At 45.5% G+C, this 72089-nt stretch overlaps 3 protein-coding genes across 6 annotated transcripts; all 3 read left to right on the plus strand.

The window, feature by feature from the left end:
• The first annotated feature begins 20943 nt into the window (after positions 1-20943).
• On the plus strand, positions 20944-23397 carry LOC127300552 (uncharacterized). Its single transcript, XM_051330680.2, has 2 exons — positions 20944-21399; positions 22952-23397. Exons 1-2 carry the CDS (start codon positions 21091-21093, stop codon positions 23117-23119), a joined length of 477 nt encoding a protein of 158 aa, XP_051186640.1. The 5' UTR covers positions 20944-21090; the 3' UTR covers positions 23120-23397.
• Positions 23398-36110: 12713 nt separating this feature from the next.
• On the plus strand, positions 36111-38263 carry LOC127300553 (probable F-box protein At4g22165). 2 transcript variants are annotated; one of them, XM_051330682.2, is made up of 2 exons: positions 36111-36529; positions 36645-38263. In XM_051330682.2, the coding sequence occupies exon 2, from the start codon at positions 36668-36670 to the stop codon at positions 38051-38053; it is 1386 nt and encodes a 461-aa protein (XP_051186642.1). In that variant the 5' UTR covers positions 36111-36529; positions 36645-36667; the 3' UTR covers positions 38054-38263. The 2 variants fall into 2 exon arrangements, with proteins under 2 accessions (XP_051186642.1, XP_051186641.1); XM_051330681.2 differs by having other exon boundaries at positions 36111-36512.
• Positions 38264-45376: 7113 nt separating this feature from the next.
• LOC127300555 (F-box protein At3g07870) lies at positions 45377-50471 on the plus strand. 3 transcript variants are annotated; one of them, XM_051330686.2, is made up of 6 exons: positions 45377-45693; positions 47142-48505; positions 48587-48706; positions 48859-48951; positions 49034-49093; positions 50175-50471. In XM_051330686.2, the coding sequence occupies exons 2-6, from the start codon at positions 47195-47197 to the stop codon at positions 50244-50246; spliced, it is 1656 nt and encodes a 551-aa protein (XP_051186646.1). In that variant the 5' UTR covers positions 45377-45693; positions 47142-47194; the 3' UTR covers positions 50247-50471. The 3 variants fall into 3 exon arrangements, with proteins under 3 accessions (XP_051186646.1, XP_051186645.1, XP_051186644.1); XM_051330685.2 differs by having other exon boundaries at positions 45379-45693; positions 47139-48505; positions 48856-48951; XM_051330684.2 differs by having other exon boundaries at positions 45379-45693; positions 48856-48951.
• Positions 50472-72089: the final 21618 nt, after the last annotated feature.

Here is a 72089-nt window from a genome sequence, read left to right on the forward strand (position 1 = left end):
ATCATTGTTCTCTTTTGTTTTCTGCAAGCAAACATCATTTTCCACACCATACGTTTAATCCTTTGTTTCCAGCAAGCCAGTGAGATTGACAACCTCACTGTTAAGTTGGGGCAAAGTAGTTTGATTGTGTTGTGCAGGTTCCACGTTGGCACCGGAATCCCTGGTGTTGCGCCGCACTACACTCCTTCACCAACAACGTTCACGTGATCTTCATCTCCTACTGGTTCGATAACCTTGGTTTCATACAGAGGGAAAACTCGCTGTTGTACTCATCATACCTTCCTCTTGGGGTTCCCAACGGACATGTGCTTTACTGTCACAAGCAGCTACTTTTCTGGCTCTGTTGCCGGGGAGATCAAGAAACGCTGCAAGGGGAGTCTCTCACACCCAATCTCTTTACTTTGTTTATTGTCTTGCTTTATTTTATTTTCTTTCTTGTTTGCTTTGTTTATATCAAAAACACAAAAAATTAGTTACTCGCATTTACTTTATTTATCGGTTTACCCTTGTTTATTTCATCATGCTTCTCCCTAAGTTCACTTTGAAATATATATCGGTAGGGAGTAGGTCTATCATTGGAAGAGATAATATAGAAGAATTTTCAATCATGTTAGTAAGGTTAAAGATTTTATAGATAGATCCTTGGTAGAACTTGCTCCTAATTATAAAATTGCTACCGCCTCTTTAGTGCACATGTTGGAAGCTAGATTTGTTAATCTTAATCCTATAATGCAACATATGTTTCTTACACTCCGTGATATGGAAGAAGGAGAGAAGAAATATTTTGTTTTAGAAACCCTTCTTAAAGAATTTGGTGATGTAGCTAGTGAAGCTAGGAAAGTCTTTATTCAACATAAGATGCTTGGCTTTTATATCAATGTTGCAAATACCCTTGAAAGGATGGAAAAAGATAGGCTAAAGTACACTAATGAAGCCAATTGTGAGGGGGAGACGAAAGTACCAATACCTTATAAGCTCATAGGAATGCATGAGGCACTAGAAAAGAATTTTGATTGGATTGTTCCTGAAAATTTATTTGAGGAGGATAGTGAGCCTAAAAGTAACGAAAGAGGAGCTTCTGAAACTTACATAGATAAGATACAATGCATCGTTGAGAAAACTCCCAACTCCTCTGTTGATGCTTCTTCTCTTGATGTTACTTGATTTTCACTTCCTGCGCCTAGCTGAAAGGCGTTAAAGAAAAGCGCTTATGGGAGACAACCCATTATTTTATTTCTGTAATTATAGTTTTATATTTGAGTCAAGGTGCTTGCTACTACTGTAGCAATACCTTTGTATATTTATTTTCTTGCATTGTTGTGCCAAGTAAAGTCTTTGATAGAAAGTTGATACTAGATTTGGATTTCTGCGCAGAAACAGATTTTTAGCTCTCACGGTTTTGAGCTTTTCTCTCTGCGGAAAAAAATCGTAAAATCCTGAAAAAATTCATGAGTAATCCTCAGATATTTACGCAACTTTCATTCGACTGGAGCTTTTCCATATGAGCATGTTAAGTGCCTCGAACAAATTCGTCTTTACGGGCTGTTCTGTTTTTGACAGATTCTGCCTTTTATTTTGCATTGCCTCTTTTACTGTGTTTGAGTGGGTTTCTTTGCTTCATTAAATTTCAGTAGCCTTGGGTAATGTCCAGAAGTGTTGGGAATGATTGTGTCCTTGCTGAACATGTGAATTTTTGATTATGCACTAACCCTCTAATGAGATTGTTTTGAGTTTGGTGTGAAGGAAGTTTTCAAGGATCAAGAGAGGAGGATGATATAATATGATCAAGAAGAGTGAAAAGTCTAAGCTTGGGGATGCCCCCGTGGTTCATCCCTGCATATTTCAAGAAGACTCAAGCGTCTAAGCTTGGGGATGCCCAAGGCATCCCCTTCTTCATCAAACTTATCAGGTCACCTCTAGTGAAACTATATTTTAATTCCGTCACATCTTATGTGCTTTACTTGGAGCGTCCATGTGCTTTTATTTTCGTTTTGTTATTTTAGTTTTCTGAATAAATCGGATCCTAACATGCTTGTGTGGGAGAGAGACACGCTCCGCTTTTTCATTTGAACACTTGTGTTCTTCGTTTTATTTTTCATGTTCATGGCGAAAGCTGAAAGCCGCAGCACTTATTGTTATTTGGTTGGAAACAGAAAATGCTTCATGTGGTAGTTGGTATATTGTCTTGAATAATTTGATACTTGGCAATTGTTTCGAGCTCTCAAGTAGATCATGTTTAAGCTCTTGCATCATGTAGTTTAAACCTATTAGTGGAGAACTACCGTAGAGCTTGTTGAAATTTGGTTTGCATGATTGGTCTCTCTAAGGTCTAGATATTTTCTAGTAAAAGTGTTTGAGCAACAAGGAAGACAGTGTAGAGTCTTATAATGCTTGCAATATGTTCTTATGTAAGTTTTGCTTTACCGGTTTATACTTGTGTTTGCTTCAAACAACCTTGCTAGCCAAAGCCTTGTACTGAGAGGGAATGCTTCTCGTGCATCCAAAACCTTGAGCCAAAACCTATGCCATTTGTGTCCACCATAACTACCTACTATGTGGTATTTTTCTGCCATTCCAAGTAAATACTTCATGTGATACCTTTAAACAATTCAAAACTTTATTACTCCTTATTTGTGTCAATGTTTTATAGCTCATGAGGAAGTATGTGGTGTTTCAGCTTTCAATCTTGTTGGGCAGACTTTCACCAATGGACTAGTGGCATATACATCCGCTTATCCAATAATTTTGCAAAAAGAGCTGGCAACGGGGTGCCCAGCCCCAATTAATTAACTTTCATTAATAATTCTCTTCACATGTTTTGCCCTGATTTATCAGTAAGCAACTTAATTTTGCAATAGACACTCCTCCATGGTATGTGAAATGTTGGAAGGCACCCGAGGATTCGGTTAGCCATGGCTTGTGAAAGCAAAAGGTTGGGAGGAGTGTCATCTATAAATAAAACTAAAATACATGTGTAAAAAAAAAGAGAAGAGGGATGATCTACCTTGCTGGTAGAGATAACGTCCTTCATGGGAGCCGCTCTTTGAAAGTCTGTTTGACAAGGGGGTTAGAGTGCCCACTACCATTCGTTGACAACAAAAAAACACCTCTCAAAACTTTATTTTTATGCTCTCTTTATGATTTCAAAACTTAAAAAGCTCTAGCACATGATATAATCCCTGCTTCCCTCTGCGAAGGGCCTTTCTTTTACTTTATGTTGAGTCAGTTTACCTACTTCTTTCTATCTTAGAAGCAAACACTTGTGTCAACTGTGTGCATTGATTCTTGATGGGATTCGTTGCATAGAAAACAAAAAATTTCCTACCGCGAGAACGCAATCCAAGCCAAGATGCAATCTAGAAGACGGGAGCAACGAGGGGATGATCGGAACTCACCCTTGAAGATTTCCAAAGCCTATAAGAGTAGGCTCTTATTGCTGCGGTAGACGATCACTTGCCGCTTGCAAAAGCGCGTAGAAGATCTTGACGGTGCCACAATCGGGCAGCACCTCCGTACTCGGTCACACGTTCGGTGTTGATGACGACGTCCTTCTCCCCGTTCCAGCGGGCAGCGGAAGTAGTAGATCCTCCTCGGAATCCCGGCAGCACGACGGCATGGTGATGGTGGTGGTGGAGAACTCCGGCAGGGCTTCGCCTAAGCGCTGCGGGAGTATTTATGTGGAGGAGGAGATGCTAGGGTTTGGGGAGAGGGGGGGCTTGGGCGCCGGCCACTTGGGGGCTGCGGCCAAGAGTGGCTTGGTGTGGCCGGCCCCTCCCCTTGGCTCCTCATTATATAGGTGGAAGTCCCCAAGAGTTGTAGTCCAAGTCTTCGAATAAGACCCCAACAACAAAACCTCCCAAAAGTGGGAAACCTACTCAAGGAGGGAGTCCTACCCAAGGTGGGACTCCCACCTTTCCCTTAGGTGGGGTGGCCGGCCAAGGAGGTGGAGTCCACCATGGACTCCACCCTCCCACTTGGTTGGCTGGTTAGGGTTTGTGGAGTCCCTTCGGGACTCCTCCTTCCATAGTGATTTATTCCGGATAATTTCTAGAAACCACCTTCCATAAATGCACCGGATCATTTCCAAACTTGGAAAGTGACTTCCTATATATGAATCTTATTCTCCGGACCATTCCGGAACTCCTCGTGATGTCCCGGATCCCATCCGAGACTCCGAACAAAACTTCGAACTCCATTCCATATTCCATATCTACTTAAACGACATCAAACCTTAAGTGTGTCACCCTACGGTTCGCGAACTATGCACACATGGTTGAACCATTCACATACGATACCAATTCCCTTTGTCACGCGATATTTTACTTGTCCGAGGTTTGATCATCGGTATCACTCTATACCTTGTTCAACCTCGTCTCCTGACAAGTACTCTTTACTCATACCGTGGTATGTGGTCTCTTATGAACTTATTCATATGCTTGCAAGACATTAGACGACATTCCACCGAGAGGGCCCAGAGTATATCTATCCGTCATTGGGATGGACAAATCCCACTGTTGATCCATATGCCTCAACTCATACTTTCCGGATACTTAATCCCATCTTTATAACCACCCATTTACGCAGTGGCGTTTGATGTAATCAAAGTACCTTTCCGGTATAAGTGATTTACATGATCTCATGGTCATAAGGACTAGGTAACTATGTATCGAAAGCTTATAGCAAATAACTTAATGACGTGATCTTATGCTACGCTTAATTGGGTGTGTCCATTATATCATTCACATAATGACATAACCTTGTTATTAATAACATCCAATGTTCATGATCATGAAACGATGATCATCTATTAATCAACAAGCTAGTTATACAAGAGGCTTACTAGGGACTCCTTGTTGTTCACATAACACACATGTATCAATGTTTCGGTTAATACAATTATAGCATGGTATGTAAACATTATCATAAACTCAAAGATATATTATAATAACCATTTTATTATTGCCTCTTGGGCATATCTCCAACAGTCTCCCACTTGCACTAGAGTCAATAATCTAGTTTACATTTGTAAAGATATAACACCTTGGCCTTCCGGTGCTTTATCATGTTTTGCTCACGAGAGAGGTTTTAGTCAACGGACCTGACATGCTCAGAACCGTATGTATTTTGCAATTTATTTGCGTCTTCACGCATCACTCATTTTCCAAATGAGTCGGCATTTAAATATGTTTGGTCTTCTGGTGGAACCTTAATTCCTTGGTCTGAAATAAGTCACTAATATTGTCACACACAATATAGCGTCAAAGTTCTGACACTATCGGAACTACACCAAGTTCTCAAAGAACTTCTTGACTTTAACATCCTCAGTCATTGTCAAAACAATGACATAATCTGCCTTCGTTTGTAGAATCCGTCACAACAATTAGAACTCATCTAAATCTAACATAGACAACTTCTATCTCATTGTGCTACCTTTTAAACAACACTTAGTCTAATTTGAGATTGAAATTTTATTTTCATATGTGACAAAACAAATATCGGTGCAACACCTTACAGTGATTTGTTTGTCATTTCTCCATACAAAACTATATATATATCCTTGGTTCTTCTTAAGTACTCAAGAATATTCTTTACTGTTTTTCAATGATCATCATATGAATCATTCTGGTATATGCTCCTAACTCTTTTAGAGCATAGGACATCTGATTTTGTACATATTCTTCGTGATCTAAAATCACTCATGTGTTTTTACTCATCGAGTGTCAGATACACTTAAGTCTTGTTAAAACTTCACATGCCAAGAACATTTTCTTAATATTTCTATATTGAACTATTTCAATATCCATTCTATGTACTTTGACTTAAACATATTATGTGTTTCAATCTATCTTCATAGATCTTGACACAAAATTTGTTTCAGTCCATATCCTTTCATTGAAGTTAATTTCTCAATGAAACCTTTTAATCAAGTATATAATTACATCATTTATAAACAACTATATGTCATCTACATAAGTATTATAAATATGTCTCAACGCTCCCATTTTATTTCTTGCAAATGCAAGCCTCTTCATCGTCTCTGATGAAATCAAAAAACTCTTTGACTATTTTATCTGGTGAAGATTCCAACTCCGTGATACTTACTTCATCCAATTGAAGTTTGTATACCTATCTAGTATTCCACGGACTAGCAAAAACTTTTGGTTGTATCTTGTATACACCTTTAATACATACTTCTGATAAGTAATGTATTTTGCCATCCTACTAGCATATCTTATAAAAGAAATATGTAGTGATTACTAGAATAATCCACATAGACTATAAGCATTGCTACGGAAGATCTAATCTTATCGTAGACAATTCTTCAAGGATATTCCATCCAAGTCCATCAATTTTATAGATCCATTTACTTTCAAAAAGTATTCATCTATCTTGGATTTCATGGCGCATAGCCATTTTAACGGAGTCAGGGCCCATCATAACTTCTTTGTTTGTAGTTGGTTTATCATTGTTCAAAATCAATCCTTTGTCCACAAATCATTTATTTGATCACAAAGTAAACCATACTTACAAGGTTCAATAAGTACTTCGATCTCCATGGCTAAAACACTTTGTAGTCATGGGATCTATGATCGTTGTGGCCGCTTCCGGAACCAATTCCTGATGCTGCGCTACTCTGATCATTATGCTCAGGTTCATAAACCTTATCAAGTTCTATTGTCCTCCCACTTAAATACTTCGCTAGAAACAATTTCTTGGAAATAAGAAACATTGACAAACACTTTTGTCTTTGTCTCCATAGTGGGAAGAATTCCCAATCAATTCTCTGGGATAACCAACAAAGATATTCATCCGATCTTGGTTGTAAACTTATTTACTTATGCTATGCATACCAAAATTTAAGAAATGACTATTAGGGTTCATACCCATACCATAACTCGTATGGTGTCATTTCAACGAATCATGATGATGCTCTATTTAGTGTAAAAAGCGATAGTCTCTAAAGCATAATCCACAAAAATATAATGGCATAAATATTTTATCTCATCATTGATCCAACAAAGTTTGGATACATCTCTTGGATACTCCATCATCACTATGATTTTCCAAGAAACGTGAGTTGTAGAACAATTTCATAACTCCCTTAGATGTTCGCTAAAACTAGTAATTCAAATATTTCCATTATGATCCAATCATAGATATTTGACTTTTCTATTACGATGATTTCCACTTCATGCTGAAATTTATTTGAATCTATTCAAATGTTTAAAACTTCTTCCTTATAGAATATATCCATATATATACTCAATTCATTGTTGGAAGTTTTCATGAAGTAGAAGAATCTCCCGCACACAACTATGTCCAGTGAACCATAAACATCATCATGTATGTTTTCACTAAGTTAGTTGCCCGTTCAACTCTTGGCCTATGAACGGTATTTTAGTCATTCTTTTTAGAAGAGATTTGCAAGCGCCAAATGATTCAAAAATCAAATGACTCCAAAAATCCATTTGCATGGAGTTCCTTCATGAGTTCCTTTCTAACATGACCTAAATGGCGGTTCCACAAATAAGTGGAATTCAAATCATTTGCCTTATGTCATTTTAGCGTCAGTATTATGTGTGTGTGTTTCACCATTTAAGATTTATAATAACTTATCCATCGTACATGGATTAATGTCATGATTTGAACAACTCATTGTTTTCATTTGACCAGAGCAAAATAACAATTATTAAGTTCTTTATTATAAATTCTAAGGGCTAGATAGAATGCCAACGATCATAATAACACTTTATTTTTGTTCCAGACGTGCATTCCTATCATATTCCTTGTCAGTCACTTAGGCCATCGTATTCTTGTATTGTGTTGTACTGTATGACATCTCATACCAACCAATCTGGTACAAATACCCAAGAATTTCTTTATGTGACCAAACAAGGAATACATCCATAACATGTATATCATTTATATACACCTGAGCTAGACTTTCTAGTCTTTTCTTTCTTTCTGCCAAAATATCTTTTGTAGTTTCTCTTTTAGTTTTCCTCATTCTCAGAAAACACTTCATCTTCAATAACTTCTAGGTCTATTGGTCAAATACCAATAACTTTGAGGTTTTTACTTTGAAGTTTGATCATCATATGACAAGTGTTCTAGATTTCACTATTAGTAACTTTATAATACGATGAACAATTTCACTCATAATTTTATCCATTATATCATGATGACTTTTCGAGACCATGTCTGTACATGCTAGGCTCGTAAAGTTTAACCTCAGTATTCGCATTTGCAAATCTGGCTTGCACCCGTTATATGCACACATAGAATCTATACCTCAGTATTCGAAACGACGAGTCTTAGCAACGGTGCATACTAAGGACGGTTACTTCATGGATATGCGAATATCGTTAGTGCCCCAATAGTTGGAGGATTGGGACGCCTTGCGTCTTCAACCTTCGTACATTCCCATAAAACTTATGAGTTTATGTAGTCTCACCAAATTATATTCTATCATCTTGCAATAAGGTCTTAGATATCACATATATCTCATACCTTGATTATTTCTGAAAACTAAATTTTCAGCTCCTTACTTTTCAAACAGATTTGAACTTCAAGTTTCACGGAGACAAGATAACTTTAGGTACTAATTGAAACCATAGTTCTTTGAATCAACAATGTGAGGTTTACTAAAAGTTTGCAATAGGACTTAATCAATTCTTGATTCTTTAACAATACGGTACCAATCCATAAAGTTTCTTGTCGGATTTTAACAGTATTTCTATCTCAATTACAAGACTAGCGCATGGTAGAATACGGATGCCAATACTACAAAATTAATTCAAAATACTACTCATACTATGTTTATGATAATTAGTTCATGTTTTAATCTAATTACTAATGAACTCCCACTTAATACAACATCCCTCATAGTTGTTAAGTGGTACACGATCCACATCCACTACATCAAAACCGATCATCACGTGAGATGATGTAGCTTCAATGGTGAACATCAACATGTTGGTCATATCATCCATATGACTCGTGTTCAACTTTTCGGTTTCCGTTGTCCCGAGGCCATGTCTGTACATGCTAGGCTCGTTAAGCAAACCCAAGTATTCCGCGTGTGCAACATGGCTTACACCCGTTGTATATGAACGTTGAGTCTATCACATCCGATCATCACGAGATGCTTCGAAACGACGAACCTTGGCAACGGTGCATACGAGGTGAGAACACTTTATTATCTTGATATTAATGTGAGGGATCATCTTATAATGCTACCGTCGCGATCTAAGCAAAATAAGATGCATAAAGGATTAACATCACATGCAATTCATATGTGATATGATATGGCCCTTTATTCTTTGCGCCTTCGATCTTCATCTCCAAAGCACGGACATGATCTCCATCATCTTCGGGCATGATCTCCATCATCGTTGGTCGTAGCGTCAAGGTCCATGGCGCCGTCTTCATGGTTGTTCACCTCATGTAGCAACTATTACAACTACTTTGAAATACTACTCAACATGAAATTTAAAGACAACCATAAGGCTCCTGCCGGTTGCCACAATACAATAATGATCATCTCATACATATTCATCATCACATTACGGCCATATCACATCACCAAACCCTGCAAAAACAAGTTAGACATCTCTAATTTGGTTTGCATATTTTACGTGGTTTAGGGTTTTCGAGAGAGATCTAATCTACCTACGAACATGAACCACAACGGTGATACTAGTGTTGTCAATAGAAGAGTAAATTGAATCTTCACTATAGTAGGAGAGACAGACACCCGCAAAGCCACTTATGCAATACAAGTTGCATGTCGAGCGTGGAGCAAATCTCATGAACGCGGTCATGTAAAGTTAGCCCGAGCCGCTTCATCCCACTATGCCACAAAGATGCAAAGTACTCAAACTAAAGACAACATAAGCATCAACGCCCACAAACCATTGTGTTCTACTCGTGCAACCATCTATGCATAGACACGGCTCTGATACCACTGATGGGATTCGTTGCATAGAAAAGAAAAAATTTCCTACCGTGAGAACGCAATCCAAGCCAAGATGCAATCTAGAAGACGGGAGCAACGAGGGGATGATCGGAACTCACCCTTGAAGATTTCCAAAGCCTATAAGAGTAGGCTCTTATTGCTGCGGTAGACAATCACTTGCCGCTTGCAAAAGCGCGTAGAAGATCTTGACGGTGCCACAATCGGGCAGCACCTCCGTACTCGGTCACACGTTCGGTGTTGATGACGACGTCCTTCTCCCCGTTCCAGCGGGCAGCGGAAGTAGTAGATCCTCCTCGGAATCCCGGCAGCACGACGGCGTGGTGACGGTGGTGGTGGAGAACTCCGGCAGGGCTTCGCCTAAGCGCTGCGGGAGTATTTATGTGGAGGAGGAGATGCTAGGGTTTGGGGAGAGGGGAGGCTTGGGCGCCGGCCACTTGGGGGCTGCGGCCAAGAGTGGCTTGGTGTGGCCGGCCCCTCCCCTTGGCTCCTCATTATATAGGTGGAAGTCCCCAAGAGTTGTAGTCCAAGTCTTCGAATAAGACCCCAACAACAAAACCTCCCAAAAGTGGGAAACCTACTCAAGGAGGGAGTCCTACCCAAGGTGGGACTCCTACCTTTCCCTTAGGTGGGGTGGCCCGCCAAGGAGGTGGAGTCCACCATGGACTCCACCCTCCCACTTGGTTGGCTGGTTAGGGTTTGTGGAGTCCCTTCGGGACTCCTCCTTCCATAGTGATTTATTCCGGATAATTTCTAGAAACCACCTTCCATAAATGCACCGGATCATTTCCAAACTTGGAAAGTGACTTCCTATATATGAATCTTATTCTCCGGACCATTCCGGAACTCCTCATGATGTCCTGGATCCCATCCGAGACTCCGAACAAAACTTCGAACTCCATTCCATATTCCATATCTACTTAAACGACATCAAACCTTAAGTGTGTCACCCTACGGTTCGCGAACTATGCACACATGGTTGAGACCTCTCTCTGACCAATAACCAATAGCGGGATCTGGAGATCCATAATGGCTCCCACATATTCAACGATGACTTTAGTGATCGAATGAACCATTCACATATGATACCAATTCCCTTTGTCACGCGATATTTTACTTGTCCGAGGTTTGATCATCGGTATCACTCTATACCTTGTTCAACCTCGTCTCCTGACAAGTACTCTTTACTCGTACCGTGGTATGTGGTCTCTTATGAACTTATTCATATGCTTGCAAGACATTAGACGACATTCCACCGAGAGGGCCCAGAGTATATCTATCCGTCATTGGGATGGACAAATCCCACTATTGATCCATATGCCTCAACTCATACTTTCCGGATACTTAATCCCATCTTTATAACCACCCATTTACGCAGTGGCGTTTGATGTAATCAAAGTACCTTTCCGGTATAAGTGATTTACATGATCTCATGGTCATAAGGACTAGGTAACTATGTATCGAAAGCTTATAGCAAATAACTTAATGATGTGATCTTATGCTACGCTTAATTGGGTGTGTCCATTATATCATTCACATAATGACATAACCTTGTTATTAATAACATCCAATGTTCATGATCATGAAACGATGATCATCTATTAATCAACAAGCTAGTTATACAAGAGGCTTACTAGGGACTCCTTGTTGTTCACATAACACACATGTATCAATGTTTCGTTTAATACAATTATAGCATGGTATGTAAACATTATCATAAACTCAAAGATATATTATAATAACCATTTTATTATTGCCTCTTGGGCATATCTCCAACAATTCTTACATGCTTGCTTATTGCACTTATTATATTACTTTGTGTTGACAATTATCCATGAGATATGCATGTTGAAAGTTGAAGGCAATTGCTGAAACTTAAATCTTCCTTTGTGTTTCTTCAAAACCTTTTATTAAGAATCTATTGCTTTATGAGTTAACTCTTATGCAAAACTTTTTGATGCTTGTCTTGAAAGTACTATTCATGAAAAGTTTTTGCTATATGATTCAGTTGTTTAGTCATTATCTTTTGTTAGCAAACTATAGACCATTGCTTTGAGTCACTTCATTCATCTCATATGCTTTACAATAGTATTGATCAAGATTATGTTGGTAGCATGTCACTTCAGAAATTATTCTTTTTATCGTTTACCTACTCGAGGGCGAGTAGGAACTAAGCTTGGGGATGCTTGATACGTCTCCAACGTATCTATAATTTCTTATGTTCCATGCTAGTTTTATGAAAATACCTACATGTTTTATTCACACTTTATAATGTTTTTATGCATTTTCTGGGACTAACCTATTAGCAAGATGCCACAGTGTCAGTCCCTGTTTTCTGCTGTTTTTGATTTCAGAAAAGTTGTTTTACAAATATTCTCGGAATTGGACGAAACAAAAGCCCACGGCCCTATTTTCGAAGGAGTGTTCCAGAAGACCGAAGAGGAGTCGAGGAAGGCCAGCAGGGGCCCTCCCCATATGGCAGCGCGGGGGGCCCCACTGCCGCGCCGTGACATGGGGAGGGAGCCCCCTGGCTCCCCCGACGTTGCCCCTTCGCCTATTTATTCCTTCGTCCCCGAAAACCCTAGTACCGAGAGCCAAAATACCAGAACAGTTCCAGAGACGCCGCAACCGTCAACCATAACTCGGGGGGTTCAGAAGATCTCCTCCGGCACCCTGCCGGAGAGGGGAATCATCACCGGAGGGCTCTACATCACCATGCCCGCCTCCGGACTGATGCGTGAGTAATTCATCCTTGGACTACGGGTCCATAGCAGTAGCTAGATGGTTGTCTTCTCCTATTGTGCCATCATGTTTAGATCTTGTGAGCTGCCTATCATGATCAAGATCATCTATTTGTAATGCTACATGTTGTGTTTTTTGGGATCCGATGAATATGGAATACTATGTCAAGTTGATTATAGATCTATCTTATATGTGTTGTTTATGATCTTGCATGCTCTCCGTTGCTAGTAGAGGCTCTGGCCAAGTTGATACTTGTAACTCCAAGAGGGGGTATTTATGCTAGATAGTGGGTTCATGCCTCCATCGAATCTGGGACAGTGACAGAAAGTTCTAAGGTTGTGGATGTGTTGTTGCCACTAGGGATAAAACATCAATGCTTTGTCTAAGGATATTTGTATTGTTTACATTACGCACAGTACTTAATGCAATTGTCTGTCTGTTGCTTGCAACTTAATACTGGAAGGGGTGCGGATGCTAACCCGAAGGTGGACTTTTTAGGCATAGATGCATGCTGGATGGCGGTCTATGTTCTTTGTCGTAATGCCCTAAGTAAATCTCATAGTAGTCATCATGATATGTATGTGCATTGTTATGCCCTCTCTATTTGTCAATTGCCCAACTGTAATTTGTTTATCCAACATGTTATTTATCTTTTATGGAGAGACACCACTAGTGAACTGTGGACCCCGGTCCATTCTTTTACATCTGAAATACAACCTACTGCAATCATTGTTCTCTTTTGTTTTCTGCAAGCAAACATCATTTTTCACACCATACGTTTAATCACTTGTTTTCAGCAAGCCGGTGAGATTGACAACCTCACTGTTAAGTTGGGGCAAAGTAGTTTGATTGTGTTGTGCAGGTTCCACGTTGGCACCGGAATCCCTGGTGTTGCGCCGCACTACACTGCTTCACCAACAACCTTCACGTGATCTTCATCTCCTACTGGTTCGATAACCTTGGTTTCATACTGAGGGAAAACTCGCTGCTGTACTCATCATACCTTCCTCTTGGGGTTCCCAACGGACGTGTGCTGTACCGTCACAAGCAGGGGGATCCCTCCCCACGTCACGGCGCGGCAGTGGGCCCCCCCGCGCCGCCATATGGGGAGGGCCCCCTGCTGGCCTTCCTCGACTCCTCTTCGGTCTTCTGGAACACTCCGTCGAAAATAGGGCCGTGGGCTTTTGTTTCGTCCAATTCCGAGAATATTTGTAAAACAACTTTTCTGAAATCAAAAACAGCAGAAAACATGGACTGGCACTGTGGCATCTTGTTAATAGGTTAGAGCATCCCCACTCGTTTGGGCTCCCCACGCCCAAATCCGGACGAAACTACCTCCGGATTGGACGAAATTAAGGCGTGGGGAGTACCGTATTTCCAGTCGTCCACCCGGAGTTCGGCGGATAGAGTTTAAATTCAAACAAACCGCCATCCCGCGCTACAAGTACGGCCAGATGATCGGCAAAAGGAGCAAAAGGATCAGCCACAGATCGGCGATCGGAGGGAAATTACACGGAAACAGGCTCGTCGGCAGTCCCGGCCGGCACGGATTCGTCCGACGGACCAGTTTCCTCACACGTCGTGGACGAAGCGGCTGCGGCGGCGGATGATGAACCAGCGGCAGTGGACGTCGAAGCAGCCGCAGTCGACGAGGTAGATGGTGAGGCAGACGAGGTAGGAGCCGGTGGAGACGACGAAGGACTGGCCGGAGTGGCTCGGAGGATGTCGTTGCGGTGGCCCTGGTACCAATTCCTCGTCTCCTCGTCCATCAGTTCCATGTCGCCGCCGCCCATGAGGAACGCCAAGTCTGTGTTCCTCTTCTTCGCCGCCGCCGTCGTCTTCAGCAGGGCGATCCGGACGCCTTGGTTGGCGAGCATCTCCCGCCACCTGCCGTCGAACTTGTCGTTCCTCCCGTCGGCGTGCGTCCTCAAGTCGGCCCAGCACTTGTCGATCGACGCCTGCATCCTGTCGGCGGGATTGCCCGTCCTTTTGAGCTCTTTGAGCTTCTTCTGGCCGAGTTCAGGGCGCCCTTCTGCCGCGCTTGCCGCCGGAGCGTCGGGGTTGTACTGCTCGGTCTTGCTCTTCGAGAGGGTCATGCGGACTTCCTTCCACTTCTCGCAGTTCTCGAGGCGGGCGTAGACGTTGAGGAACTTAAACTGCAGGCCGGTGTCGTCCGTGTATATGTCCAAAGCTCGGCGCAGCTGGGGAAAAAAGAACACGGCGATACGGGTCAGCTAACGGCGATGTACCTCGGTGATGCAGGGTCGACGGAGCATACCTTTTGCTCCAAGTCGTGGCCGCTGATCGGCCGTTTCTCGCACTCCTCCTGTATGCTGTGCCATTTGCTGCACGCCGTCTGCATGAGCCCCCAATGGGTGGCCATTGCCTTGTCTCCCCGGAACACGTTCATGTTCGTCTTCTTGAAGTAGGGATCGACGAGTTTGCGCTCCTCGTACGCCTGCTTCACTCGAAGCCAATATGTGTCGAACGACTGATTGGCCCCGATTATGCCGTTCGTGGACACGGTCATCCAAGCTTCGGCGAGGCACTCCTCTTCCTTCGGCGTCCATTTGATACGCGGTTCGGCAGGCGGCGAGTCCTTCTTCCTCTTCTTCTTCCCCTTCGACAGGTTGGCGGCGGATTGAGTTGGCTCTTCTTCTTCCTCGCCTTCTTCTTCGACGGCTTGGCTTCCATCGGCGTGGCTTCCGTCGGCAACATCCTCCCGATGCTCGTTGCGCGCCGCCACAGCTGCCGTCGCCCTCGTCTCCTCTTGCGTGAAGAACCCCGGGCACGCAGCGGCGGCGGTCATGAAGAACCCCGGGCTCGCAGCGGCGGCGGTGGTGCCGGAGGTGATCATCTCGTGGATCTCCTCTTCGTTCGGCGCCGCCATCGCACCAAACGTGAGCGGCCCTCGTCGCAGGGCCGGCGAGGTGCCCTCGAACAGGCCGCCGCCGCCGACGTCAACCTCGGGCGGCGACGGTGTGGGCTTGGACGGTTGGACGTAGGCGCCCTCTTGGAACACGGCAGTCGGCGACGGCGAGTACAGCGAAGGCGAGAAGGAAGACGGGGAACTTGTTGTACCTTGCATCGGCCATTGGCCGGGGAACATGCCGCCGCTATAGGCCATGCTGATCAGCCTCGCTTGTTCCTCCTGGGCCGCCTCCGCCGACCTCTTGGCGGCGGCTCTTTTCACCCTCTCCGCCCTGGCGCTTGTTTCCACGTCGCGCCGTTGCTCGTCCGCCGCCCACTCGGCGTTCGACATGCCCGGCGGCTTCGTCTTCTTCGCCCGCATCTTCCTCGCCGGCGCCTTCGGCGGCATTGTGGTGGACGAGAAGACGAGGAGGAGAGTGGTGGTGGACGAGAAGACGCCGCCAGGAACTGGAGCTGGAAGACGAGGAGATTGGGGGATTTCGGCGGGAGAGAATGGGGATATGCAAGCAAATTGGAGGGAATGGGGATATGCAAGCAAATTGGAGGGAAAATCGACAGGATTTGGTTTTCCAGTCGCCGACTACACGGGTCCACACGCCGTTTCGCGCCAAAATCTTTCGTCCGGAGTCCCCGAGCGCGCCCCGGGGGGCCGGGGGTGGCGTGGGCTCGCCGGATGGATTAAGGGCCAAATCCGGACGAAAACGAGGAACCGGGGGCGCGACTGGGCCGAATTTCGCCGTCCGGATGGAAAAAACGTCGCTCGGGGGCCTCGTCGGGGGGACGAGTGGAGATGCTCTTAGTCCCAGAAAATGCATAAAAACATTATAAAGTGTGAATACAACATGTAGGTATTGTCATAAAACTAGCATGGAACATAAGAAATTATAGATACGTTGGAGACGTATCACGCACCACAGCCTCAAAGCCCAGGCCGGCCAACCCCCTAGGGTTTTGGATAAACCCTAAAGGGGAAGACTCGGGGGGTAAGTTTCCCTCCTCTCTCTTGGTGCGCCGGCCCTAGGGCTTGGAGGAGGGGCCAAGGCAACCCTGGCCGGACCTCCCTCTATATAAAGAGGGAAGGGGCAGGGGGCGTAGCCTACCCCTCTCCTCCAACCCTAGCCGCCACCTCTCCTCCTCCTCAATATTCTTGCACCGGCTTGGTGAAGCCCTGCGAGATCTTCTCCTCCACCACCACCACCACCACGCCTTCGCGCTGCTGGGATTCCGAGGGGATCTACCACCTCCGCTGCCCGCTGGAATGGGGCGAGGAAGGACGTCATCGACACCGTACGTGTGACCGAGTACGAAAGTGCTGCCGGATTGCAGCAACGGAACGATCGTCTACATCAACCACGAGATCTGATGTCGTTAAGGCTTTGGATCTTCGAGGGTTAGTCTCTCTTCTTTCTCACTGCTCCGATCTCATAGATTAGATCTTGGCTTTTCCATAGATTGGATCTTGGATTTATTCGTCTTTGCGGTAGAATTTTTTTGTTTTCCATGCAACAAACCCTACACATCATCACCGCCACCAACGTCATCACCAACAACCATGTGCTCACTCTCCATCACCATGAGTGAGTAGTTCTCTATAGATATAAGAGGTGGAGGAGGATTGGATGAGATTGATCATGTAATCAGCCATATGTATCGAGATGTGAGGTGTTTGTCTTGAGGATATTCACGTATAAGTGTTTGTACACCTTTGCTATGTTTAATGCTTGTTAGTAGGGCCCGAGTGACATGTTTCAATACTAAACCTATATTGCTCCATCATATATATGAGTTTGGTATTTATCTGCATGGTGTATTGCTTATTATTATCTTGAACCTGTGAATCCCTAAAGTGACAATTAGGGAAAAGAAGGGAAATATGTGATAGTTCGAGGATATTGTGTGTTCATGAAGTTGAATGCTTTGTTCTGGGCTATTCGAAAGGATAGATCATCCTTAATTGCATGTAGTTCCAAGTTGGCCGTGCTAAAATGGACGGGCAGGATAAAAGATGTCATGCAAATTCTCTTTGTTAGTATGCATAGCTTTATTTGGATCACACACCTACACACAACTGAATTAGAGATAGATTCTATGTTATTAGGATTACATTATATGATCAATATCATTCATGAAACACCCCGCTAACACCTCATGCCTACGCTTTTAGTTCTTGAAAGTTAAACATCTCTACTTCCGGTGAAAACTGGAAATTTGCTACTATTATTCTATTGCTTTGAATCAACTGCTATAAAATCACCACTTGCTTTGTGAGTTTATTGATATACATGTGTGATTGAGAGTGACATCTCAATTGCTAAAGTCTTATTGATATTCTTGTGTTCCCCTTGAGTCAAACTATAAATATGGGTAATACTTTCCATCGAAGATTTTAGCGACCCCTATACTTTTGGGCATCAACACATGTTGTGTAGGAGGAGGATTATTCCTCTATGGTTGATCAGGTGCTGGCAGTCCATTTTTGAACCAAGAACATCCATTTTTTTATGATCAGGTCCATCGCAATGACTGCAGTGAATTATTACCCCATGCCTGCTCATTCTTTTGCCTCCTCCTCTGCAATCCACTTCACCAAGTGCCTTTATTCTATATTTTCTTGGTCTACCCACATGTTTCTTGTATGATGGCGGTAGAATGGTAAGCCTCCCATTAGTGGGACTTGTCTTTGCATGGATAAACAATGTTGCCATATGCCACCCATGCATGTCAATTGAATAGACTGAGTGGATCAATGCAATCCTTCCTGGATAGCTCCACATTCTTCAAAACTCTTTTCTTTATCTTAGGGCAGACAACACCTGGCCACTTCTCCTCCTCCTTCTGCTTGATGCAATTTCCACTCATGATCCGGCCCTTGATTCTTTCAAACATAGACATAACATGAAGTTCTCCAGCTTCTAGGATATAGACCAAATACAATGAAACCTTGTTACGATTATGCAATTACAAGGATAGACGTACAAAATGTTTTGCTGCAAACTTACTAGTTGAAAACTTCACAGTTGTTGTTTACGAGGATATCACGGTTTGGTAAGTCACTCTGAAAAGCCTAACCTAGGTCTTAGGATCCAATTCATTTAACCAAGCCCATGCTTAAGGATGTAAAACCTTCATTTCTTCCAGGTGTCCTATTTTAGTTTTTTATCGTGTCGAAGTTGAATTTGGAAGTATCGAATCTATCTAATGAATTAGAAGTGTTTGAATTAAATTTTAAGTATTAGAAATTAAGTTTCAGTTGTTCAATTTGAAGTTTGAACTATCGAAGAAGAAGAATTTGGTGCAGATGTGACATATTTGACATCACATTGTGTTATACATTGTCTGTTGTACGCGGATATTTTCGTGATGTAAAATAATTGCAATGCGATGTATATCAGCTTACATCACCATTTTTTTGATGATGTAACTGTTAGAGATGCTCTTAATGTCCTACCTTCGTCGCCCTTGATACCCACTGTTGTCGCATCGATCTTGAGCCACTGTTAGATCGTGGAGATGTGAGGAGAAACTATGATTTTTTTTATTTAAAATATGATACTTCCTTCGGTTAAAATAATTGGCTTAAAATGAATGTATCTAGACATAGTTTAGTATATAAATACATCCAATTTTGGGGAATTATTTTGACATGGAGGAAATAGTTCATTGGGATAGTTTCTTTTGGGGAGGAGGGGCGAGCGAAAGAAAAGAACGTTTCGAAGGTGAGCGAGAAAAAAATGGTTGACCTCGTACGGCGCTTTTGATGGAATGAACACAACCAACGATTCAATCACCTCTTCTCTTTAGTGGTGACCCTAAGCATATCACACCACCATCATTCCATCATCATAGGGAGCAAAAAACGAGGGTGTTTTGCTGGGAGGTGATAGAAGAGAGGAGGTGACAATGCCGTGAAACAGAGCCGGCGATTTTAGTTTCACACGACTAACACATGCATCTAGAAAAATAGCTGAATCAAGCATACTTTCCTACCCTGGCTTAGGAGTCCAAACACACAATTTTTTTGCAACACGAGGACCTGTTTGGAAGGAACACGGGCTACCAAACTCGCCCTTGTCAAATCTAGTTATGCTCGGCCTCTTTCATCCTCCAAACCAAACGGCTGGCAACCCTTAGAGCATCCCCACTCGTTTGGGCTCCCCACGCCCAAATCCGGCGAAATTTAGCGCCGGATGGATGTAGTTTTTGGCCTGGGGAGGCCCATTTTCCCAGCCGCGAGCCCATGGACGCGCACCCACCGCGTGCATAGCGACGGCGCAGTCACCGGGAAGGGCAATCGTCGGAGTTCCCTCGACGCATTGAACCGTCGCGAAGTGGACTGGAGAGCCGGAACGACTCGTCGGGAACGGTCGAAGTGGCCTCGATGCGAGAACCGCCGTAATGGAGCACGAACTCCGGGGAAGAGCAACCGGCGCTCTCTGTCGTCGAGAGACCTACATATACGGTTTTCGACGGGCGACGCCATTCATCTGTTCTCTCGTCACCATCCTCCGTCAACCATGAGCGATATCTCTTGGCCATCGGACACCGACAGCGAGGGGAAGCCGCCTGGATGGCGCCATTGGTGGGATCCACTCGCATCGTCCGGCCGACGATTCCCCCCCGCCGGCCAGCGAGGACGAGTTGGACGACGAGGAGGAGGACGAAGAGGCCGTGGAGCAGGCCGAGGAAGAGGCCGAGGAAGAGGAGGAGGAGCAGGAGCAGGAGGAGGAGCAGGAGGAGGAGGACGAAGATGAGGACGACGACGAGGACTCAACTTCCTCCGACGAGGAGGTGGCGAGCCGGAAGCGTCGCCGCGACGACGATGAGGCGGGGCCTTCTAAGAAGAAGAAGAAGTAGTTTAGTTTTAAAGTTTTTATATGTAATTCTTATGTTTATTCGAATTATATTCGAAATATATATATAATCTATCTATGTTGCACCAATTGAGAGTTCAAAGCTTTCGTTCGACGAGGGTATTGCCGTAGATCGGGAAGACGAGGGTTTTGCCGTAGATCGGGAAGACGAGGGTTTTGCCGTAGATCGGGAAGACGAGGGTTTTGCCGTAGATCGGAGGCCATTGTCGCCGACAAGTTGGGGCCACGCGCGCTTTCGCTTCGTCCGGAGTCCCCGAGCGCTCCCCGGGGGGCCGGGGATGTCGTGGGATCGCCGGATGGATTTAGGCCCAAATCCGGACGAAAACGAGGAACCGGGGGCGCGACTGGGCCGAATTACGCCGTCCGGATGGAAAAAACGCTCGCCGGGGGCCTGTTCGGGGGGACGAGTGGAGATGCTCTTAGCCACACGAGGACCTTGCCCCTACGCTCTCGACCTCTCCAGAGTTCGCCAATCAGCCGGAGGACCAAGCCCCTGCACTGCACCCAACTCTCTATCCGCCTCGCCGGAGGACAGCCGCCGCCGCCACCGCCGCCGCTTGCGCCCTGAAGATGGACGCCGTGGGCGCCCGCCTCAGCCGCTCCTCCACGCGGTACGGCCCCGTCGGCAGCAGCAACGCCTCCTTCAGCGGGACCGTCAGGAAGTGGCGCAAGGCGTGGGCCCCACTCGCTGGCGGGGCCAGCGGCGGCGGCGGCGGTGGCGCGGGATCCGCCTCCGCCGGTATGGGCCCCATTGGGTGCCCCAGGGGCAACAAGATGGTGCTGCTCAAGTGGGCGCCGGTGAACGGCGCCGGCGCCGACGACGGTAACGGTACCGGCAAGGAGGTCGCCGCGGCCGCCACCAGGCGGCGATACGTTCCGGTAAGGCTGCTCGAGCTCCAAGGATTAGGTCTTTTCGGCTGTATGGATGCTTCGTTGCGCCCTTGTTGGTTCGATCTGCTCTCGGAGGTCGGACAATGTCGCAGTTCTTGGCTTCTCCCCGGTCATAGTTTTAGGCGCAATGTAGGATGGGATAGGGTCACGCGTATTCTTCTTGGATGACTTTGGTACCAACAACCGGTGTCCGGACGATGGTAGATGTAGGATTTGGCATTCTACTTCAGCTTGGATTGCGCTAGGGTTTTGGGGCGGAACCATTGTAGGATTTGCTAGATTTGAGTTGATGATAGTACTAGGCCTTGCAATTTCAGTAACACTCATTCAAGATGGGTGGTGGTGGTGGTTCACCAATTGTGGAGATTTCTGAGTGATTTTTCTGTGAATCTGCCTCAAGGTTTAGCCTTGTGGTCAGAAATTTGAGGATTATTAGTGGGGTTCCTCAATTAGTCTATTTAGTAGTTGCACTGATAGTTAAACTGAAGGCCATTGGTTGATTACCTGGTTTTCTTATCTTTATTTTAGTTCGTGACACCTGTAATCAGACATGTTTTGAAAAAAAGAAGTCTAGTTTGCTTGGTCCGATTTGAACCCAAATTATGAAACCGTCTATATTAAACCCTGAGCTTTCTAAAACAGTTCTACATTAAACTTGAAATACCTAGCATTTCCTACATCTACGATTATTTCACACTATTTGAAACCCCGAAATGCAAAAATAGTGTCCAAAAAGGAGATCGGGTTCATGTTGCATGGTTTTGGAAGTTCTTAGTTCAAATCAGACCAGGCATCATAGTCCAGGATTTAGAAAGACTTCTTTCGATGCTTTACAATTGTTGGGGACATCTGATAGTCTCTTGTGGATGCAACCAATTTTTTGGTAGGACTTAATGCTCTTTTAGTTTGTTCCTGTAGTCATTGTCAGTGATGTTGAGCTTCAGGTTGGCTTTATTTAGAGGCTTCAATCTAGCTGATGCACTCAGTTTCTCTAGAACTGTGTGTGTGCACTGAGAGAGACTGTCATCAATGCCTATCTAGGAAATCTAGTTGCTCGATGAAGATGCAAAAAATCCAGGGTGAGAGTAAGGCTAAGGATGCAGATTCATCATCTGATTGTATAATGGATGGTAGTAGGGAAATTTGCCAAATGGACGACTTCAGTTATTTGATCTATTTTGAATCAGCTCATCTTTTATTTGGGAAACAGATATAGCTGAATAGACCGAATTGATACATCAAGTTATAAATTTTCAATCATTTCATTTGGAAGCTCCCTGTAACAGTCTACTGTTGAGTTCATTTGTTAGATCTATTGTGGTAACCCTTTTTCCCTTATGCAAGTAACTGAGCAAGGACCCCATCAATCATTTGCACAGGAAATTCAGAATGCACCTCTTAAGTTATTTTTTCCTTGCGCGTCATCAGTTTCAGTTTTACGTTTATCAATATGACGCTCTACTTACCAGAGAGATAAATCGCGTACTACATTCTACGTACTAGAGTGATAAAACTCATATGTCTCAGTATCCTCTTGCAGGCTTTGCCGCAGAACCCTACCAGAAAAAGTGGCAGCACCGAGCTAAACTTGAACCTTGGTTTGGAAGATCCAGATGATGACAGCGATGCTGATTTGAGCGCAGACGAACAACCTGACTCGAGCAGCACCCCGCGTTCAGAAAACCGTCTGAAGAGGAAAGTGTTTTAACTGTCGACCTCGGAGATTAGAATCTAAGGAGCTACTCCATATAGCACAGGAGTTCTGAACCATCTGAACGTGAGTGCGTTTGCAGCCGTAACCTTATTAGTGCCTCTTCTGGGGCATGTAGCTTGTATCAGAAACCCTCCCTTCTTATTTAGTAAAGACGCACTGATGTTGTTTCGTCCTAATGGGAATGCTTATCACCTTGTTATTCTTCTTGTATAAATTGTCATGAAGTTATGAGGGAACTGGCAATGTACCAGCTTGTTTTGTAGCTTTTGTTACGTCGTGGTGTGTTTGATCTGCTTCAGTGGTTGGACATTTCGCAATTATTTTTGAAAGGAAGACATTTCACAGTTCTTGGCTTCTCCGGGTCATTACTTTAGGCGCACTGCAGGAGGGGAGCGGATCATGCGCTTCTTGGATGAACTGGGCCTATTGAATCTAAGGGTGTGTTTGGTAGCCCGGCCGAACCCAGAAATTCTCCTCTCATCCTAGCCCAACCAACAAAATGTTGTTTGTTAGACTGGGTCGGTTCATCTCAGCACTGGCGAACTCATACGAAAACAGCCTCTCAGCCAGGCCGGGTTGCGAAGCTCAAATCGAGCTTCACAACTCGCCCAGGCTGAGCACATCCCGCAGAGCACTGTAGCATGCCCCGATGGACCCCCAGACCCTCACCCCCACCTCTCTCTCTCCCTCATTTTCCCCCAACCTCCTCTCCCGCCCCGGCCACCTTCCTCACGCGCCCAAGCCTTCTCCTCTCCCGTCGGCCTTCCAGGAGCAGAGAGCCACGCCGCCGCCTCCCTCCCGTTCTCCTCTCCCGTCGGCCGAGCAGGAGCAAAACGAAGGGCCGCCACGCCGCCGCCTCGACGCGCCGCCAACCGCCGGGAATCGCCGCCAGTACGCTACACCGGCCAGGACGCGACGCACCGGCCAGAACGCGCCGCCCGGACGCCTCCTTGACGCGCCTCCAGTGCGCCGCGAGCACGCCGCCAGGACGCGCCGCCAGGTTGCCGCAGATCGGCCAGGACGCGCCGCCAGGTCGGCCGCATCGGGCCAGGACGCTCGGCCATTAGGTTGTCTTGAAGGAGAAAGGACCTGATTGCTTTTTATTTTTCTGCTCAAGGACTGTTGTGTATTTTTTTTGACCCAGCACGTCTCAACACATACAACCTACGCCAAACAACATCTGAACTCACCATCTCTCAACTGATACAGACTACCAAACAAGCAACAAATCTCAGTTGGGCATGTATGAGGTCATCTTGTATGAGGGGAGATAGTTATTCTGAGGTGGCACAGGCTACCAAACACACCCTAAATGTAGTACTAGATCATGATGGGAAGTTAACCTAAGAGCATCTCCACCAGCGCTGCCGTACGAGGGGTGCTGGTTCAACATCCTTCATTTGGGGTTGGTGTTTCCACACCCCCCCTACGGCATCCCTTTATACAAAAGTAAAAACTAAACAAAACTAGCGGCAGGGTGTGTTGAAGGCGCTAAAGTCGAGGTTGCCCGCGTCATCGCCGCTGCCATCGCCGTCGCTGTCGGAGAAGTCGAAGGACCAGTCGTCCTCCTCCTTTGATGCCGGCGGTTCAGAAGGACCGGCGAGGTTGACGAAGTTCTCGCCGTGGTCCCTGGCGTTCCACACCGCCGCCTGCCACGGTGCGAGCGTGATTTGTCGGTAGTCCTCTTCGACGGAGTGGCCCAGGATGAAGTGCTGCCTGGGGAATTCCTCCGGGCCGTCGCCACCTGATACGTCCAAAACGTATCTACTATCTCGAACACTTTTGCTATTGTTTTGCCTCTAATTTGTGTATTTTGGATACAACTAACACGGACTAACGCTGTTTTCAGCAGAACTGTTCTGGTGTCTCGTTTTTGTGCAGAAATCCAACTTTCAGGAAAATCCTCGGAATTTATGCAGAAGGTCCTATTTTCCCAGAATATTGGCGGAGCCAGAAGGGCAAGCCAGGTGGGGGCACGAGGGCCCCACACACTAGGCCGGCGCGGCCCAGGAGGGGCCCGCGCGGCCCTAGTGTGTGGCGGCCTCGGCTGGCCCCCGACGCCCTCTTTCGGACTACTTATTGCCTTTGACCTAAAAACGCACAGGGAGAAGTCGAAGTCGCCAGAAACCCTCCAGAACGCCGCCACATCGCGAAACTCCATCTCGGGGACCAGAAGTCTCCGTTCTGGCACTCCGCCGGGACGGGGAATTGGAGGAGATCATCGCCACCATCACCACCGACGCCTCTCCATCGACCAGCCATGTTTCCCCCATCCATGTGTGAGTAATTCCCCCGCTGTAGGCTGAAGGGGATGGTAGGGATTGGATGAGATTGGTCATGTAATAGTCATAAGATTGTTAGGGCATGGTGCCTAGTATCCGTAGATGTTACTTTTATGATATTGTTGCAACTTGTTATGCTTAATGCTTGTCACTAGGGCCCAAGTGCCATGATCTCAGATCTGAACATGTTATTGATTCATGAAGATATTCGTTGTTTATGATCTTACCTGCAAGTTGTATACACATGTCGCTGTCCGGAACCAATGGCCTCGAAGTGACAGAAATCGGGACAACCGGAGGGAATGGTAGTGATGTGAGGATCACATGTGTTCACGGAGTGTTAATGCTTTGCTCCGGTATTCTATTAAAAGGAGTACCTTAATATCCAGTAGTTTCCCTTTAGGCCCGGCTGCCACCGGCTGGTAGGACAAAAGATGTTGTGCAAGTTTCTCATTGCGAGCACGTACGACTATAATTGGAACACATGCCTATTGATTGATTAGTACTTGGATACCGTTTTATTATTATCTGCAAATGCCCTTGCTTTGATTGTTACATGAGTTTCTCTCATCCATGCAACGCCCGTTCATCCATCCCTGTGCCTACAGTATTTTTAATCCTGCTGTTTACTATAATCACTGTTGCTGTCTTTGTTACTCTGCTGCTGTTATTTCACCATCGCCATCTGCTATAAACTGTTACTCTTGATAAACTCTTGCGAGCAAGTCTGTTTCCAGGTGCAGCTGAATTGACAACTCCGCTGTTAAGGCTTTCAAGTATTCTTTGTCTCCCCTTGTGTCGAATCAATAAATTGGGATTTACTTCCCGCGAAGACTGTTGCGATCCCCTATACTTGTGGGTCATCAAGACTATTTTCTGGCGCCGTTGCCGGGGAGCATAGCTTTATTTGGAAGTTCACTTGGATTGGTATTGTTCGCTGCAAATTCTCCATCATGGGTAAACCTCGCGATACTAAGGTCACCATATTACCATCCACTACAAGAAAAGGTACAACTCTTAGTACCTCTGCTGCTCTTGATTCACCATCTGTGATAAGTAAACTTGTTTCACCACCACAAGCTTCAAATGCTGGTACTTCTGCTGAATCTGAAAACTCTTCTTATAATTTTGATGATGCTTCTGCTGTGCTTGATAATGATGGTTCGTTAGGATCTTTTCTAGATGCTACAATTGCTAGGTCTAGACAAATTGAAAATACTGAAACTCCTAATGAAAATGCTGCTACACCTGTTAATTCACCTGAGTCTGTTGAATATTCTAGTGATGATCTTGATGAAGATTATGTGGAACTTGATGATGATTTTATTGAAAAATGCAATGCTACTACTGATGCAAGAAAAATTAAAAACTTGCTTGCGTAACATGTCGTTAGATATAAACTGTCTCCTGATCCTAAATTTGCCACATCTCCTATAAACATTAAGGATAAAGATTATGATTTTTCTCTTGATCTATCTCATATAGCTATTGTTGAGAAAACACCCTTTTGTGGTACTGAAAAAGAAAGTGTGTTGAACACATGATTGAGCTATCTACTCTGAGTAGCTTGTTTTCTGATGATGTTAAGAAGCGTACTTACTTTGTTGCTAAAATCTTTCCATTCTCATTAAAGGATGACGCTAAAACTTGGTATAATAGTTTGCCACCTGATTCTATTAAAAGTCCAAAAGAATTGCTTGATGTTTTCTTCCGGAAATACTTTCCTGCTAGTGCTCAACATATTGCTTTGCAGAGAATTTATAATTTTGACCAGGAAGATGGAGAGAAATTGCCTGAAGCTTGGGCGAGATTTTGCTCTCTTATTAGAGCTCGGCCTGAACATGATTTGGAAAAGCATGATTTACTTGATATATTTTATAGTGGACTAACCATTGAGTCTAGGGCATACCTGGATAGTTGTGCTGGTTGTGTTTTCAGGAAAAGAACTCGAGACGATGCTGAAGAATTATTGGCTAAAATAGGCCGGAATCATGATGATTGGTCTACACCTGAACCAACCCCGACACCGATATTGAAGAAGAGGGGTATGATTAAATTAAATGATGAAGATATGAGGGAAGCCAAGAAGTCTCTTAAGGAGAAGGGTATTAAACCTGAAGATGTGAAGAATTTACCTCCTATAGAAGATTTATGTAAGATAACTCCCCCTTCATCCATGATTGAGGTACACTCTCTTCAACGCTTTACTAGGGAAGATATTCCGTATTCGAAACCTCCTGCACAATGTTTAGATGAGTTTGATAATTATATTGTTAAGCAAGAAAATTTTAATATGAGAGTAGAGAATCATTTAATGGAAAATTCTCGAGCTATTAGTGAATTGCATGATATTGTGGAGAGAACCTCCAATGATGTTAAGATGCTTGTTAAACATTTTCATATGGTTCAAACTCAAATTGATCAACTCACTAAAGTGCAAAATGACTTGTTGGGAAATAATTCTAAAGAAAAACATGCTTATGAAGTAACAACTAGAGGTGGTGTTTCTACCCAGGACCTCTATATCCTGAGGGGCATCCCAAAAGAGTTGAACAAGATTCTCAACAAACTAAAACTAGTGCTCCATCTAAGAAAAAGAAGAAGAAACATAAGAATGTTGTAGAATCCTCTGAACCTATTAATGATCCTAATAGTATTTCTATTTCTGATGCTGAAACTGAAAGTGGTAATGAACATGATAAAGATAATGATAAGAATGATACTCCTGATAAAGAAGAGGTTGAAGAAGAACCTGAAAATCATGCTAAAAATAAAAAGTACACTAAAGAAGATTTTATTGCTGAGAAACATGGTAATGAAAGAGAACCTTGGGTTCAAAAGCAAATGCCTTTTCCTGCTAAGAAATTAAAATCAAAGGAAGAAGAACACTATAATAAATTTTGTGATTGGATGAAACCTTTATTCTTGCAAATCCCTTTGACTGATGCTATTAAATTGCCTCCTTATTCAAAGTATATGAAAGATATTGTCACTAACAAAAGGAAAATTCCTAATGAGGAGATTTCCACTATGCTTGCTAATTACTCTTTCAATGGTAAGGTTCCAAAGAAGCTTGGCGACCCAGGTATTCCAACTATTCCTTGTTCAATTAAGAATAATTATGTTAGAACTGCTCTATGTGATTTGGGAGCGGGAGTTAGTGTGATGCCTTTTTCTCTTTATAAGAGACTTTATTTGGATAAGTTGATACCGACTGATATATCTTTGCAAATGGCTGATAAATCTACTGCTATTCCTGTTGGTATATGTGAGGATGTTCCTGTTCAAGTTACTAATAACTGCTTGATATTAACTGATTTTGTTGTGTTGGAAATGCCTGAAGATGATAATATGTCGATTATTCTTGGGAGACCTTTTCTTAACACCGCAGGGGCTGTTATTGATTGCAATAAAGGAAAGGTTACTTTCAATGTTGATGATAGGGAGCACACTGTCTATTTCCCCAAGAGGATTGATAAAGTATGTGGAGTTAAAACTATTTCAAATGTGAGAACTATCAAAGTTGGAACTATCGATTGTCCTATATATGAGCCTAAAGAAGAATATCAAACTCTTGTGATTGGATCCATATCAATACAATTCAAGGTAACATGATTGATTTGAGGTTTATTTCTTCTTATGCTATGTAAAATTTATTTGGTGGCAAGACTTGATCAACCTTGTTAACAAATACTTTTTATATGCATAGAGGAGGTAAACAACATCTCTTTCTTCCTCCACTTGTTCTACTTGCTGTAGCACTCTTGTTTTGTAAAGTTCCTTAGTTAGTTAGAGATTTCAAAAAAATTCCTAGCCAGTAATAATAAACTTAATACCCAGAAATGTGCATTTTTCAAAGTTTTCAAAAATTCACAAAAATTATACTGTTGGTCCTATTTTTCGACGAGGCACCTGGGAGCACCTGGGGATGACCAGTGGGGCACCCCAGGGTGGCACCCCACAGGCCGGCGCGGCCAGCAAGGGGGGCGCGCCACCCTGGTGTGTGGGTTCCCCTTTGCCCCATTTCAGCATCTCTTCGTCCCATTCTCTTCTCTCTCCCGAAAAAACACGCACCAGGTTCTTCTCACTCGTGTTTTTGCTCAAGAGCTCCAGATTTCTCGATCTCTTTGCTCAGCCCAGATTTCTGTCTGAAATTTGGCACATTTGCTCTCCGGTATGTGACTCCTTCAATTATCCAAGTAGAATTTTGTTTGGTGGAGTATATCTTGAATATTTTGCTGCTGTAGGTAACATGTTTAGTGAGCTTGCATGCTTGTTCTAAGTGATAGAAACTAGTTTTGATGCATGATTAGTACTCTAGCAAGTTCCTATGGTAGTTTCCCTCAATTATATGTCACCAAATCAAATTTTATATTGTTTGTTGAAAAATTTCAGAAAATGAAAAGGAGTAGGTACCAACTCAACCAACAAGAATTGGAGGTGCAACGGGTTATGAGAGTTCACCGCGAAGAAGGAGTATACCCCGCTTACTACCCGTGCGTGGATTTTATGGGGAGTGCAGGAATCTTGCAAGATGTTCAAAGTCTAATCTCTCGTGCAGGGTTGGATGACTTTGTTGTTGGTGAACCATGCCAATATGCAAAATTGACGATGTCTGTAGTGCAGGATTTTGCATTCAATTGGTCTCAATCCAACCCCATGGTTCGGTACAAAATTTATAATAAAACTATCAATTTGCCTTTCAATGATTTCTGTGCAGCCATTAGAGTGCCGCGATGGGGAACGTGCGAGAAGATGAGGGGATCGCCGCAAGAGCTTTTGAATCTCTACAAGATGATTTGTGATGGAAGAAGCTTCTCAGAGGACGGTGGTAAAATTAGTAGTATTCAATTCCCAGCTATTCGTTACTTTGCTTATTTCATCACCAAGTGCGTTCTAGCTAGAAAGAATGGAAGTAAATTATCTATCCAGGATTTAGTTTTTCTAGCTGCTGCATTACAAGGTAATAAGACCTATAATTTGGGTGCTTTGATAGCTTCTAGACTTGCCACTAACCGTGAGAAGGGCGAAATTTGTGGAGGTCTCATCGCCTCTCGGTTATTAGCTATGCATGGTGTAGAACCTCATCATCTTGATATTCAGCTTTCCGTAGAAAAACTTGATATAGTCTCCATGATTAAACATGAATTTGTTTCTGACTCGTCTAACCTGAGTAACCTGTTTTACAAGATAACATTTTATAAGAAAACTTGGAGAACCACTAAGAAAACTGAAAAGTTAGTACGATTGCCTGCACCTGTTCTGTTTAACTTTGATTCGAGGAAGAATTGGTCAGTCACAGAAGGTGAACTGAATGCATACCTGGAAGGAGATGGCCACCAGGCAAGAGGCGGTACGGAGGAGGCCGAGGAACATCTCGACTCGTCATCCGATGCAGCAAGCTCCTCGCATCAACATTACGGTTATACGGAGCCTCCGCGTTATTCTTCTGCACAAGAACCTTATTATGATCACGCCATGTACGATTCGCCGGCGTGGAACCCTGACCCTCGCTGGGGTTGATCTCCAATTAGGCAAAAACCTAAGCTTGGGGGGAGGTATACCGGCATCACTCATTCTTTGCATATTATGGTTGCTGGATACTTGTATATACTTGTTTAGTTTCTTTGAGTGGTTTTCTAATGAGAGGGAGATGATATTTGGGGAGGTGCTGCCTGAAAACAGATTCTGGACTGTTACTAGAAAAATTCGTGCACACAGCCAGAACGTTATTTTGAGCTGCCAATTTTTGTGCATGTTCCCCAGGTTGTTATCTAACTTTCATTAGTTGAACACTTTTTGATCTGAGCAACGGAAGATTTTTGTAAAAATCGATTTCTGTACTGCTGTCAGGTTTTGGCAGATTTCTGTCATCCTGCTTTTATGTGTTTCTTCTAGTCTTCATTCTCTTGTTTTTGTTTTGTTTCTTTCCTAAAACACAAAAAGACCAAAAATATTTCTGTTGTTTCTCTTTACCATTTGTTATTTTGGTTTCTTGCTTTCATTTTGTTTTATTTGCTATCGTTGGTTTGCTATAAGAAAATCCAAAAAGATTTTGCTTTGTTTGCTTTGTTTCCTTTTGTTCTTGTTTCAAATTCGAAAACACCAAAAATATTTGTTGTTCTTCTTTGGTTTTGTAAAGTTCTTTATGAGTTCAATGGTCTTCGGTGGCTGGAGCGTGGTTTTCATTCCATATTATTCAAGCTACACAAGTGAAAAGGCAATAATGACGATCTACGACAATCTGATTGTGGTGAGAGGCTTGTATGAACTCTATTTGTTTTCATTTTTGTACATATACTCATCCATGTGAGCATGCTTGGTTGGTTCATGTGAGGTATATGTCACTTAATAAAGTCTAGTAGTGATCTCTCATGTTAAGCTCCAATTTATTAATATGAGTAGCATGTCATGGATGTTTGCTTGCATTGTTTTATTCATAAATAGGTATGATATTGTGGTATCCTCCTCTGAATAATTCGTTTGAATTAACTTGGCACATGCTCACGTATGCATATGACTGAACAAAAGTCAATTAAGCCTCAATGATTTACATTGCTTCAGAGTTCTTGTATCACTCTTATGACTCAGTTAATTTATTTTGCCGCAAGCATGTTATGACAGTTACTGCTCTCTTGATTTGTCGCTCCCTAGTCTTTTGCTAGCCTTCACTTGTACTGAGCGGGAACGCTGCTCGTGCCTCCAAACACATGAAAACCAAGTTGTTCCAAAGTGTCCACCATAAATACCTATGCATGGCATTTCAAACCATTCCAAGTAAATTTTCATGTGCTACCTTTAAACCTTCAAAATGCTCCTCAATTTGTGTTAATGTTTTATAGCTCATGAGGAAGTATGTGGTGTTTATCTTTCGATCTTGTCATTTACTCCGGACGGACTTTCACCAATGGACTAGTGGCACATCCACTTATCCAATAAATTTGCAAAAAGAGCTGGCAACGGGGTTCCCAGCCCCAATTAACTAACTTTCATAAATTTACAAATAGACACTCCTCCATGGTGTGTGATTGTTGGTCGGCACCCGAGGATTCGGTTAGCCATGGCTTGAGAAGGCAAATGTGGGGAGGAGTGTCATCTAAATAAAACTAAAATAAAAAGGCACTCCTTCATGGTATGAGATTGTTGGCAGGCACCCGAGGATTCGGTTAGCCATGGTTTGTGAATGCAAGGTTGGAAGGAGTGCCACCCAAAAATAAAATTTCATGGGAGCCGCTCTTGAAAGTCCGGTTGATGAGGTAGTTAGAGTGCCCATTACCATTCGTTGACAACAACAAACACCTCTCAAAACCATTTTACTTCTGTCTTTATAAAAATGAAAAGCTCTAGCACATGTTAATCCCTGCTTCCCTCTGCGAAGGGTCAATCTTTTACTTTTACATTGAGTCTCCATCCTTTCTTTGAGTACTTTCTTGAGAGCACAACTGTCATTCTTAGTGTAATATGCTTGTCTCAAAATATGATTGATTGTGGTATAACTTTGATGCTTTTATCTTTGACAAATCACTATTTCTAGTCTTTCTATGAACTTCAGAGGTGCCTGAGCATTTATGTTTTGCTGATCAAATATGGGCAATCGAGATACCACTCTATCATACTCTTTTATGAACATTGCAATCCTGCTTATATACATGATTCATGATGCTTATTATTAATTGTTGGTACCTTTCCATGATTGACATAGCTATTAGATGATCTTATTTGCATGTATCTTATTATGAACTGCCTAAGTGTTAGCCATAGCATGAGAATATTTACATCATATGAACAAATGTGTTCGTGAAAATTCTTTTATCGCTCAGTTGTTAACTGAATTGCTTGAGGATAAGCAATAAGCTAAGCTTGGGGGGAGTTGATACGTCCAAAATGTATCTACTTTCCCGAACACTTTTGCTATTGTTTTGCCTCTACTTTGTGTATTTTGGATACAACTAACACGGACTAACGCTGTTTTCAGCAGAACTGTTCTGGTGTCTCGTTTTTGTGCAGAAATCCAACTTTCAGGAAAATCCTCGGAATTTATGCAGAAGGTCCTATTTTCCCAGAATATTGGCGGAGCCAGAAGGGCAAGCCAGGTGGGGGCACGAGGGCCCCACACACTAGGCCGACGCGGCCCAGGAGGGGCCCGCGCGGCCGTAGTGTGTGGCGGCCTCGGCTGGCCCCCGACGCCCTCTTTCGGACTACTTATTGCCTTTGACCTAAAAACGCACGGGGAGAAGTCGAAGTCGCCAGAAACCCTCCAGAACGCCGCCACATCGCGAAACTCCATCTCCGGGACCAGAAGTCTCCGTTCTGGCACTCCGCCGGGACGGGGAATTGGAGGAGATCATCGCCACCATCACCACCGACGCCTCTCCATCGACCAGCCATGTTTCCCCATCCATGTGTGAGTAATTCCCCCGCTGTAGGCTGAAGGAGATGGTAGGGATTGGATGAGATTGGTCATGTAATAGTCATAAGATTGTTAGGGCATGGTGCCTAGTATCCGTAGATGTTACTTTTATGATATTGTTGCAACTTGTTATGCTTAATGCTTGTCACTAGGGCCCGAGTGCCATGATCTCAGATCTGAACATGTTATTGATTCATGAAGATATTCGTTGTTTATGATCTTACCTGCAAGTTGTATACACATGTCGCTGTCCGGAACCAATGGCCCCGAAGTGACAGAAATCGGGACAACCGGAGGGAATGGTAGTGATGTGAGGATCACATGTGTTCACGGAGTGTTAATGCTTTGCTCCGGTATTCTATTAAAAGGAGTACCTTAATATCCAGTAGTTTCCCTAGAGGCCCGGCTGCCACCGGCTGGTAGGACAAAAGATGTTGTGCAAGTTTCTCATTGCGAGCACGTACGACTATAATTGGAACACATGCCTATTGATTGATTAGTACTTGGATACCGTTTTATTATTATCTGCAAATGCCCTTGCTTTGATTGTTACATGAGTTTCTCTCATCCATGCAACGCCCGTTCATCCATCCCTGTGCCTATAGTATTTTTAATCCTGCTGTTTACTATAATCACTGTTGCTGTCTTTGTTACTCGTCGTCAATGTTATTTCACTATCACTATCGCTTATAAAATCGTTACTACTAATAAACTCTTGCGAGCAAGTCTGTTTCCAGGTGCAGCTGAATTGACAACTCCGCTATTAAGGCTTTCAAGTATTCTTTGTCTCCCCTTGTGTCGAATCAATAAATTGGGATTTACTTCCCGCGAAGACTGTTGCGATCCCCTATACTTGTGGGTCATCACCACCACGGAGGGCCGCCTGCGCGCCCGCTTCACACCCTTTGCGAAGGGCCTGACACGGGGTTGCCGACGCTTCTATCAAGCTCGAAAACTAGTCGGCGCCTTTTGAGGCCCGCCGGTGTGAGCCAATTTTAGCCGCCGGTCCCCAAAATGCTATCGGGATAAAGACATTCAACCATTTCAAGTCTTTTGGACTATATTGTCTTTTTATTTGGGAGACCGATTAATAAGCCCAACTGATAAAGTTCCATTATTTTTTCAGTCATTTCACCCTGAAAGTAGGTAGACCCTACTGTTTGGGTGGATCTATTCAGCTAATCCCTTTCGCCTTGTGTCAAACTGACAATGATGGTTTTCAAAAAAAAAAAAAACAAAAAACTAACAATGATTATTAAGAAAAAATCAATACAAATTTTGAGCTTAGACTGCGTTTGGTAGCAAAGTTTTTTTATAGTATTTGAGCAATACCACAGTTTTCAAAAATACTACAGTTTCAAATACTTTGATGTGTTTGGCTATGGCTAAAAATTGCAGTATTAATACTTTAGTATCTCTCAAACTGTAGTATCTTTGAAGTATTAAATAAACAGGCTTGGACCACTTTTTTCTGAAACGGAGAACAATGAAAACGTTCCCGCTGAGACTACCCACAATGGGAATATCATAGTTAGTATCATGCATTCCATGCATGCAAAATGCTGATGTGGAGTGCAATTAAGGATGAGAGAGAGGGTACTAGTATCATAGGTAGATACTGTATCATAGCACATACTACTAGAAAAATTAATGTCAAGTAAATCTTGTACATATATTTGCATTGAGATTGTACAAAACAATTAATATATGGAGACTATGATACTAGTATATGATACCATGCATTGTAGAGATAGTAACATCTAGTAGTATCATACGCACGATACTTTTATATGATACTATGCACTGTGACTAGTCTGATGGAATCGTTCCTTAGTTTATGCATGCTTGCACGGAATCTGCTACCTCTGATGCCTTTTGTTCATCTATGCCTCACAATATTTTGTACTGCAAGTACAAACGTATTTCAAGTCTTTTGCTTGAAGCACTATTTTGAATTTTCTTGCCGAAGTATATAATGTAATTACTTGTTCTAGGTAGCTAGCTAGGGCTGAGGTTCGAATGCTTGAGCAACTGACGCAATAACCATGTGTAGACGTCTGATGGTCAAACGTCAATCAAAGGGATAGTAAAATAACACTTGCCAAATACCTTGTAGTTTTTGCCAAAACTGAAAAATACTACGGTCTCATGAAACTGCAGTATTTTTCTCCATGCACATAAATACTTTAGTTTTATAATACTTCAGTTTTAGAGAAACTTTGTTGCCAAACTAAGCCTTAATGCTTAAGTTTGTTTTCTTCTCGTCTTGTGCTTATCCAAACAACCACTTAAGTTCTGTTGCCTTCTCCACCCGGTCCACCACTTGCACTAACCTCCAAGGTCACCTCACGTCGCCACCGTTTCGAACGGCGGCGGAAGCCAGCTTGCTCCTCGCAGCAGCTCGCCTTAAACGTAGTCGGCTCCTCCCCCTTCCTTCCCCAGGGGGATTAATCCCGTCATCTCGCCTGCTGCCGGTTAGGGCTCCTCCTCTAGCCCCTAGCTTGCAAGGGCAGAATTCGGAGAAGAAACGGAGCGCAATTCCGTTAGCGAGTAACCAGAAGTCCGGATCTTTGATATCCGTATCGCGATTTGGACTCGGATTTGCTTCACCTCTTCGAATTAGGAGTCTTCCCTCGATTGGTGATCTAGAGTATATAGGCAGGAGCCTGCCTTTCGTCTGAAGAAAATTTGTCAGGTTTGTCCAAGCATCAGGTCTGGCCTTTGCAACTTAGGGAGTTAGTAAAGAAATTTAGCCACGAGTCTGCCTTCCCTCAGTTATTATACTGAAGAAATTTGTCTGATTGGCCGAAGTTCCATATCTTTGCAGAGAGACCCAGCTGACCTGCTCCGATGGAGCTCTGTAGCGTCACCTCGATGATGAGCCTAGGGAGTCTAGCTATACACTGGACATATTTGTGCTCCCTAGTCTTCAGAGTTTTGCCAAAGCTGCTAGGCTTCACTCCCAGTTCACTGAAGAAATTCTGCAAAGATGTTCATCAACCACTGACTGAGACTATGGTGGGCACATCGCCAGAGCTGCCTCAGGACATCTTAATGGGTATCTTCGCCACACTTGAAATGCCTGACCTTATACGTGCTGGCGCCGTCTGCCTCTCTTGGCACTCTGCATTTACCAGCCTACGAAGCCTTGGGCAGTATGAACTGTCGCAGACGCCGTGCCTCCTCTATACTTCTGCAAGTGATAGCTCTGCTTACCTCTACAGCTTCACTGAAAAGAGATCATACAAGTTAACTCTTCCAGAGCCACCCATCCACACTAGGTGTTTGATCGGGTCCTCTCATGGCTTGTTGGTTACTGTTGATGAGAGATCTGAGATGCATCTTGTCAATCCGATCACATCTGAACAGATTGCTCTACCTTCAGTGATCACAATCGAGCAGGTGAAGCCCATCTTCGACGAGTACGGCGTTCTCCACAAGTATGAGTTCTCATGGCACACTGGAATGTGTGGTTGTAACTCATCGTGGATCTTTGCTCTTGACAAGCTGCGGTACAAACTCCAATATAAGGCGTTTGTGTTCCCTGATGCATCCACGGGAAGCTACATTGTGGTGCTCATCCATAATCCATTGCGCCGGCTCTCTTTTGCAAGGGTAGGGGATGATAAATGGACCTGGCTGCCACCTCATGATCTCTACTGTGATTGCATTTACAAGGATGGCCTGTTGTATGCTGTGTCCAAAACAGGAGATCTTCGCACTTTTGATCTTAGTGGCCCTGTGATCACAATGAGGATGATTATAAGCACACCCAGGAAGTATGAACATGAGTACGTGTACATTGTTCAAGCTCCATGGGGTGATCTTCTGCTCATTTGGAGAGTCTTTGAGGATTATGATATAGAACCTGACCCTGGGGCATCTGTGTTTTGGAATACTACAGGATTCAGAATATATCAAGTTGAAGCTGCGGAAAGTGGACTCAAGGAAATCAATTGCTTGCGTGACCATGTTTTGTTTCTTGGGCATAATCAATCGCTTTGTCTCAGTGCTGAAGAATACCCGTCTCTTAGGGCAAATCATGCCTACTTTACTGACGATAATGCGTTATGGACATTGGGATTTAAGAATAAGCAACGTGATATGGGAATTCTCAACTTGGATGATAACAGCAAGGAAGAACATGTATCTCCTCAGCTTTGTGCCAACTTTCCGGCTCCTATTTGGATTACACCTGGTCTTAGAAACATGAACGTGGCTTCAGGGGCTGCTTGAAAAATGGTTCAGTGAGCTAGCAGTTATGTGGGTTGCTAGGTTATTGTGGTTCCTGGAGGAAGTCATGGGCAAAGTACTCAAGTGATCACTTGGACCCAATTCTGTACACACTAGCTTTGACCCAGTTGAATAAATAGTTTGAGTTTTAGTTTTTCTACCCATGTTATAATCATGTACTTCACAATGTGCCAATGGAAAACTTGAGGAATACCCAATTTCGCCCTCTGGTGTGTGTGTGTGTGTCTAATTTTCCTTTACAAAAAAATTTCTCTTGAAATATTAAAATTTCCAAAGATGCAGATATGTATTTGTTTATTTGGGCCTGTTTGGTTCCCAGCCACACTTTGCCAAGCCTAACTTTGGCAAGTGTGGCTGGAATATTAGACGCCACAAAGTGTGGAAAAACTTAGCAAAAAAATTCACTCTATGACAGATGGACCATATGGATAACAAATTGTGGCAATGCTAAAGTATGGAAACAACCAAATAGGCAACGTATGTTGTTGATGATTTCAAGGGTGCAGTTAAGGGAAGAGTCCTTGCTTCATCACCAGAGGCTGCATTGATCTCTCTCACTCCTTTTCTTTGGGTTAGGGATAACAGGGCCACCTACCATGAGTATTCCTGGATGTTAAATAATCTGTGTTATTCTCCTACTGTGATTGAATGAGATGGTTCTGTGGTATTCTCCTTTTGCACTGATGTTGTGGAGATGGCAAGTTCGTATAAATTACCTGAAGTGTGGAGGGAGAACCAGTGCTGGAGATTGTGTTGAAGGGGATTAATATGGAGGTACATAGAGGCGAGCTTGCGGCGGTGGTTGGAACAGTCGGGTCCGACAAGTCATCACTGATGTCTCACATTACGGGAGAGATGGACAAGGTCTCAGGCAAGGTAAGTCAGTGTTACTTTATATGCAAAACAGACATCCTTGTTTATCGAAGAACTTTTCTATTTGCCCATTCATTTGTAGCAACATTCTTCTTGTTTCTCAAAAATTCTTTATGCGACATTCTTAAGGAAAAAATGCAAGGTTTTCCCTGGTTTATTTGTAAATTGACAAAGTTGGGCACACATTTAGTGCAAAGTCAAGTGTCCCAACTGGGAATACAGTTCTGATGATATCAGGGGCAATAGCCAAGTTCTCAGCTGGTATAATACAATAGTCAAGAACTGTTATGACATTTATAGGGAGGGCTCTTGAAGTCGATTTGGAATTCTGGACTGCCTGAAGAATAGCAAGCTACCTGATTAGCTTATTACATAAGGAACATCAAGTGATAGGTATTATGCTACATATTTTTTGTCATTATCAAATGGGATTGTGCGTGTATAAAATCAAATTTCAGAGTTAAGTGGTATCCACATCATATATTCCAGGGAGGCTAGAAGAGGATACAAGTTAGCCTTCTTATTGGATAATTGGTGTGTCAATTACCCCTGCCACCGGTTTGTCAAAATGCCTCTCCTGATTTCGATGAAATGCCCCGGTCATTAGTTCCAATGCCAATCTACCATAATTTCGTGGAAGTGTGAAGTTCTGTGCCTTTTGTGTTAGGTTTCGTGGACTGTGTAGAAATCAAATTTCTTTCTAGGTGTGACATGCTCTTACAGTCTGATGTTTTCCTCATTGACAACATTATTAAATACTATATAATTTGAGTAGTATTTTCTTGTTATGCTCTTACACTCTGCGATGTTCTTTTAGCACATTTAGAGAAGTAAAATAGAGGTCTTCATGATGGTGCTGGGGATAGAGAACCATGTTGTACAGACTCATCACCTTTAGCAGGCCCTGGCTTACCAATTCAGCTTCTGTAGTTTTGACTTTCAACCCTCGTTCTTGTTTTCTTAACTCTCTAGCGTTGTGAAATCTACTCTGGAGTTAAGAAAACACTCCAGTTATTTGTGTGTAGTACTATTTTAATTTTTTAGAGATGCCTTATCTTAGTAGCCCCATAATTAGATAGTTGTTTACCGAGCAAAAAGATAATCACCAATGGAATTTCTTGCTTTTGTAGGAAAATAAAAAACTAATTTATCAATATTACTATATGAGTAATTAATGCATGCTTTGTAGCAAGCTGTTCTTACTGTATTCTACTCACTGTTAAAGTGGTTCAGTGTTGGTTAGACATGTTGAAAGAACACGGATGTCGCCTAGAGGGGGGGGTGAATAGGCGATTTAAAACTTTTACGAGATGGGCTTAACAAATGCGGAATAAAACTAGCGTATACTTTGTCAAGCCCAAAGCCTATAAACTATGGTTCACCTATGTGCACCAATAACTTATTCTAAGCAATGGTTCACCTATGTGTACCAACAACTTATGCTAAGCAAGACAAGCAACTTATGTGATAGCAAGATATATATATAACTTCAAGCACGATGGCTATCACAGAGTAAAGTGCATAAGTAAAGAGCTCGGGTATAGGAATAACCGAAGTGACGCAGAGACAACGATGTAGCCCGAAGTTCACACTCTTGCAAGTGCTACTCTCCGTTGGAGCGGTGTGGAGGACAAGTCACTCCAAATGCACGAGGGCCACCGTATTCTCCTCGAGAATTCCCACCAAAAGGGATGTCCTCGATCCACTATGGGACCTTAGGAAGGTCACCGAACCCGCACAAAGCTTGGGGCTATCTCCACAACTTAATTGGAGGCTCCCAATAAATTGCCACAAAGGCCTTGCCCTTGAAGATTCTCCACAACTTAATTGGAGTCCCCAAGAACACCACTAAGATGCCACAAAGGCCTTGCCCTTGAAGATTCTCCACAACTTAATTGGAGTCCCCAAGAACACCACTAAGATGCCACAAAGGCCTAGAATCCGTCTAGGGTTCCAAGAACCCAAGAGTAACAACCTTCTTGCTTTCACCTCCACGAATCACCGTGGAGAACTCAAACCGATGCACCAAATGCAATGGCAAGAACACCACAAAGATGCTCAAGTCCTTCTCTCTCAAATTCCAACAAAGCTACAAAAGCTATTGGGGGAATAAGAGAGGAAGAACAAAGGAATTCACAAAGAACACCAAGATCAAGATCTAGAGAGTTCCACTCACAAAGAGATCGATTTGATTGGTAGAAATGTAGATCTAGATCTCCTCTCTCTTTTCCCTCAAATGGGGGCAAGAATCATGGAGGGATTGAGAGATAGTGCAAGCTTCTCTAGTTCAACAATGGAGGAGAGAGAGAGTCAGAGAAGCACTTCCCAAAGGAGGAAGAAGGGGGGTATTTATACCCCCCCCCCCCCAAAAAAAAAACGAGCCGTTGCAGGATATTGTGTAACACCGGAAGTTCCGGCCAGGCGGGCCGGAAGTTCCGGCTGGCACCGGAAGTACCGGCCATGTTGGCCGGAACTTCCGCCAGGAAGATTCCGCGCAGACGACCTGGTCAGAAAGAGGTAGGGGCGGAACTAGGGCGGAACTTCCGGTGACCGGAAGTTCCGGCCAAGTTCCGGAATTCCAGAAAAACCATACTGGACATACTGAGCCACATTTTGCCGACTTTCGGAACTAGCCCGGAAGTTGGGCGGAAGTTCCGCTGGCCGGAACTTCCGGCCTTCTTCGCCGGAACTTCCGGCCGAGGGGCGCTGTGGGTGCTGACGAAAGGAGTATCTGGGCGGAACTTCCGGCTGTAGAGGCCGGAACTTCCGCCAGGAGCAAAAGACACACCGGTAAAACCTCCAACCTCGAAAATGCAATAAGTTGAGTTAGGAAACTCGGATTTAGGTGAAACCAATTTTGTTGGAAAGAGGACGACAAAAGCTACCCAACAAAAAGTGGAAATATGGAAATCAGTGGGGGGTGATTTTCTACTATTTTTAGAGGTGCAATACCTCAACATGAGAAACCGAGAAAATCACCAAACTCGAAAACGCAAGAAGTGATCTATGCAAAATCCGTTTTTGATGAACTAGAGCTTGTCATGAGAATAAGCACAAGCTCTAAAACATCACATGGGTAAGATCCAAATAACAACCAAGAAAGATGATGCAAGGATGCAAAGGTTTGAGCTCTCTCCGAACGATACGATCGAGTTATTCACTCGAGAGCCCTCTTGATAGTACGGCAACTAAACTATAAACCGGTCTCCAACTACACTATGATACCGGTGAGAAAGAAACCCTATCAAGAACAAACCTTATACTTGCGCATTCCACTTGATCTCGATGATGACGATCTTGACCGCAACAAGATGGAACGCCTTTCTTGATTGTGCTTGCTTGACGAAGTCTTGTGGATTGCTCCCCCATAATCCATCATGGGAGATCTTCTTCTTCGGCGCAACTTCACATATCTATGAATACCATATGGATGGCAAGAGTCGAGCAAAGGATCTCTTCGAGATGGCTCATCTTGAACTTGCACTTCATTTCTTCATGGCAAGCTTGAAGCATATGATCTCTTCGAGTTGGCTCATTTTGAACTTGCACTTCATTTCGTTGATGTCTTGAAGTTAACCTTGAGAGCTCACTTCATCTTCATCTTCAAGACATACTTGACACTTGATCTTCTTCATTTGCTTCTTATTGCAATCTTGAAACCATAGCTCACTTCATCTTCATCTTCAAGACATACTTGACACTTGATCTTCTTCATTTGTTTCTTATTGCAATCTTGAAGCCAACTTATGGTTCAAGTATTGCCTATGGACAACATCTACAAATATAACTCAATGCAAACATTAGTCCATAGGGATTGTCATTAATTACCAAAACCACACATGGGGGCTTCATGCACTTTCACATGTATGCAATATATGCTCTACAATTGATTGACTGTTATGGGGAAGTGTTGATATTTTTTCTGAACCTACTCCTAGGGTAAAATCTTCTGTGGTGTCCTCAACACATAACACCAGTTGACACTCCACATCTTACCAGGTAGTTTGTAGGCGAGAGTGAATCTACATTTTCACTTTGTCGAGGCATGTTCTTAAAATTTATTTCATGTGGCCATGTTATTAGAAACTGTTCTTAATTGCTTATACTGAATGACTTATTATGTGATGCATCCTTTCTATGTGATATACATTTTAGTTTTATGTAAAAGGGTATGGTTTTCTAAATTATTGCGCTGTTTATTAATTGGACTGTCCTCCAAAATCTATAATATATGCTACTGACCAAGCTTTTGGCAAGTTGATCAAAGATCAACATGCTAATATATTCATTTAGTCACAAACAGTAAGTTGTCTTCCTTGAGATTTGAGGCTTCGGTAGCACAAGCAGTGAATGTACTTCGAGCATAGATTTTTAGACCTGCGAGTGAGCAATCGGAATGCCATCGTGAAAGGAATGAAGATATACTTCTAATCATATTGCATTACATGTTGCAAGGTTGACATATACCTGTTTTACCTTGACTATCAAAGAAAAATATAATTTGCTAAGTCCAATCAATGAATCTCTTCTAGGTTGCAGATTACAAAATATCATTAGCTTGTTTGAAGGAGGATTATGTAATCTTCATACTGTCGATGACCAGGTATGGTTCCATTTAAACAATGATATATAAGCCTTAAGCAATAGTTAGATTTGAGAACATGGATTGTTAACAGAGAACTGTAGGCATACTTAAGTGGCAAAGTAAACTGTTTGGTGTTTGGTGAAGATGATGAAGCTGAGAAGAAAAAAAAAGATATACTTCTAAGGCACATTGGGTGAATCTGCTCAATATTGCCTCCAATCTGTAAGATCCATGAACTGATACTGTCCTGTTTTGTGTTGTTCCAATTTATTCCACATTTCAGTATGCTACGCCAATAGATCAGATTCCGTGCCATATGTTCTGGTAGAAAAATTAATGCATCCAGTATAAGAAAGCCAAGCAATTTTAGCACCAGAAGATGTTTCTACATTCACGAGTTCCAACATACAATTTGTCGGCTATCCATCCTGAAAACACACAAAGCAACAATATATGCAACAGCTTTTTTGCTTAACCGTCCTTTGCAGTGCAACAGGAAGTACTGTTGTGATCTTCAATGTTTCCACTCCTCATCCGGTACCATATTTCTTCCACCAGCCGATAGGTAATCTGTGGCAAAAGTAAACATGCCTCGCCTGGTCATGGCCTGCTTGCACTCTAGCGCTACAGCCAGGCTCGTTGCAACGATCATACGGCCGTTCCTTATGATGCAAGTCGTTACAGTGCAAACCCTGACCTCTGAATCGCGGCCGAGAGGTTCTGTTGAAGTATGAGATATAGCAATTAACTATACTCAGAAACTCAATTCAGCTCCCGGGTGCGTATAATCCCTCTACATGAAAACATACGCTTCCATGTGCTAAACATCACTCCCACAACTTCATCACTGGAGTATAAAGAAATAACACTATCTCAATAGTAGACGTAGAACCCCCACTCTGGTCGGTGAGGCCTGCGGAGGAAAAAGGAGAGGCCTCAAAGGGGACTCTCAATTCCTAGTTTTCGCTAGAGCAGAGAGGGGGAAATAAGTATTTTTTATATAGATAAACTAAGGTATTTTTGATGAGCTCTCCATCATTCCCTCCCTCCTATGCTGTACAAAGACGTTGAAGGCGATTTGAGGACACTAGCATCAGAGAATGTTTAGAGCATCTCCAGCAGAGGCGCGCGCTAAAATAAATGCTAGTATAGAGCGCGTGCGGCCATTCCCCCCTCCAGCAGACACTTTTTTCTCACACGCGCGGCATATTCCCTCCTTCCGCGCCCCAAAATTGGCGCTTCCAATCGAGAGCGCGCTATCGCTCTCGCTCCCGCATGAAGAACCAACCGCCACGCTGAACTTTCCTCCACGCCCTCGATTCCCTGCCGGTTCCGCGCGGTCGCCGGCGTAATTCCGGCGATGGACTGCTCGTCTGTCTCTCCGCCGACCCCTCCCTACTCGGTCCCCACCACAGACGGCAGCGCCGCAGTAGTTTTGCCGTCGCCCATCGCAAACCCTAAAGCCGCCGCCCGCGCCCTCTTAGTGCCACCATGGCCGAACACGCACCCCTTTGCATTTTAACAATGTAACTATCTATGTGTGTTGAACTATCTAGGTTGAGATTTGGGCCAATTGTTGTTCTTATTTTGATTTATTTTATCATTGAAATGTTCATTCGTATTGCAAAACATGTCGGCGCGTCTGCTAGTGAGTTTTCATGCTGCATTTTAGCGCCTCCCGTGGAGGATCAGCGGGCGCCGCACGTCATAACACGATTGAGCGCGCTGCAACTGCAAATCGATTTTAGCGTGCCGCAATATAGGGCTGAAGATGATCTTATTGTTTTGCTGCTACTTTGCATCCTTTTCCAGCCAGGTAGAGGGTAGTGCAACTGTGCAAGCCTTGCTTCCTCGGGGAAAGGCCGTCCTGGACTCCTGGGTTTGCTTGCTGCTGGCCCATGCGCCCTTTTAGCGTCCCGATTGTGGGCTTGGGGCATATGAGGATGCGAATGCGATAGCGCCTCGCGCGCGCAGTTGTGGGTGCACCGCCAAAATCCCCAATTCCCATTTCCTCGCATCCCTAGGCACAAAACGCCCCTCCGCGCGGCAGCCTTGTTGCGGCGGGAGAGGAACCTCCGCCGCCGAAGCCAGGCCCCGGGTGCTCGGAGGGAGGGCAGGCGGTGGAGTTCCGGCTTGGATCTTGGTGGCTGGCGACGCGGTGGCGGTAAGCTCCTTCGACCCCCTTTTCTTCCCTTACATTGCTGAGCGTGAGCGGCAGTGGCGGATCTAGGATCCTGAATCTGGGGGGTGCCACGGTGTACTGTACAGTGTATAAGCAACAAAATTTCGACGCATTGGTTGCAAGTTTGGGAAAGTTGCTCTGCAAGTTGCATAATTTGGTCTAAAGATCATTATAATTCTAGCAAATTAGGCTTAAGATTTATAGAACAACTGCTAAGTACATAATACAAATTGTTTTGCCTCGTCAGAGGGATGCCGTGGCACCCATGAAAAAAAAACTTTGCATCTGAGAAAAAAAACATGTTCTGGCAGTCTTCATCGTATATACATCCATTGGTTCCCATTTCGTCCCTCCGTTGGTCTTGCTTCCCAAGTCCGGCACCTGCGTTTCCATAGTGCGAGAATATAGCTGTTTGGACAGTTGCTAGCACAAAAAGATGCAGAAATTCGGCACACTTCGGCGATGATTTTGTTTTGCTGGTTGATACAGATTTGTGCAAAGCAATACAAGCTTCGGGCACTTGCTGTCACAGAGTGCCAGAAATATACAACATGAAGCTATCTAGACAGTTGCTTATTTCTGTAGTCGCCGAACTTACAACAAGAGACAGAAATAGCTATTTGCAAATTGCAGCTGGCACTGTTTGACTCTTTGTCGCCGATGTAGTTTGCTGTTTCATCTGGATTCCTACATCTTTTGTTATGCCAAAATGCATTATCTGCTTATTTCTTCAGGTTTTAATGCTTCAAATTGTATGATTTTTGCACTGATTAATGTAGACATTTTGTTCTGCGCAACTATAGTGTGTGGCTACAGTTTTGCTGGCAATTTTTATTGGTGAGGTACTCACTTTGTATTCATCTATGTATGCTTATATGTTTATTTCACCATGTTTTTTTTTGAGAACCCGTAGAAGATCTGTGCGTCATTTCATTAAGCTCGAAAACGAGGAGAGTTACAACCAGTGTTACAAGTCCAAAGGGACCAACAGACCCACCACTTCACCAGTGGCAGCACTCCGAAAACTACCTACCCAACACCTCTCGCATTCCCATGCCTACACGAACTCCACAAAGACCACTCGCGAAGCACCTCGTCCAGCACCCTAGGGACCGGCAACGATAGGGCGTTAAACACTCGAGCGTTTCGCTCTAACCATGCTTTTAATTTAAAACTATTCTCATTTTTTTTAACTTGCATGCATCCTATGTACATGTACCTCGTCGCGATTATTAGTCAATAGCAATACCAGCCTCCATAATTGATATTTAATACAGGTCAGCCACTTATTTCATTCTTTACCTATTCTTAGCAGATAAAGTTAAAAACATGTTAGTCTTTTCGTAAACTTCATGCTATTTTCATGCAAATTATTTTGAACATAATTCTTATGCAGTTTTCCCTATTGTTTTTTTAATGTGCTTTAGCAGAAGGATTCACTACCTAGCCTTCCTCGGAAGAGAGGTGACTAGATTTTCTCACTATGGTTTCTGAGGAAACCAAATCAAAGAAGCAGAGAAATGAGGAATGCATTATAAACTGTCTCCCAGGAGACCTCATTGAGCGGATCTTTTTGAGGCTTCCAGTGAGCACTCTGTTGAGTGTCGTTGGTGTTTGCAAGCAGTGGCTTGAAATCATCCGCGATCCCCAGTTTGTTTCCTCTCACCTCCAGGATGCGCCCAACTGTGCCTTACTATTCTTCCCGCAAGAGTCAATTTCAGGAAAGCCCTACCCTGCTGATGCTATCGTGATTGATGAATCCTGGTCACAGTCGTCATATGCAGTGCCAGTAATTGGGCCTGATGATTTCCTTTGTGGCTCTTGCAATGGGCTTCTTTGCCTATACACAAAGACATCAACAATCAAGATAGCCAACCTTGCAACTGGTGAATACCTGCATCTTGAGAAACCTGTAAAGAATGTGAGGGGTGATCACTACTTGTTCTACAGCTTTGGATGTCACCCCTTGACCAAACAATACAAGATTACACACTTCCTTGATGATTGTGCCGAGGGTCTCCCTCGCACCCATAAGAACAAAAGATTCAGCGTCATTCAAGTTTACACGCTTGGTGATGAGAAATGGAGAGAGATCAGAACTCCAGAAGCCCAAAGCTTGAACTGTGTGAAAACCTCTGGAGCAATCAATGTTGATGGAATAATGTATTGGCTCACTGAAGACATTGCAGCTAGCTGGCAGCATGCAGTTATGACCTTTGACCTCAATGATGAAAATTTTGCAAGGATAGAACTGCCAGCATACGTACCTGAAGATTGTTCTTATGGTGGTCCTCGTCAATACTGGGTCAGAGAGATAGATGGGAAGCTATGTATAGCAACTGCTCAAACCTGTCGTGATCGGCCCAGAGATATTCTTGGTAAGCTGCAGATCTGGACACTTGACAACAAAGCGGAGCAAAGGTGGAGCCAAAAGTACAATATTCAGTCACCAGATTACATTCCGGGCCCAAATTTGGTTCACGGGGATAAGATCATGTTGCAGCGTCGTAATTGTAACCTATATTCGTATGAGTTGCTCGGGGAGAACTTGAATACTAATTTGTGTAAGATTTCAAAGCTGTTAGATTTCTGCCCCCGCAAGCCTGGCAACATGCAATCCTACATCTGTGTGAAGTCACTTGTACGTTTAGATGTATACAAGAAGGCTGGCATTGTGCGTAGGTCAAAACAGCGGGAAGGCTGGGAGTTGAAGAAGTGGGAGGCGTGGGAGCAAGAGTTCTCTGAGACTGAAAAAATGTGGAGTGGCACTTATCAAGACGAGCAGAAAGGAACTGTATGTTGGCTTAATTCAAATTGACATACGTGAATTCATTATTCTGGAAATTTTAACAATTGTTGAGTTGCTATTTGATAGGCATATGCAAACCGCAATGGCAAAGCACTCAATGCTCTACTGCCACATATATTGGATGATGACATTCGACAGGAAATTGGCATGAAAATCAATCAAATATTTCCAAACTTTCCAGATCAGGTAATTACTATCTAAATGGAAGTTAGCATTAATTTATTTTCATATATAAATTTGAATAGTCTATAGTCATTTGAAAAGTAGAAGACAAAATGAGAGGTTTATGTTCACTTTTCTGAGTGTTGTAACACATGTCTTGCATGAGATTACAGCAGCCAAGGCCCCTCCGGCGGCTTAATTGTATGGCATCGAACCTGGATAGAGAAAATTTAATTGGTCGTATGAAGAATTGGAATAGTATTACGAAGGTATAGATTTTAAATTTTACATGCCAGCTCATTTTCGATTGTTCCTTGTTAAATGCCAAATTAATAAAGTTAACTTGTCCAGGCCACGAGGCAGGCAACGGGTAGTATCATTAGTATGATGCGTAGTGCTGTTGATGCTCAGGTAAAGGTTTACATTTGGTCTTATTTATTTATGTTTTTTTCCTTTCTGCTACTTGCTATTTCTTGATTCCTATATCTGTTTTAATCTCTTCCGTAACAAATAAGAAAATTATCTTCTTTTGAAATATAAGCAGGGTAATTGTACTATCTCCCTTCATACACTTGAATGACCTCCCCTATAAAGCTATGATACAATGATTTTCCATCCCGTATTTTAATTTATGCGTAGCTGTGTATTTTAGTTCGTTTTGCTAACTGTGCAAGTTGTCTAGTTATTATGCTCAATATACTGTTGCATAGGTAGCTCATAGTTGACGTATTTTACATCAATGAGAAATATTTCGTATCAAGGTCATAAAGTGTGAACTCATGTGTTGATTCCTTTCTTAACTTCTATTTTCAGACTTGCACATATATATTGAAATTTTTTACATATGTCATGAGTGATGCCATGTAGATGTAGGTCCAGCAGTATGCACACCGTGGCAAGACTTGGTTCCAGCAGTAACCGAGGCTTAACCTCTTATCTTTTAGTTTCCTTATTTATCAAAGTTAGTACTCAAAGATATAGTTTGATGAGATAGAAAAGTGTCCAGAGCTAGGAAAGGTTCGATCTGACTTGTACATCAAGATAAATAGCATATATAAAGGCAATCGATGCAAGCGTAGGGAGCGTCAATCAATTAATCAAGAAAATGAAAAATGAGGCTTTACCTCCACCAAGCCCTACCTCTCCTACCACTTTGTGCCATGGCACAACCTCCCCAAAATGAATATGCTCTCAGGTGCTTAGGTCACGACAATATAGGAGACAAAGTAACACAAGAAGAGTTCTGTAACAAAGAACATTTAAAGTAGGAATCATGTATTGTCAACGATGCCATCCATTAAAAGTTTTGAATCTTCTATTTGAGCTTTGAATTCACAATTTTGCGACATGGTAGATCTTCGTCTGTGCACCTTTCAATTCTTTTAGGAAAAGAGAACAATGATTATAAGGATTCATATCTTGCATTTTCTTGGACGAGTATTCTAGACTTACACTACCATTATCCTGTATCTTATTCTTACCCATGCTTCAGGTTGGTGCTTCAAGTTCAAATGCTGTCATTTCTGATCAGAATCATAGCAATGGCGACGATACGAAGGCTTGAGACTTGAGGGACTCTTTAGCTCTTTTATCTGCTGTTATTTTTTCCGTTCGAATTTATGATATATATGGCACCTGTTGTTTAGTCAGTGTCATATTGATCGATTTGAGACTTTGAAGATTCCGCTTTAGGGCAAGAGTCATGCCATGATCCGAAAATTCTAAACAACTGCTGTCAGTGAATATGTACTGAAGCGTTGCGAATACATTTCGATTCCTTGAGGTCAAACATGCATTAGCACTTAGAGCATCCCAGCCGTTGGGCTCCCCACGCCCAAATCCGGCGCTATTTAGCGCTGGATGGATGTAAGTTTTGGCCCGGGGAACCCATTTTTCCCAGCGGCGAGTCCAGGATGGATGTAAGATTTTGACAAAATACGACGAATTCAGACAAAAATGGGCGAAACTCAGTCAAACATAAGCGAAATTTAATGGTATTTAACATATATAGGCGAGTTCGTACATAAGTAGGCTGAATTCGTACATATAGTTGAATTCAGCGTTAGGCAAACTAAAACTTAAACTAAAAGGGGCCTTCTACATGCCGAAATGGCGGTAGAAGGCCGTGTAGTCGCCGCCGTCGTCGTCGCTGGAGTTGCCGGCGTCCTGGGGAGGAGGCGCCTCGTACCAGCGGCTCGAACCCTGGCCAGGGTCGCCGGCGCGTGGCGGCGTCAGTCGGTAGAGGTCGTTGTCGCTGCTCTCCCTGAGCTTGATCAGCTCGACGGGCCTGGACGGGGCGTTCCTTGCCGAGGCGGTGAGTCGCCGCGCGCCGGCTAGGTCCAGCATCCGCCGCTGCTGCTCCGCCTCCTGGCGCTCCCAGTCCCGCCTGGACCACTCCAGCGCGGCGGCCATGGGCAGGGTGTTGTCGGCGGGCACCAGGTCCTGCAGCGACCTGGCGATAGCCTCCTCCATCGCGGCGTCCTCCGCCCGCTTTGCCTCCTCCTCGGCTAGCTGGTTGGCGGCGCAGGCAGCGGCGGCCTCCTTCTTGGCGGTCTTCCTCTTTCGGCCGCGCGACGGAGAAGCCGGCGCCGGATGGTCGCGGATGACGAGGGTGCCGCAGCTGCGCCCTCGTGTCGGCGTTGGAGACGCCGGCTCCTGCTTGACGATGTAGCGCGGAGACACCGGCTCCTGCTTGACGGGGTAGCGCGTGGCCGATTCGCCGGACCGAGAGGCGGATCTGGATCCTGACGAGGAGGAGGACGTCGCCATCCTCCTCGGCGTCCAGGAACTACCGTGTCGACGCGACACGGTAGCCGCCTCCGGCGGTGGCATCCCCAGAACTGGGGAGTTCCCGTCCTCGATGTGCGCGAGCACATTGGCGAGGGTGCGGTTAGGCGCGCATCACCAGCGGCGGCGGCCGGCGGCGTTGTTCCTTGCCGGAGGAGGAGGAGGGCCGTCATACGCGGCGAGCTCGCGCTCGTACCTGCGCCGGAAGAAGTCGCTCCACGAGTCGTAGTTGTCGGGGAAGAAGCGCAGATCCGCGCGCTGCTCGTCACTGAGAGTGACGAGCACCGCGTCGATCTCCGCCTCGAGGGCGGCCCGAGTCATCGGCGGCGACGGGATCGGGACGCCTCCCGCGCTGAGTCGCCACCCACCCGGCGCGCGGAAGTCCGGCGGCGCTGGGGTAGCCCGCCATGTGGAGAAGCCGGCCCTCCCATTGGTGGAGAGAGCGGCGGCCGAAGCCGTTGTTGGCCGCGCTGTCGTTCGCCATTCTTTGTTCGCCGCTAGGTCTCGCTCGAGGTTGGGGAAGATTGGGGAAGGTTGAACACAGTGAGCGTGGTGAATGCGGCCAGACGCGGTAGTTCCGCGATAAATAGAGGAGGACGCGCGTGAAACCGAGGCGACAGCATTAAATCGCCGCGTGGAAACGACGTGTCCGGCGAAGACTGACCGGCGACAACCTTTTCCAGCGCGCGGAAGACGATGTGATGAGGACGACCATCGGTCTCTCTCGCCGACAATTTGGGGCCACCAGCCGCGCGGGAAACTTTCTCGGTGGTTCCCGCGCTTTTCTCTCGTCCGGAGTCCCCGAGCGCTCCCCGGGGTGCCGGGGATGGCCTGGGCTCTCCGGACGGATGAAAGCCCAAATTCGGGCGAAAACGAGAAACCAGGGACGCGACTGGACAGTTTTCGTCCATCCGAATGAAAAAAGGTGTTCTGGGGGCCTCGTCGGGGAAACGGCTGGAGATGCTCTTAGCTATGTAGTACCACCAGCTAGCTATTGCCAACCCCAGGGGACGAACTCCTCTGCCTCGTCCCCCCCCCCCCCACACGCTCGGGTCCCTGCCAATGGCCCACGCGATGATCAGCACCATAGTCCCCTCCAGGATGTTGAACCTTAGAGCATCCCCACTCGTCTCCCCGACGAGCCCCCTGAGCGACAATTTTCCCATCCGGACGACGTAATTCGGCCCAGTCGCGCCCCCGGTTCCTCGATTTCGTCCGGATTTGGGCCTAAATCCATCCGGCGAGCCCAGGCCATCCCCGGTCCCCCGGGGATCTATCGGGGAGTCCGGACGAGTGAAAAGCGGGGAAGGGCCCGCTCTGTCGGTGACTGGACACACGAACCCAACCGCCACCTCGCTCAAAAATCTCCCCCACCCCTCGTATCTCTCTCGCCGCCGTCACCACCCCGCCGGCTTGTTGCCCAGATTCCGCCGCCACTCCTCCCCCACCTGCCTATATTCCGCCGTCTTTCGACGACGGCCTATCTGGCTGCTCCTCCGCCGGCCTGTTTTCCGACGACGGCCTACTCCTCGTCATTTGCGGCTCGGGTTGCGTCGATCACGCCCGTCAGGTGTTCGTCCATTTGCCTCGCCGGCCATGGACTCGAATGAAGAGGAGGAGCAGATGTTCGTCGAGCTTATGCGAGAAGAGATGGCAGCCGCTGCCCAAGACGAGGAGCACATGCTGATCCTCGGTTGCTTATCAAGCCTGTACGCCGGGGTGGCAACTGGTCGCCGTGGTGGGTCGGCACCAGGTCGCCGGAAGTGCAAGCCGAGACAGTGAATGAAGGGCTACTGCATGTTGTACGCCGACTACTTCGCCGACAATCCATTGCACGGTGAGACTGTTTTCAGGCGTCGTTTCAGGATGAGCAGAAAACTATTTCTGCAAATTGTGTATGCCATCCGAGACTTTGACCCCTACTTCAGATGCAAACGGCTGCACTGTGATACTTGAAGCAGTGGCTACCCATGATCTCTGGATTTGGCACTCTTTCTTTGGTATGCCTGGATCCAACAATGACATCAACGTCCTAAACTGCTCCCCGATCTTTTCCAAGCTTGTTGACGGTCATGCTCCCCCGGTAAACTATGTGATCAATGGTCGGCACTACAACAAAGAATACTACCTTGCAGACGGTATCTATCCAAAGTGGGCAACATTTGTGAAGACTATCTCGAAACCTAGCACCCCCAAACTTTGCGAGTTTGTCAAGAAACAAGAAGCTTGCCGAAAAGACGTCGAGCGTGCATTTGGTGTCCTCCAGCAGAGATTTGCCGTCGTCCGGTTCCCCGCTATGACTTGGTCCAAAGATCAGATGTGGGAGGTGATGAATTGTTGTGTGTGCTTACACAATATGATTATTGAAAATGAGCGAAAACATCCGGTTCCTCTGGCTGAGCAACAAGCACCATATGAGAGAGAGGGTCCTCTTGCACAGCCTAATCACCAGGTGCCTCCATCATGGGCCGCCTTCATTGCTATGCGCCAGGAGATTCGAGACTCTACAATGCATCAGCAGCTGCAAGATGATCTGGTGGAGACATATGGACGCTCCGAGGCAACGCCAACGCCGACGCCAACTAGTCTGTCATAATTTGTTTCAAAAATTATGAACTTGTGTGCTTCATTTGTTTCAGCACTTGTTAAACATTGTACTGATTATCGCCGTATTTGTTTCAGCAATTTTCCTCCAATTGTTCGCCGAACTTGTTGAATTTTATGTCGAATTTGTTTTAAATATGTCAAATGGTCGAGGTTGGGGGTTTCCTGCCGGGGGGACGGCTGGAACTTCGGCGCTCCCCAGGCCAAATTTTCCTCCAATCCGGATGAAAATTTCGCCGGATTTGGGCATGGGGAGCGCCAACGAGTGGACGGCGCGGGGAGGCGCGGCGCTCCCTTGGCATCAGCAGCGGTGCCGGTGGGAGCAGCAGGAGCGTCTGCCGATGATGACCAGGTGCAGCTAATGCAGTTTGCTGGAAACACTGGTAGAAAAAGGGGCTTTAGTCCCGGTTCGCAAAGGGCATTAATCCCGGTTGCGCAACCGGGACTAAATATGCGCAACTAAAGGCCCCCCTTTAGTCCCGGTTCCGTACGAACCGGGACTAAAGGTCCATCCGCGTTCGTTTCATGCGTCGAGGCGAAAATGTCTCCCCACGTAAATTTTTCGAATTTTTTTTCTATTTTTTTTTCATTCCATTTTTTTTCAAAATTTCTATTATTTCAGTTATTTGCATTGTTTAGTCTCTATCTCTAACTACACTTATCTCTAGTCAAATTACTTACTCTTGGTCAAACTTCCCGCTCGGTCACCCATCCTCCCACTACTCTCGCACTAGGACGCTTAACTTCCGAGTTCCATCCCGTCCCGTATCCAAGTGCTTCGTGCGCATGTATGTGATAGTAGTATCATATCAATCCTATTAACATATGTTGGTCGATGTCACATTTCTTTATTGTTTGAATTTGAAATAATTCTTTTAATAAACAAAAGTAATGTAATGATGTAATAATAATCTTGAATAAACATATGTTGGTCGATGTCACATTAACTTTTTAATTTGTATTTTTTTTATTTTTTTTATTTTTTTTGCCAAACCTAAAAATTTGAAAATCTAAAAGGGTAAAAGTAATAGGAATCTTTATGCATGATACAATTATTAATTTTAATTTTTAAAAATAAAAAATATAAAATCCAGAATTTATAGCAAAAACTAAAATCTTCCTGCTTTCGTATTTTCATTTGGAATTTGGAGAATCTAAAATTTGGCTAACCGGGTAAACCCTGGTGAATTCGGATATAACTTTTTCCGCCGATGATTTTGATATATTATATGTTTTTTTCGACGTCGTATGCAAAAGTTAATGCGGTATTACAATTTTTCAAACCTTTTTTGCAAAAAAAGTGAAAATTCAAATTTGTTAATTTTCCCTAATGAAAAAAGGCGATCCACGAGGGGGGGGGGGGGAGGGGAGGGAGTAAAAAACCTAAAAAAGCTTTAGTCCCGGTTGGGGACACCAAGTACCCTTTAGTCCCGGTTGGGGACACTAAGTACCCTTTAGTCCCGGTTGGTGTCCTCAACCGGGACTAAAGCTTCCTGCCCTGGCCGCAGCCCACCGTAGCCCTTTAGTCCCGGTTGCCCGAGCATCAGTCTCGGTTCACCAGTAGAACCGGGACTAAATACCCCATTAGTCCCGGGTGAAATCATTTGGGGACTAATGGGTTGGGATGGAACGCTTTTTTTTCTACTAGTGAAACGACGTCCTGTGTGTTAGCGTGTATATAGCGTGTATATTTTATGTAACATGTGTATGTAACCCTAACCCTAATTGGCCTTTGAGCCCTATATAAATACCCTGGAACCCCACGTCATTACGTGCGAGGCTTCCCCCAAATCTCCCTCTCTTACGTTTCTACATGGTATCAGACTAAACACGATCCAAAACCCTAGCCGCCGCTACGCGCCTCCCTCCTCCGCTCCGATGTCGCGCCCCGCCCAGATCGATGCGATCTCCGGCGCCATCGTTCCATCCGGCGGCGTCCCTCCCGCCGGTGTCCCTCGCCAACTCGGCCCGGTCGTCCTCTCCTTCGAGGCCGCCAACTACACCAAGTGGGCTATCTACATGCGTGCGTCGCTCGGCCGGTCCGGTCTCCTTGGCCATATCGACGGCACCCTCGCCGCCGCCGCCACCGACCCCGCCTGGACCTCCGATGACTAAACCGTCCTCAACACTCTGCACGCCGCCATCGACGAGGATGTCGCAGACATGGTGCTCGCCAGCAACCAGACGGCGCGTCAACTCTGGCTCGCCATCCTCGAGCTGTTCTCCGCGAACAAAGCTAGTAAGGCGATCTACCTCGACAACGATTTTCGCCAACTTGTGCAGGGGACATGTCGATCACCGCCTACTGCCGCCGGCAGAAACAGCTCTCCGACGCCCTCGCCGACAACGACTCCCCGGTGAACAACCGGGCCCTCGTCCTCAACACGCTGCGCGGCCTCGGTCCGCGGTTCTCCTCCGCCGCCACGATCATCTCCATGACCGAGCCGCTGCCGACGTTTCTCCGCGTTCGCAACATGCTTCTCATGGAGGAGATGCAGCAGGCCAACGCTGCTGCCAACGCCGCCTCGACTGCCCTCGTCGCCCAGGCCCGACCTCCTCCTCCTCCGACTTGCACCGGCACCGCCTGCCGCGGTGACTCCACCACTGGCAAGCCCAAGCCGGTCTACAAACCCAAGACAAAGACCGGCGGACGCAACGGTGGCGGCCCCTCTCGCGCCGCTGCTCCCGCCCCCACTGGCCCGTGGGTGTGCTTCTCCCCTGGAGGATCGCAGTGGCGCGCACCGTCTGGTCCGGGCATCCTCGGCCCGTGCCCCCACGCGGCCTACACCACCACGAGCGCCCCTGTGTAGCAGGCTGCCGCGTCACCGTCTGCCTCGACGTCGTGGGACAACTTCGCCCTCATCGCTGCCCTCAATAGCCTCATGCAGCAGGGCGGTTGGGTCATGGACTCCGGAGCGTCCTCGCATATGACAAATGATGATGGTAACATCTCCTTCACCACACCCCTCTCGTCTCCACACTTTGTCACCGTCGGCAACGGCCAGACCGTGCCAATTTCTTCATCTGGTCACACTAGTTTTCATACTCCCTGTGGTCACACTTTTAAACTCAACCATGTGCTCCTTGTTCTGCACTTAATTCGCAATCTTCTTTCTATTCGCAAATTCACACGTGATAACAATTGCTCTGTTGAGTTTGACGCTCTTGGTTTCTCTGTGAAGGACCTGAAGACTCGTCGCATGATTCTTCGTTGCAATAGCGACGAAGATCTCTACACCTTTCCCGGCACACCACGTCGGACGCCTCCCACCGCCATGCTTGCCACCACCTCCGCTGAGTTATGGCACCAACGCCTTGGCCACCCAGGACAAGATGCTATGACGACTCTTCAGCGTTTATCTTTCATCCATTGTAATAAAGCTCGCCGTACATCCGTCTGTCATGCTTGTCAGCTTGGGAAACATGTACGGCTGACATTCAGTTCGTCTGTGTCAGCGACTAGCGCCGCCTTTGATTTAATACACTGTGATCTGTGGACATCACCTATTATCAGTAATTCTGGTTTTCGATACTACCTTGTTATCGTTGATGACTTCTCCCACTTTTATTGGTCATTCCCCTTACGCCAGAAATCTTGCGCCTCGCGCACACTCGCCACATTTTTCTCTTATGCTCGCACACAGTTTGGCGCCACCATACGATCTCTGCAAGCAGACAATGGCACTGAGTTTGTTAACTCCGCCGTTGAGTCTCTTCTCGCCACGCATGGTACGGCCTTGCGCCTATCATGCCCCTATACATCTCAACAGAATGGCAAAGCTGAGAGGGCCATCCGCACCCTCAACGACACCATGCGCACCCTCATGTTCCACGCCCACCTCCCTTCCACCTTCTGGGCTGAAGCTCTTGCTACTGCCACCTATTTGATCAATAGGAGACCGTGCAAAGCTATAGCATCGCATGTGCCGTATGAATGTCTCCATGGTCGTCCTCCTCCCTACGACACACTCCGCGTATTTGGCTGTATTTGTTACCCTAATATTGCCTCCACCGCCAAACACAAACTTAGCCACAGATCCATTCCTTGTGTGTTCCTTGGCTATCCATCAAATCATCGCGGCTATCGCTGTCTCAATCCCTCGACCGGCAAAATACTAATCTCCCGTCATGTTATTTTCGATGAGACTGTTTTTCCCTTTCAGCTCTTGGAACAGCAAGGTGTATCTCCTCCTCGGCGCTTGGACTTCCTCTTCGCCGCCCCACCAGTGGCCACGCCCTCGACAACAGCCGCAACCTCGGCTCGCGTCCAGGCCACCAAAGGACGGTCGGCTGCTGCTTCTACGCCACGTGCTTCGGCCGTTGCATCTACGGCTCCTCGCCAGCCTGCCGTGGCTCCGCACCAGACTGCCGTGCCATCGCACCAGCCTACCGTGGCTCCGCACCAGCCTGCCGCGGCATCACGCCAGCCTGCCGCGGCTCCCCGCCAGGCTGCTGTGCCCCCTTCTTCTGCCACGGCACCAGACGCTGCTGCGTCACCCAGCTCCACCGACGCTGCCTCGACACCGCCTGAGCCTCCGTGCATGACACGGTCCGGCCGGGTGCTGCGCCGTCCTGATCGGCTGAACCTCTCCGACGTCACCTCATCCGTCGCTCCGGTTCCAACCACTTTTCGCCAGGCTCTCCAGGACCCTCTCTGGCGTGCTGCTATGGCGGACGAGCACCAGGCTCTTCTCGACAACAACACCTGGTCGCTTGTTCCTCGCCCCCCTCATGCAAATGTGGTCACCGGTAAATGGATTTTTCGGCACAAATTTCACTCGGATGGAACTCTTGCTCTCCATAAAGCTCGTTGGGTGGTTCGTGGATACTCTCAGCGTCCAGGCATCGACTATGATGAGACCTTCAGTCCTGTTGTCAAGCCTTCCACCATCCGTCTCGTCCTCACCATTGCTATCTCCAGCTCTTGGCCCATCCGTCAGCTTGATGTCAAGAATGCCTTTCTCAATGGCAACCTGGATGAAGTGGTCTATTGTCAGCAACCACCAGGTTTTGTTGATGATTCTCGCCCTGACTATGTATGTCGTCTCCACAAGTCCCTCTATGGATTGAAGCAGGCCCCTTGTGCATGGTACCAACGCTTTGCTACTTACTTAGCCACATTGGGTTTCCATGCATCTGTCACGGATACCTCCTTGTTTGTTCTCCGCTCTGGAGGCAACACAGCCTACTTACTCCTCTATGTGGATGACATCATTGTCACGGCCTCATCCACTGAGTTTCTGCAGCAGCTTCTCCACCGGCTGCACAGTGAGTTTGCTATGACTGATCTTGGCGATCTTCACTTCTTTCTTGGGATTGCTGTTACTCGATCCGCTTCTGGGTTGTTCCTCTCACAGCGCCAGTATGCCCTGGATGTTCTTCAGCGTGCGGGCATGGTTGAGTGCCACTCTGCAGCCACTCCGATTGATACTCAAGCGAAGCTTTCTGACACCGAGGGCGAGCTCCTGTCTGACGCTACTGAGTATCGAAGTCTGGCAGGTGCACTTCAGTACCTCACCCTTACCCGACCTGACATCTCCTATGCTGTGCAGCAGATCTGTCTTCACATGCATGCTCCTCGTGCACCGCATCTCGCTCTTGTCAAGCGGGTTCTTCGCTATGTCCGTGGCACTTTGGAGTATGGTCTGGCTCTTCATGCTTCTTCATCCACCACACTGACAGCTTATTCTGATGCGGATTGGGCTGGCTGCCCAGATTCTCGCCGTTTGACATCTGGGTATTGTGTCTACTACGGCGACAGTCTCATCTCCTGGTCGTCTAAACGATAGACCACCGTCTCACGCTCGAGTGCGGAAGCTGAGTATCGTGTTGTCGATCATGCTGTTGCGGAATGCTGTTGGCTGCGGCAACTTCTGCAGGAGCTCCACCGTCCTCTTCACTCAGCCACGCTTGTCTACTGTGACAATGTGTCCACCATCTACATGTCGTCCAATCCTGTGCAACACCGGCGCACGAAGCACATTGAGATCGACATTCATTTCGTCCGTGAGCGAGTCTCCCTTGGTGAAGTTCGGGTTCTACATGTTCCCTCCTCACTTCAGTTTGCTGATGTCATGACCAAGGGCTTGCCGACTCAGATCTTCCTCGACTTCCGATCCAGTCTTTGCGTTCGGAAACCTCCCGTTGCGACTGCGGGGGGGTGTTAGCGTGTATATAGCGTGTATATCTTATGTAACATGTGTATGTAACCCTAACCCTAATTGGCCTTTGAGCCCTATATAAATACCCTGGAACCCCACGTCACTACGTGCGAGGCTTCCCCCAAAGCTCCCTCTCTTACTTTTCTACACTGTGTGACTCTGTCCTGCCTGGCCAGCACCCGCCTGACCTCCTGGTGCGCCTTCTGCATGACCCTCTGGTTCTTCACCAGCTCCGACATGGCCCAGTGCAGGGTCGTCGATGATGTGTCGCTGCCCGCCATGAACAGCTCCTGCAAAGAATCACGAAAGTTGAGTTCTGAAACTACATGCATTTCCAGATGTAGTACAATAGTAGTAGGTAATTACATCGATGACTACTTTAATGTTGACCCGTGAGGTTTAGACGGCCTTCTCCCTGGACTCTCAGCAGCACCTCGACCATGTCCTCTTCTTCCCCATCATGGACTTTGTGCGTCCAATGCTCATGGATGATCGTTTCCATGAACGCAAGCGTCGACGAGCTCAACTGCTTCACCCGGCGCGGTCTGCGGCTGACGTCGCCAGGCGTGACGACGGGTACAGGTCCGGCAAGCTCGGGCGGGAGAGAGGTGGAGCCCCTGGTCCAGCAATCGGAAGAAGGTCTCCCGGCCTATCCTTGAACCGGGCTGCCGATGATGGCGCACGCCATGAAGTCGGCGATGTAGGACGATATGATGGCGCACGCCATGAATTATCTGGGCGCTTTCGCGTTGTTACAATGAGTTGTGGTCGTGCCTCTAGGGCTCCCGGGATCCGGCTTACAAAGGTGCACGGATCTAGGGTTTACATGGAGAGTCCTAGCCGGATTACAGATTGCCTAACTTCGGTACAAAGCCTTGCCGTGTACGTCAAGGATCCGCCTCCCATATACGTCGTACTGGATCCGGGTTCCTCATGGGCCTCCACGGATCCGGGTTCCTCCAAAGGTCGGTGCGGATCCGGCTAACTGATCCTGGGCCGGATTTCATCCTTCATGATCAACAACAACTAGGCCGCCCGATGGGCCACATGCCACATCACCATCTATGGGCCACCCGGGCTTGCCGGATCTAGGCACTGTCGATGGTACACCCATGAAGTATACCCACAACAGTAGCCCCCAGAGTTCTCCGAGTTTCACCTGCAGTTTCCGCCTTGCTAGCACCTTATGGTCTCCGGCATTGTTGGTAACGCGGAGAAATTTGAAGAACTCCAACTTCACATTTTCTTCTTTCCCAACCTTTAGTCGGAAAATCCCCCCATCCTGCGGGACTTCATCCATCGACAGCACACAGCATGCCTCCGGGTTACTCCCCTACAGCAGACAAGGATCCGAGTATCTTTGCGCTGCAACCCCGAACCTTAAAAGGTTCAAACGGTTCCGCCAATTCTGGCGCCATTTTCGCGCGATTTGAGCGGTAACTTATCCTTAGCCATTACCGTTTTAGGGTTTCGACACATGTCGTGCATCCAACGGCGTGACGCTTGCGTTCCGACCACAGGATGCGGAGCACGAATCTCCTCCTTCGGCCTATAAATATCCACCGTCGACCTCTAAACCTCTCATTCACCCCCCTTTCTACCTCTCTGCGAAGCGCCGCCCTCGAGCTCCTCCTCCGCCGCGCCGGAGTCTGCCGGAAAACTCGCCGGAGTCTCGCCGGAGCTGCTGCGCCACCGCACAGTTCATCGTGTTCTTAACGTCAGCGAGCCACCGCGCAAATCCTCATCGCCAGCCGACCTCCGACCACCGCGGAATCCATTACGGTGAGTTCTCGGGCTTCAGTCTTTCGTCGCAGTTGGAAGGGATGATCCTTTAGGGAGACGATGTGGATCCGACTAGACTGCGTTTTCCGCCACTGCTTTTTTCTTCATATGTCTTCTGCGACTCCGCCTCCAACCTCTGAGCCCATCATGGCAACTCCTATCTCCTCCGCCCCTCCACCCTTTGCCCCGGTCCATCTGGATCCCATCAAGGACTCCGGTAAGGACACCGAAGGAACCTCCGCGAACCCGGAGAAAGCCTCCGGGGAGGAACATGCAGAACAGAAGGCGGAAGAGATTGCCGCCAAGAAATCCAAGGCTCGTCAGCGAGACTCCGAAGCCAAAGGGAAATGGTGGCCCTGCACCACCACTGAAACGGAGCTGAAGAACTTGGAGGCGGAAGGTTTTCTACTTCCCGGAAGCTGGCGAACAGTTCCGGGTTCCCTGGCTCCAGCCCCTCAGGACGGTGAGATGGTGGTAACCAAGGCGCTGGTGGAGCGAGGTTTCTCTTTTCCGCCATCGGATTTCTTTTCGGAAATCCTGAAAGCGTACGGGCTCCAGCCTCACAACATATCGCCAAACAGCGTCCTGGCGATCAGCAACCATGTCACTCTTTGCGAGGGCCACCTCCGGGTAATCCCCGAACTCCCTCTTTTCCAATACTATTTCTCCGTCAAGAAGGAGAATATCCGCCAAACCTCTGAGCTGGCGACTTGCGGATCCATCACCTTCATGCTCCGCCCCGGCCGCGTCTACCCCCTACCGACCGCCACGAATCCGCGCGGTACTGGTCTGGAGGCTTCTTCTATCTGAAGGACGTCTCCGACCCGGCGAGCGACAAGAAACTTCCATTATTTAAGAACAGCCCCGCTAGCGAAACTCCGGCATGGACACAGTGCCCTCACCTCTCCGAGTCGCCTCAGCTGACCCGCGCTGTTAGGCGGATCTGCAAGCTCACGGAGGAGGGTCTGTCGGGGAAAGACCTTACCATGTCTTGGTTCACCAAGCGGATCCAGCCACTTCAGCATCGGGACCGCTTGATGTTCCACTACACAGGGCGCGACGATCCGATGCGCTCCATGAAAGATAATCTCTCCGCCGACGCCATCGACAAGAGGATCCAGCTCCTCATCAAGATTCCGCGTGAACTTCACGTTCACGTGTGTAACAAAGACATCCACACCAACGGTTCCGGGACCGCGGTACGTTATCCTGACGTGCCTGTCAATTCCTTCATGCCTTTTATTTTGTCTAAGTCTTGGTTTGGTAACAAAGCTCGAAGCCCTCGAGGAAGGCGAGCTCGGAACTCCCCTCCGGGCCCCGCAGACCGGCAATACCGACCCGGAAGCCGCGTCTGAGGCGGAAGCTCCCGAAGCTCCGCGTCTTTTCAAGAGGAAGAAAGCTGCTCCCTTCAGCCCTGCAGCCAAACGTGCCCGCGAAGCACCTAGCATCGCGGCCACCCGTAAGCTGGAGGCGGAGAAGAAACGTCTCAAGATGATTGATACCAGTAACCGCGCTCAACCCAACATCCAGCAATTCTTTATACCAACTGGGTAAGCATTTGGTTTCCGTAATAAGATCTTGTTGCTGCTGTGAGTTAACATATACTAACTTGTTTATGCTCCTTATCCCTTTATTGCAGCAAAAGCTCCGGAAGCCAAGCCCCCAAGATCACCAAGAAGAGGGTCAAGCCGTCTCCGGCTTCTATTCCAGTTACCCCAGAAGTGGAGGTTCCGCCCAAGGCCTCCTCCGCCGCCAAGTCGGATCCCAAGGACGTTATCAACGTTGATGACCTTCCGGAGGATCCAACTGTCGAATCTGACAAGGGCGATTCCGGCAAGGGCGCCTCCTCATCTGCACCTCCGCCTGAGCAGCCCACGGCTACCTACATTGCAGTTCCGACTGACCTGGTCGATCGGAAACTCCGCTTGAGCGGCGCCACCGGAACACCCCAGACTCATCCTCACTTCTTCCCAGTTCTGCAAAAGGTCCCCCTTTCACAACGCCACACGGAAATCTCTGCCATGATGGAGCAAGTGTGGGGGCCTGCGAACACGGAGGAGCAGGAGCTGAATGAGCTTGAAGGCGGCATCAAGGCCTTTTTCGCCAAGCACAAGAATGTGCGTCAGGTAACACCAGCCCCCAGGCATTGGTTTATGCATTTTTCCGAGTAACATGTATGAGCCAATGTCTTAAACTGTAGATTGTAGCGGAAAATCAAAATTTTCACATGCTAAACACTTTAACTTCAGTCCTGCCCCCACAAGTTTGAATTTCCGTCTAATCCATAAAATTTCTCTCACAGCATACGCGGAAACTACACGAAGATTTACGCACCCACGTGCTGGAGCAGAGACAAGAAATTGAACTGCTTCAAACCAGGGACGCGGATAATCAGAAGGCCATTGCGCTACTGGAGACCCGTATCAAGGGTTTTGAAGGTAGTAACTCCGACTAAGCCCCCAGTATTGTCAATGTAACTATATTAACCTTGTTGTTGAAATTCCGAGTTCCAGATGAAATTGCCAAACGCCCCTCAATCGACTCTCTTTCCGCCAAAATCGAAGTTCTTGAGGCGGATAATGAATCTCTCAGGAAATTCCTAAAGGAATCCTCCGAGGAGGAGACCAAGAAGAAAAAAGAACACTTGGAGAAGCATGCCCAAGAACTGTCGGATCTCGCTGAGAAGCTCAAAAAGAGTCAGCAGAGAATCCAAACCTTGGCCGCCAAAAACAAGAGCTACGAGGCGGAGGCGGAGGCAATTGACAAGATTATCTTCCGTAAGAACCTCTTTTTTCTTTCGTTGTGACTCCGACCTCTTCAAATTTGTGCTTCTGTTCGCGGAAAACTGATCGTATTTTTCGCAGCGAGTCTCGGTTTTGAGTGGCCGAAGGATGCCACCCTGAAGAGGGCTGAAGGCAGAGCTCTATTGACAACCTCTTCGAGGCATGTCGCGGAGTCACCAAGTCGCTGTCCCTGAAGAGAGCCGGAAACACGGTGATCGACACCATGACCAAACTTATCAAGCAGGTGCCGGAACTCATCAAGGATTGGCAGGAATCTTCCGACCGCGGAGTTGCTTCCCTTGTGTTGACGACGTGCAAAGCGCACTTCCCAACCATGAACTTCGCTGACGTCGCACGTGGAGCCCCCCAAGGGCACCAACATGAGCTCCTTCTCGCGGAGACCCAGGGGTATGAATGGCTCTTTGTCGGACGAGTTAACCACTCGTTCTGGTACAATAAGCATGATCTGCCCGCGGGTTTCTCTGACGTGGAGGATGAAGAAGAAGAGGACCTCCCCGAAGATGATTTCGCTGAGGAAGGCTCTGGGTCGAGCGTGGATCATGAGGAAGAAGACTCCGGCGACGATTCTGGCGATGGATCCGCCTACATTGCTTCTGATGAGGACCAATCCTCCGAGTAGACCCTGAGAAACAGTTAAAACTGATGCATCATTTTGGCCCCGGAGTGGGTTTGTAATATAACTTAAATTTTTAAGTAGCTAGGGACGAAACAGTTATGCATGGGCGGAATATATTTATCCTGCTATCCTTTAATATTATTTGCATGTTTCGTTTTGTTGGAAAGCAAGTGCTGATTTCTATGTTTTCCGGCTTACTCGCTGGACCTTCCGCGAGCCGGAAGACCTTTAGCCGGAAACGCTCACCAGCGGCGACGAAGCCCAATGGCAATCCGTCAATAACCGCGGAAACAAGCCCCCAGCCAAGGTGCCGGAAATCGCTACTAGGAATCCATGAATTCGCAACAGAAAAAATTTCCATCAGAAAACTTAAGCTTACGTCCTAAAGGACGATTTTGAGAAATCACAACTTTCATACACGCCTAGGCGGAAAAGATCCAGCTCTGCGGTTTTAGTCGGAAAACATACATGATCTAAAATGAACAAGTAAAGGAGGTAAAAGACTCAAAGAGTGAACCAAAAGCTTTATTTCATTGATCATGTATAACTATTACAATGTATGTAATTCTATGCTAAGTGTGGAAAGGACGTAGCTGTGCAATGTTCCAAGGACGTTCTGTTTCATCGTAGATGTCATCCGGATCCTCCCTCTTGCGTTTCCGGCGCCAATTAGCAGGTCTATCCTTTAGCTCTCGGAAATCGACAAGGTAGTACGATCCGTTGTGAAGCACTTTGCTAACGACGAAGGGTCCTTCCCATGGAGATTGCAACTTGTGATCTTTCACCTGGCGAAGGCGGAGAACCAGGTCTCCGGCCATGAACGAGCGATTCCGGACTCGACGGCTATGATAGCGTCGGAGCTTCTGCTGGTAAATGGTGGAGCGTTGGTCTGCTAAGTTCCGAGCTTCTTCGATCAGGTCCACAGATAGCTGTCTGGCCTTGTCAGCAGTTTCTTCATCATAGGCGGAAACTCGCGGTGAATCGTGGATGATGTCGGAGGGGAGCACGGCTTCGGATCCGTATACCAGGAAGAACGGAGTGAATCCTGTTGACTGATGTCTACGCCCCCTCCTTTTCCTGTAGACAGTGTTGGGCCTCCAAGAGCAGAGGTTTGTAGAACAGCAGCAAGTTTTCCCTTAAGTGGATCACCCAAGGTTTATCGAACTCACGGAGGAAGAGGTCAAAGATACCCCTCTCATGCAACCCTGCAACCACAAAGCAAGAAGTCTCTTGTGTCCCCAACACACCAAATAGGTGCACTAGTTCGGCGAAGAGATAGTGAAATACAGGTGGTATGAATAAATAGTAGCAACGGCACCAGAAAAGTGCTTTGCCCAGGACAGTAAACAAGCAGTAGTAACGCAGCAGTAGTAACGCAAAGAAACAAGAAACAAGCAAATGATAGCAAAGATTTAGGAACAAGGCCTAGGGATTAGACTTTCACTAGTGGACACTCTCAACTTTGATCACATAACAGAATAGATAAATGCATACTCTACACTCTTGTTGGATGATGAACACCATTGCGTAGGATTACACGAACCCTCAATGCCGGAGTTAACAAGCTCCACAATTCAATGTTCATATTTAAATAACCTTGCATGAAAGATCAATACGACTAAACCAAGTACTAACATAGCATGCACACTGTCACCTTCACACTATGTAGGAGGAATAGATCATATCAATACTATCATAGCAATAGTTAACTTTGTAATCTACAGGAGATCACAATCATAGCATAAACCAAGTACTAACACGGATGCACACACTGTCACCATTACACCGTGTAGGAGGAATAAAACTACTTTAATAACATCACTAGAGTAGCACATAGATAAATTGTGATACCAAACACATTGCAATCATAAAGAGATATAAATAAGCACTTCACTATGCCATTCATAACAGTGAATAAGTATTCTGTGAAATATAGCCTAAGAGACCCACACGGTGCACACACTGTCACCTTTACACACGTGGGACAAGGAGTCTCCGGAGATCACATAAGTAAAATTCACTTGACTAGCATAACGACATCTAGATTACAAGCATCATCATATGAATCTCAATCATGTAAAGCAGCTCATGAGATTATTGTATTGAAGTACATAGGAGAGAGATGAACCACATAGCTACCGGTACAGCCCCGAGCCTCGATGGAGAACTACTCCCTCCTCATGGGAGACAACAGCGTTGATGGAGATGGCGGTGGTGTTGATGGAGAAGCCTTCCGGGGGCACTTCCCCGTCCCGGCGGCGTGCCGGAACAGAGACTCCTGTCCCCCAGATCTTGGCTTCGCGATGGTGGCGGCTCTGGAAGGTTTTCTCTGGTTTCGTTGAACGTATCAGGGTTTTCGCGACGGAGGCTTTAAATAGGCGGAAGGGCAAGGTCGGTGGACTTCTGGGGGGCCCACACTATAGGGGGGCGCGGCCCCCCCTTGGCCGCGCCGGCCTAGGGTTTGGTGGCCCTGTGCCCCCTCTCTGGCGGTTCTCGTGTGTTCTGGATGCTTCCGGGCAAAATAGGAACCTGGGCGTTGATTTCGTCCAATTCCGAGAATATTTCGTTACTAGCATTTCTGAAACCAAAAACAGCAGAAAACAGCAACTGGCACTTCGGCATCTTGTTAATAGGTTAGTTCCAGAAAATGCACGAATATGACATAAAGTGTGCATAAAACATGTAGATATCATCAATAATGTGGCATGGAACATAAGAAATTATCGATACGTCGGAGACGTATCAGCATCCCCAAGCTTAGTTCCTGCTCGTCCCGAGCAGGTAAACGATAAACAAAGATAATTTCTGGAGTGACATGCCATCATAACCTTGATCATACTATTGTAAGCATATGTAATGAATGCAGCGATCAAAACAATGGTAATGACATGAGTAAACAATTGAATCATAAAGCAAAGACTTTTCATGAATAGTACTTCAAGACAGGCATCAATAAGTCTTGCATAAAAGTTAACTCATAAAGCAATAATTCAAAGTAAAGGCATTGAAGCAACACAAAGGAAGATTAAGTTTCAGCGGTTGCTTTCAACTTATAACATGTATATCTCATGGATAGTTGTCAATGCAAAGCAATATAACAAGTGCAATAAGCAAGTATGTAGGAATCAATGCACAGTTCACACAAGTGTTTGCTTCTTGAGGTGGAGAGAAATAGGTGAACTGACTCAACATAAAAGTAAAAGAATGGTCCTTCAAAGAGGAAAGCATCGATTGCTATATTTGTGCTAGAGCTTTGGTTTTGAAAACATAAATAGAGCACAAAAGTAAAATTTTGAGAGGTGTTTGTTGTTGTCAACGAATGGTAGTGGGCACTCTAACTACCTTATCAACCAGACTTTCAAGAGCGGCTCCCATGAAGGACGTTATCTCTACCAGCAAGCTAGATCATCCCTCTTCTCTTTTGTTTACACATGTACTTTAGTTTAGTTTTTCTTTATTTATGGATGACACTCCTCCCAACCTTTTGCTTACACAAGCCATGGCTAACCGAATCCTCGGGTGCCTTCCAACATTCACATACCATGGAGGAGTGTCTATTTGCAAAATTAAGTTGCTTACTGATGAATCAGAGCAAAACATGTGAAGAGAATTATTAATGAAAGTTAATTAATTGGGGCTGGGCACCCCATTGCCAGCTCTTTTTGCAAAATTATTGGATAAGCGGATGAGCCACTAGTCCATTGGTGAAAGTTGCCCAACAAGATTGAAAGATAAACACCACATACTTCCTCATGAGCTATAAAACATTGACACAAATCAGAGGTGATAAATTTTGAATTGTTTAAAGGTAGCACTCAAGCAATTTACTTTGGAATGGCAGGAAATACCATGTAGTAGGTAGGTATGGTGGACACAAATGGCATAGTGTTGTTTGGCTCAAGGATTTGGATGCATGAGAAGTATTCCCTCTCGATACAAGGTTTTAGGCTAGCAAGGTTGTTTGAAGCAAACACAAGCACGAACTAGTACATCAAAACTTACATAAAAGACATATTACAAGCATTATAAGACTATACATCGTCTTCCTTGTTGTTCAAACACCTCACTAGAAAATATCTAGACTCTAGAGAAACCACTCATGCAAACCAAATTTTAACAAGCTCTATGTATTTCTTCACTAATGGGTGCAAAGTATATGATGCAAGAGCTTAAACATGAGCACAACAATTGCCAAGTATCACATTATCCAAGACATTATAGCAATTACTACATGTATCATTTTCCAATTCCAACCATATAACAATTTAACGAAGAAGAAACTTCGCCATGAATACTATGAGTAGAAAACTAAGGACATACTTGTCCATATGCAACAGCGGAGCGTGTCTCTCTCCCACACAAAGAATGCTAGGATCCATTTTATTCAAACAAAACAAAAACAAAAACAAACCGATGCTCCAAGTAAAGTACATAAGATGTGACCGAATAAAAATATAGTTTCAGGGGAGGAACCTGATAATGTTGTCGATGAAGAAGGGGATGCCTTGGGCATCCCCAAGCTTAGACGCTTGAGTCTTCTTGATATATGCAGGGGTGAACCACCGGGGCATCCCCAAGCTTAGAGCTTTCACTCTCCTTGATCATAATATATCATCCTCCTCTCTTGACCCTTGAAAACTTCCTCCACACCAAACTCGAAACAAACTCATTAGAGGGTTAGTGCATAATCAAAAACTCACATGTTCAAAGGTGACACAATCATTCTTAACACTTCTGGACATTGCCCAAAGCTACTGGAAGTTAATGGAACAAATAAATCCATCCCACATAGCAAAAGAGGCAATGCGAAATAAAAGGCAGAATCTGTCAAAACAGAACAGTCCGTAAAGACGAATTTTAAAAGGGCACCAGACTTTCTCAAATGAAAATGCTCAAATTGAATGAAAGTTGCGTACATATCTGAGGATCACTCACGTAAATTGGCATAATTTTCTGAGTTACCTACTGAGAATTTTGCCCAGATTCGTGACAGCAAAGAAATCTGTTTCTGCGCAGTAATCCAAATCTAGTATGAACCTTACTATCAACGACTTTACTTGGCACAACAAAACACAAAACTAAGATAAGGAGAGGTTGCTACAGTAGTAAACAACTTCCAAGACACAAATATAAAACAAAGTACTGTAGCAAAATAACACATGGGTTATCTCCCAAGAAGTTCTTTTCTTTATAGCCATTAAGATGGGCTCAGCAGTTTTAATGATGCACTCGCAAGAAATAGTATTTGAAGCAAAAGAGAGCATCAAGAGGCAAATTCAAAACACATTTAAGTCTAACATGCTTCCTATGCATAGGAATCTTGTAAATAAACAAGTTCATGAAGAGCAAAGTAACACGCATAAGAAGACAAAACAAGTGTAGCTTCAAAAATTTCAGCACATAGAGAGATGTTTTAGTAACATGAAAATTTCTACAACCATATTTTCCTCTCTCATAATAACTTTCAGTAGTATCATGAGCAAACTCAACAATATAACTATCACATAAAGCATTCTTATCATGAGTCTCATGCATAAAATTATTACTCTCCACATAAGCATAATCAATTTTATTAGTAGTTGTAGTGGGAGCAAATTCAACAAAGTAGCTATCATTATTATTCTCATCATCAAATATAGGAGGTATAGTATCATCAAAGAAAATTTTCTCCTCAATGCTTGGGGGACTAAAAATATCATGCTCATCAAAGCCAGCTTCCCCAAGCTTAGAATTTTCCATATCATTAGCAACAATGGTGTTCAAAGCGTTCATACTAATATCATTGCTACTAGCATGCAAATAAGATTCCATAGGTTTTTTAATTTTTGCATTAAACCATTCATGTCTTGACTCAGGAAATAGAATAAAAAGCTCACAGATGTTTTCCATTATGCCTTACTAGTGTAAACAAGAAACAAAAAGTTGCAATTGCAGGATCTAAAGGAAATAGCTTTGAGTACTTACGGCGCCAGAAAATAGCTTAGTAGCCGAGATCCGGAGTGTGAGTACCTTTTACCTTTCCTCCCCGGCAACGGCGCCAGAAAATAGCTTGATGTCTACGCCCCCTAATTTTCCTGTAGACAGTGTTGGACCTCCAAGAGCAGAGGTTTGTAGAACAGCAGCAAGTTTTCCCTTAAGTGGATCACCCAAGGTTTATCGAACTCAGGGAGGAAGAGGTCAAAGATATCCCTCTCATGCAACCCTGCAACCACAAAGCAAGAAGTCTCTTGTGTCCCCAACACACCAAATAGGTGCACTAGTTCGGCGAAGAGATAGTGAAATACAGGTGGTATGAATAAATAGTAGCAACGGCACCAGAAAAGTGCTTTGCCCAGGACAGTAAACAAGCAGTAGTAACGCAGCAGTAGTAACGCAGTAAAACAGTAAACAAGCAGCGATAGCAGTATTTAGGAACAAGGCCTAGGGATTAGACTTTCACTAGTGGACACTCTCAACTTTGATCACATAACAGAATAGATAAATGCATACTCTACACTCTTGTTGGATGATGAACACCATTGCGTAGGATTACACGAACCCTCAATGCCGGAGTTAACAAGCTCCACAATTCAATGTTCATATTTAAATAACCTTAGAGTGCATGAAAGATCAATACGACTAAACCAAGTACTAACATAGCATGCACACTGTCA

This window comes from Lolium perenne, chromosome 5 (genome assembly GCF_019359855.2).
Source record: "Lolium perenne isolate Kyuss_39 chromosome 5, Kyuss_2.0, whole genome shotgun sequence".
In the NCBI taxonomy this organism is placed as follows: Eukaryota; Viridiplantae; Streptophyta; class Magnoliopsida; order Poales; family Poaceae; genus Lolium; species Lolium perenne.

Coding starts and splice junctions, on each gene's coding strand:
- LOC127300553 (XM_051330682.2), top strand. CDS start 36,668: ATGGAGCTCTGTAGCGTCACCTCGATGATGAGCCTAGGGAGTCTAGCT.
- LOC127300552 (XM_051330680.2), top strand. CDS start 21,091: ATGGACGCCGTGGGCGCCCGCCTCAGCCGCTCCTCCACGCGGTACGGC. Junction 21,400..22,951: donor CCAGGCGGCGATACGTTCCG/GTAAGGCTGCTC, acceptor ATCCTCTTGCAG/GCTTTGCCGCAGAACCCTAC.
- LOC127300555 (XM_051330685.2), top strand. CDS start 47,195: ATGGTTTCTGAGGAAACCAAATCAAAGAAGCAGAGAAATGAGGAATGC. Junction 48,506..48,586: donor AAGACGAGCAGAAAGGAACT/GTATGTTGGCTT, acceptor GCTATTTGATAG/GCATATGCAAACCGCAATGG. Junction 48,707..48,855: donor TTCCAAACTTTCCAGATCAG/GTAATTACTATC, acceptor ATGAGATTACAG/CAGCCAAGGCCCCTCCGGCG.